The sequence below is a fragment of the Manihot esculenta genome, chromosome 15, assembly GCF_001659605.2.
Source record: "Manihot esculenta cultivar AM560-2 chromosome 15, M.esculenta_v8, whole genome shotgun sequence".
Lineage (NCBI taxonomy): Eukaryota > Viridiplantae > Streptophyta > Magnoliopsida > Malpighiales > Euphorbiaceae > Manihot > Manihot esculenta.
The window spans coordinates 9616655-9688357 of record NC_035175.2 but is presented as its reverse complement, the minus strand read 5'-3'; the positions used below and the strand labels follow the sequence as shown (position 1 = coordinate 9688357).

The 71703-nt window shown below is 32.0% G+C and overlaps 7 protein-coding genes and 1 long non-coding RNA gene across 9 annotated transcripts in view; 2 read left to right on the top strand and 6 right to left on the bottom strand.

Annotated features, from left to right (window-relative positions):
• Positions 1-929, bottom strand: part of LOC110602750 (katanin p60 ATPase-containing subunit A-like 2) — a 7340-nt gene extending 6411 nt beyond the window's left edge. The window contains exons 1-3 of one of the 2 annotated variants that reach the window (XM_021740346.2): positions 719-929; positions 253-435; positions 101-156 (exon numbers count right to left, since the gene is read on the bottom strand). In XM_021740346.2, coding sequence (XP_021596038.1) covers positions 101-156; positions 253-435; positions 719-757 — 278 coding nt within the window. In that variant the 5' untranslated portion in view covers positions 758-929. The remainder of the gene's footprint in view (positions 1-100; positions 157-252; positions 436-718) is intronic. The other variant, XM_021740347.2, reaches the window with a different exon arrangement.
• A 13044-nt stretch (positions 930-13973) lies between these two features.
• On the bottom strand, positions 13974-15800 carry LOC110601272 (gibberellin 2-beta-dioxygenase). Its single transcript, XM_021738345.2, has 3 exons — positions 15191-15800; positions 14708-15056; positions 13974-14429 (listed from the first exon to the last, which is right to left on the bottom strand). Exons 1-3 carry the CDS (start codon positions 15589-15591, stop codon positions 14163-14165), a joined length of 1017 nt encoding a protein of 338 aa, XP_021594037.1. The 5' UTR covers positions 15592-15800; the 3' UTR covers positions 13974-14162.
• Positions 15801-31117: 15317 nt separating this feature from the next.
• Positions 31118-38899, top strand: LOC110600710 (probable hexosyltransferase MUCI70). The gene is made up of 4 exons (XM_021737551.2): positions 31118-31417; positions 31524-31727; positions 31839-32399; positions 38252-38899. The coding sequence occupies exons 1-4, from the start codon at positions 31168-31170 to the stop codon at positions 38599-38601; spliced, it is 1365 nt and encodes a 454-aa protein (XP_021593243.1). The 5' UTR covers positions 31118-31167; the 3' UTR covers positions 38602-38899.
• Positions 38900-39309: 410 nt separating this feature from the next.
• Positions 39310-40006, bottom strand: LOC110601318. The gene is made up of 2 exons (XR_002485812.2): positions 39549-40006; positions 39310-39453 (listed from the first exon to the last, which is right to left on the bottom strand). It is a non-coding gene; the product is annotated as an uncharacterized LOC110601318 (long non-coding RNA).
• A 2094-nt stretch (positions 40007-42100) lies between these two features.
• On the top strand, positions 42101-42956 carry LOC110601780. The gene has a single exon (XM_021739087.2). The coding sequence runs from the start codon at positions 42241-42243 to the stop codon at positions 42676-42678; it is 438 nt and encodes a 145-aa protein (XP_021594779.1). The 5' UTR covers positions 42101-42240; the 3' UTR covers positions 42679-42956.
• Positions 42957-44456: 1500 nt separating this feature from the next.
• LOC110601779 (40S ribosomal protein S14-3) lies at positions 44457-47351 on the bottom strand. Its single transcript, XM_021739086.2, has 6 exons — positions 47187-47351; positions 46404-46523; positions 46282-46327; positions 45972-46057; positions 44969-45098; positions 44457-44763 (listed from the first exon to the last, which is right to left on the bottom strand). The coding sequence occupies exons 1-6, from the start codon at positions 47187-47189 to the stop codon at positions 44696-44698; spliced, it is 453 nt and encodes a 150-aa protein (XP_021594778.1). The 5' UTR covers positions 47190-47351; the 3' UTR covers positions 44457-44695.
• Positions 47352-48129: 778 nt separating this feature from the next.
• Positions 48130-51869, bottom strand: LOC110602556 (la-related protein 6A). Its single transcript, XM_021740105.2, has 11 exons — positions 51498-51869; positions 50992-51073; positions 50105-50199; positions 49892-49963; positions 49726-49805; positions 49556-49640; positions 49279-49326; positions 49123-49188; positions 48919-49056; positions 48623-48716; positions 48130-48530 (listed from the first exon to the last, which is right to left on the bottom strand). Exons 1-11 carry the CDS (start codon positions 51759-51761, stop codon positions 48403-48405), a joined length of 1152 nt encoding a protein of 383 aa, XP_021595797.1. The 5' UTR covers positions 51762-51869; the 3' UTR covers positions 48130-48402.
• A 1312-nt stretch (positions 51870-53181) lies between these two features.
• LOC110602631 lies at positions 53182-56813 on the bottom strand. The gene is made up of 3 exons (XM_021740198.2): positions 56538-56813; positions 54303-54800; positions 53182-53933 (listed from the first exon to the last, which is right to left on the bottom strand). The coding sequence occupies exons 1-3, from the start codon at positions 56626-56628 to the stop codon at positions 53344-53346; spliced, it is 1179 nt and encodes a 392-aa protein (XP_021595890.1). The 5' UTR covers positions 56629-56813; the 3' UTR covers positions 53182-53343.
• Between the last annotated feature and the right edge of the window lie 14890 nt (positions 56814-71703).

The window sequence follows — 71703 nt, the reverse complement described above, 5'->3', positions numbered from 1 at the left end:
TTGCAACAAATTATAGTGAAGCTTAACTACGGTTGTATGAAATTTTTGTGAAATATATATATAAGCCAATCACTCAAAGGAATGAATCAAATAAACATACGGTTTTGCACCAATCCCGTTAGATGAAACTCCATTCGAGTGGTTTGTGCTCCTATCCTAAAAATAACAAAACGAAAGATAGGAATCAGTTTGTAAGCTCCGAAAATGCCATAACACCGCTACAGAAACAAATAGAATCAATCAAATGCATACTTGGTTTCTATACTGCTCGTAAATGGCCATGTCCGGTATGTTCTTGACCTGACCATTTCCGTTCGATGAAGCGCTCGAAGAAGAACTCCCATTTGGCACTGATTTATCAGCAGCCGACTCACCGTTTTGCTTCTCCGGTATCTTCTTTCTCCCAAACTTGGCATCATAAAATATTTTAAAATCCTAAGAATAGACATTAGTAGCTTAAAGACATGAAATACATTATCAACAAACAAGCAAGACCTTATCAAACGACACCGAAGCAAGCCAAAAAAAAAAAAAGTTGAAGCTGAGCTTAATACTGGAAGCTTGATCCGATTAATTAAAACATTGTGATCTTTGTTTATTGCAAAGAAAATGAAGCAATTGAGGGGGTTCGGATAATTATTCTCAGTTGCTGAACTTTTCTCGCCAGCCAAACAGAAATTCACTAATACAGAGAGGGAGAGCCGAAGAGAGTTGTCACCTGAAAAGACCACCGAGTGAGAGAAGGTTCATCGGCCATTGTTGATAATCGAGATAGAGAGAGATATAGAAACAGAGAGATCACTCTGAGAAGAATATCTCTCCGTTTCTCTCTCTCGCCGGTTAGATTTGGATCTTCCTGAGGAACAGCAAAGGGGAAGACGAGAGTTGAAGGAGAGGACAGTGTGGAGCATGTGCTTAGGATTAAAAATAATCATATTTGGGCACTGAGTTGTTCTAAAATTGAATTTACCCAATAATTAATTTATTGACACGTGTAAATATTTTTAATTTATTATTTATTGGACCCATTTTTATTTAAATTAAATTTATTTCAATACATATAATGTTTTTCACGCTCAAAATAAAATAAAAATAAAAAACTCAAAATAAAAAACTAAAAAAGATTCGGGTGAAAAAATAGGATATTTGGTTGAGCTGGGCGGAATCTTCTGGTCGCGTGTCATTTGTGGGCATATTTATTAATTACATTTATTTATTTTACGGAAATATTTTTATGAAAATATATTTTATATTTTTAACTTTTGAAGCATTAAAAGAATTAGTTAATAAAAAAATTTATAAATATTTTTGGCATTTTAAAAATTTTATATATATATATATTAATATATTTTAATTTTTAAAATATAATTAAATAATAAAAAATAAAATATTTCATTCAAAAATATATTTTTAAATATAAATTATTTTTGAAAAATAAATAGAACTTAAAATTATTTTTATCTTTTTATTTTAAATAGGGATGGGAGAATGGAATTTGAATATACATCTTCAAGTGAGATATATGATTTTAATGACCAGACCAAAATCAAGTGGGCAGTGAGTTGTTTTCTTTCCCCCTTATGGAATGTCAAAAAAAAAAAATGGAAAAATCCAATTCACATTTTCATTAGCTTAGTAATATCCGTGGGAAACAATAATTAATTTTGTTTAATGAATCGTTACAAAACTTTTTTTCTAATAACATAACAAATATTTTGGATTCTTTTAATCTATAATTTAAATAAATTAATAAAAAAAAAGTCGCCAAAATATAGCTTTGAAAGACCCACGATGCTGAATATTAATTTTTTATTTTTATTATTGATTAATATATAGAAAGTCATATATAGCGAAATATAATTTATTATCCATAAGCATAACTGATAATGGAAAGTCATGTATAGAAAAATATGTAATTAATAAGAAAAAATTATTATAACTGAAATAGCGAAATCGAAATTATGAAATTTAGGTAAAAATGGAAAAGATAGCGAAACTGAAATTATGGAACTTAGGTGAAAATAGAAAAAAATAAAATCAAATTTATGTTAACTTTGACAACAATTTACATATTCTATTTTCTAAAAAAATTGTGATTTTTATTTTTTATGAAAAAAAATAGCAAACACGTTTATTTCTTAATAATGGAAAATAATTTACATTCAAACAATTTTTTCAATGGTTACTCATGTATTTCAAGATAAAAACAAATAATCATAGAACATATTAAACTTTTATTTTACTTTTAGAAATCATTTAATATAATTTATTAAATTATTTTATACTACTATGATTTTATTTTTATTATTTTGATAAAAAAATTTTCAAAAATAATTATTTATTTTAATTTTAAAAATGACATTTTAGGCTATAGAAAAATAATTATTTTTAAATAAAAAACAATTGGAAAACTGGATTTTTTTTTTTAACAAAAAACTTAAAGTTGTTTTTTATATCTATCTTAAATATGAATATGTTAAAAGTATTTTTCATAGTTCTCCATTTAAAAATTGATATACAAAAGCACAAAATTATTCTCTCCCTATCACCCTCAACTATAAGACTATTGATTCCTATGTTTCTAGGAAAAAAAAAATGTATATTTGGCACACCAAGCTTTCCATAGTTAAGGAATATGTGAAGTTGCAATAGATATTACGGCTCTGTTTGTTTTATCAGAAGTATTTTACAGAAAATATTTTTTAAAAAACCAAGTTCTATAAAAAAATATTTTCTAAATATAGATCATGAAGTCTAAATCTTCAAAACTTGTTGATTTTGGATTTTCAAAATTAGCAGTCAAATATTAAGTAAGCTGGACTAAAACTCCTATGCAACAACAAAATTTTAACGTCCGTGTTAAAATTTGAGAGACTTACTATAAATATGTATTTTCAGAAAATTCACTATATTAAGTAAGCTGGACTAAAACTCCTATGCAACAATAAAATTTTAACGTCCGTGTTAAAATTTGAGAGACTTACTATAAATATGTATTTTCAGAAAATTTACTATATTATCTCTATTTCAAAAATAATTCAATTAAAATATATATATATATATATATAATTTAAAAAATTAAATTCTTTAATTTTTTGTGAATGAAAACATTAATCAACTTATTTTAATATCAGTTAAAAAAATTAAATAATATAAATATTGAAAATTATAAAAACTAAATAATATATATAATTAAAATTATATGAATTAAATAATATAAATAATTAATAATTTTTTAATAAAAAATTAAAATGTTGAATTTTATAAAATATAAAAATATAAAACTGAGAGAAATTACCTAATTTCATAAAAACTCAGATATCTCATAATAATTTACCCTTGAAACTTAAACCCATGCATATTGGGAATTGAAGACGCCACCACTCACAACCAATATAGAACAAAATCCCGGCCCAGTCCAAAGCACCAAGGCCTCGTCCATAGCAGGCTTGGAAAAGAGACCTAATTGCAATTCGTCATGTCAAAAATTCTAAAATTCCATGGGTTGCAAAATGGTGAGCTGTCACATCTTGGGCCTTCGAGATGGCTTGCGGATACAGTCCAAACCGAATATTTTTTTAGCCTTCATGAGATATTTCGCAGCCATTGTGCACCATTCTAATTTTAGTTTTTTTCTAATGTAATTTTGATATCTTTTATTTTGATTTAATATAATATATTTTTTTTTTTACCGAAAGGCAAATGTAATATTAATTAGAAGAGCAATAGGTCCAAAATTACAACACCGCAAGCTATAAAAGGAGGCTTCAAAATCCAAAAGAAAAATCAACAGGCTATAATAAAAAAAAAAAGCCGACACCTAGGTCCAAAGTCCCCCGATTACGATAGCCCATGGTCCACCAAAGAATCCTAACTTGCTGGGAGGAGCTGATTCCGCCGCATCGGACCAAGTCGATGAAAGGGGCTGTTAAGGTTCCGAAAGTAGAAAAAAATTTAACTAAAGCACAAATGACCAAACATAAACGACTCCTGAAACCTTCCATTCATTACAGAAGCCAAGATAATCCAATGAATCATACTTCATTTGAGCAGTGAGAAGATATTGAAAAGAGTTCACTAGCGTTTCAAAACCAAAAGGATCGACCATTCAAAATACAGAATAACATATTATTTTAATATATAATATATAAAATCTTAATTTTTATATTAAATTATATATATATATATATATATATTAAAGTTAAGAATGAAAATAGTCATAATAAAAAAATAAATTACACTTTAATCTTTAAATTTTAGTATGATTAATAAATCGATTCCTATATTTTTAAAATTAAATTTTTAAATTTTTTTTAATTAGTTTGTCCAAATAAAAGATTTTTCTATCAATAATTCCATTAGTCAACCAATCAAAAAAAAAAATTTTAATATTTAAAATATCTAAAATATCCTATAAAATATTTTATATTGTATAAATTATATTTTAATCTATAAATTTTAACGTAATTAACATATTAGATTTTGTATTTTTAAAACTGAATTCTTAAATCTCTCTGTACTCAGTCTATCCAAAATTACAATTTTTCTATCTATTATAGACGTTAGTTTAAAGTTAATGGTGGTTAAACTTCTGAATTTATAATTTTTTTCTAAAATATTTTTTATAGAATAATCAACGATCTATTTGAAATTTATTTGATACCAATTAAAAATGGCTGAAATCGTAAGTATTTTTTAAAAATTTTAAAATTATCAAATACTTAAATATTTTAATGAATATAAATTAAAAAATAAAAAGTGTTAAAATTTAATTGAATATGATAATTTAAATAAACATAATGGTGATTTAAGTGTTATTTTAAATGAAAAAAAAATTAAATATTTAAATTTTAATAGATAAAGAAAAAAAGATGAAATTATATATTTTTAATATTTTTAATTTGAAAAGGAATAATAAAATATTTTAATACTTTTAATTATAAGAAATAAATAAAAATATTAGAATTTAAATATACATAAAAATTTAAGTGTTGGATTTTAAAAATATAATGATTGATTTATTAATTATGTTAAAATTTAAGGATTAATATGTAGTTTATCTATTTTAAAAAAGTTAATAAAAATATTTTTATAATTTTAATGATAAAAATGATGGATTAATTATAAGAAATTTAAGTTTTTAATTTTAAAAATTATATAAATTAATTTATTAATTATATTAAAATTTAAAAATTAAAATATAATTTAGTCAGAAAAGGTGGGAAGAAATAATGATTAAACTTAGGAGGGAGAAGAGTGAGAAGTAAAGGGTCCCAATGGAAATGGGAATGGTACGTTAAGAAGACACTTGTACGTGCCCAAATTAGCAGGCAAATTGAACCCAACATTTGATTCTTATTGATGGATACCTAACAACAATGTGGTCCTCAGCAATTCTGCCCTTTGCTTTTTGAGCCTCCATCCACCATTTTGGCTCATTTCATTCAAATTATTGGTTTCTTGGTCGCTCTTTTTCATCCTGTTACTTTGCTCTTCTTCTTCTTCTTCTTCATTTTTAGTCATTAATCATTCCTCTGTTTTTCTTCTTTCTTTAGACACCCTCGTCCCCACTTTTAAAGTGATGTCTCTTCTCCTTTTTTGTTTCTTATTTTATTATGTATAAAAGGCCCTTTCTATTTTTACTCTTTTATATGAATAATTATATAATACAATCACGTAAATAATTTTATATAAATTAATAAAATTTAATAAATTAATAAATATATTTAAAAAAATAAATGTATGAACTTTTAAAATAAAATAACTAAATAATATTTTTTTTACATACACGTAAGTAATTATATATATATATATATATATATATATATATATATATATATATATATATATATTTGTTGTATCATATAAAATAAAATGGTATTTCATTTTCTCACTATCTCCACCCACGATAATGGTTGTTGTAGAAAAATCTTTAGTGCTAAATTATCCATCACTTCGATAATTTCAAGCTAATATTAATTTTTATTTTTCACATATATATTCTTATTAATCTTAAAGTTATTTAATATTAATATATAAAAAATATAATTATTTAAAAAGTATTTTAAAATGCACTTTTTAAAAATTAAAACTATTAATTAGTTATATTAATTTAAATATATAAAATTTAAACGGTAGATATTATGGGAAGGAGATAGTGATATTTTATAATGAATAATATATATTCACGTGCAAAAATTCTAGAACAATATTATAGGAGAAAAGAATATTTCTAAAATATTAAAGATGTTAAAAATAGCATATGATTCGAAAATGGGTTTAGAAAATTCAATGAACTTAGCAGCCGAAAGAGACTTGACAATACAAATTCAAAGTAGAAAATGAGAGTGACACCCAATATTAGTACACACATAGTCACATAGGTTTGATTGTGCAAAGAGTCGAATGTCCAAATCATGGGAGGATTCTAAGTAACCTAATCCTCTTCGAGAATGTCAAAAAGTTTTTTCTTTTCTTGCTTAACAAGTGTTGTTGGACTTTATAGAAAGCACTTCAAATTCCCTGTTTCTTAGACGGCTGTAGACCAATCTTTTCCTTTGAAAATTACAATTCTCCTGTTTAATTTCCTTAATAATTTTAATAAATTCTATAAGTAGCTTTCAACCAATAACAAAGTACCCAAGCCCATGGGATTTCTCTTTTATGAAAACTAAGGCTGCTTCCATGGAAACTTCTTCTCATTGATGATTTGATTTGTCATTTGAGATGGATATTTTATTTTATTTTTAATTTTTATTATTATTTTAGGTCGGCAACTGTTGTTAGCAAATGAAGTTGACATTAATTTTTCTTTAAAACAAGAAAGGTTAATATTTTTTTTTAAAAAAAAGGGATCGGGAATGAAGAGTAAAATTTAAAATATCTCAGATTTACTCAAATATACTTATTATCAATTAAATCTGTGAGTGTAATAAGGAAGGTTAATATTGTTATTATTATTCCTACTATTAAATTTTGATAAATTCTAGCTCTTTGTTAACCAAAAAAAATTTTTTTTTATAAATTTTAAGAATTCTAAAGGCACATGTAATGCCTTTTTGAAGTTACTTGCCATGGATAATTTTGTCTATGGACGGTGCAGCCTTCATCTTTTATTTTTGTAGCATGAGGCTACTACCACTAGCTCATGTTTTCTGCTACAGATTATGTCACCAGTTTTTGCCTTTCCATTGCTTCTATTTTTTATTTAATTAGTCGGAGAATGGAGAATATTAATTCAAAATTTTATTACAATGGATGTGAATACATTAATTATTAATGGAGGGAATTCATTTGGATTTTGCTCTCATTGTTTTTTTTTGTCTAAGGGAAAAAATTAATTATAAATTTAATCTGCATTTGTATTAGTGGAATAGATTTGATGTTTAGGTATAGAAGGGTAAATCAATCAATATATCCCTTAGCTATTCGAAACTTAATTCGATAAAAAATCGAACAGATTCAATTCGATATTTAAACAAATTAAATTCGAATTTAATTTTTAAGTTGATTTAATAAATAAGACAAATTTAAACTTTACCGTATTTAGCTCGTTAAAATTTGCGAGTCCATTAACTCATTAGATATATTGAACTCAATGTTATAAAAAAATTAAGTTTAAAGTCTGCATAAATTTTATAAGCTAAATTTAAAATTTTTAAAATTTAATTTTTTATCCTTTGATTACACCCTTAGAACGCACGTAAATATTCAAGTTGTTAATATTTAAAAGTTCCTTTTGTTTGGGCGCTAACTTTTATATATATATATATCTAAAATTATTTAATTTTAAAATAAATTTTTTCCATAATTTAAACTTGATAAAAACTCGACTCGTGGTAAATGTATCTGAATAAATCTAAGAAGTTTCAAGTTGTACTCCCTCAATCTCCAATTTCCATCTCAAAAAAAAAACTCAGACTCATTTTAACTTATTTATTAAATAAATTAAATTTAAGCTCATTGATATTTGGTTCAAATTTGAAAGAGTAAAATTTGAGTTTAGCTATTTGAAAATTAAGTAATAACGTAGTTAATTGAAAATAATTAACCCATACCACCAATAATAAAAGGAAAAGAATTATAGAGTGAATTGGTTAATATTATATAAAATATTTACATGATACGATAAATAAATAAGGGTAAAGAGTAAAACGTTTATGTAAGAGTGATTATAAATATTTTTTTAAAAGAAATTATTAATTAATTATATTTTTAGAGTTATTCAGTTAAACTAATGATTTATTATTGGAACAAATAGCAACAACCACCATTTCATCCGACATATGTATTTTTTATTTTTTAATAGATTTACATCTTTTATTAATAAAAAATTTTTAATGCAGTGATAAATAGTTCTGATTGTTCGCTGTTCAAGAATTCTTGTTTCACTAATCCACTTTTAAATTTTAGTTATTTATATATTTTACTTTTATTAATTTATTATATCATATAAACAATATTATATGGTATAACAGTTCTATATAATTTCTCGAGAGGAACCTGCACTGTAAGAATAGCAATTCGCAACAGAAAGAAAATAATAACACAAAAACCTTAGACTATGAAGTTCGATGTTAGGATCACCAGGTTTTAATAATCTTTAAAAGATTTTTAATGTTTCAATGTTTTATAGTTGTCTCCATTAAAAAGGGTACATAAATATACTACAGATAATCTGGAAAAGTACGTACTTGCAAGGAACAATTTGTCTACATGTTCCATTAACAATGCCTGGTTTTTTTCTTCAAGACTTTATCTCTATATGCATTAAATGATGATTCGTTTCAAAGCCTCCTGATCCATACGAAACTTCTCAAAGCTGATTTCTATCCGTACGATCTAAAGCTAACACAATTAAATTGACAAGGGACAAGTGGGATCATAATTTCAGGCAAGCATGTATGAGTAGCAGACTACTAAACTTGAACCTATTATGTTCAAACATGTCTTGCGCGTGGCAGTGGTTAAGGTTGATCCGATAAGATCTGGGACTGCAAACAGCTTTGATCCGATAAGATCAGGTACTTCAAATAAATTCTTTAAGTGTTCCCTCTTGTCTTCGACAGAAATGACATACTCTTAGTCAAAATCAATAATTATTGCAGAGATAATAGTTGGGATATAAATTGGTTGAGTATTTCAGAAAATTAAACTATTAAAATTTGAATTTAATTTATATTAGTAATATATAAATTCGTTCTCAAATTGATTAAAACTTAATTTAAATTGTCCAAATTCGTTTTAAATCTGATTATTATTATTTAAATAAATCTAAATCCATTTAGTTTTATATATTTTAATTAATAATTTATATAAAAATATTTTTTATTAATAAATTTTCATTTAAAAATTTTAATATTTCTCAAAAATATTTAAATTTTAATTTTTTAAATAAAAATATATAAATAAATTTATAAATATTATTATAAAATATATTTTTATATTAAATTAATTATTTATATAAATAAATTTGAATAGTTGATATCTGTATATAAAATTTAAATTCAATTTGAATCTGCAACCGTTATTTTTTTTTTAAATTCAAATTCGTTCTAAATTCGATTATAACTGATTCATTACCGTTCCTAAATAATAGCATTGGTTTGATCAGATATTTCATTTAAAAAAAGTTTAAGTCGAATTAGATGCTAAAAATATCTTATTCATTATCATCTCTAAACAATAGCATTGCTCGGATCTATATTGATGGCTGCTGGACAGTAGAGTTAGCAATTTGAGCTACATGGTGATTAAGTGCAAGAGTTAACATAATAGGGTGAGTTTAATCATAAAATTGTAAAGTTACGAGTAAAATAATAAAAAAAAAAACACTATATATAAATGCTAATTTTTTACTATTAATAGAAATGGATGAATTTTTTTTCTCTTTTCAGTAGACACATATCTATATAATCAATGGCTAAAACCCATTTTTCTTAGTCTTAATCTAAATTCATTCACCTATAATTAAGGAGTTGCAAGTCCTTTCTATTGGGAATTAATTAGAATGTATGGCAAAACAAAAATCAAGGTCAATCCTGTCTAAATGGCTGCTTCCCAACTAACATACAAAATTGGATGTACAACACTTGCAAAGCAAAGACAAAAAAAAACTTACATCAAAATGACCTTGAGGCACAGGAGCTGCACCCTACCTCATTGACACTTTCTTTTTATCTATACCCTAACATGTTCATTTCCCATTATTTTTCATTCCAATATTACTACCACCCATGTTTTTCTCAACTTACGTCTGTCTAACTATTGCCAAGCAGTGACGATATTTGGTTGGCAGGAATTAATGTTATTTGGCATTACATATTAATGCTTGTCTAAGAAGGAAAATAAAGGAGCGAACCCCTGACCAACACAATATTTATATTTAAAAGTTGAATTTAATATACACTTATAGATTTAATCTGGTGATAAGTGTATTTAAGTAAATTTGAAAAGTATTAGGTTCTATTTTTCGACTCTCAATTTCTAATTTCAAAAAAAAAAAGTTGAATTCAATATTTATATTTAAAATAGAGAAATAGAATATTTATTTTAATACACTATTTACAATTAGGTGAAGTAAATTATATATTTAATAAGTTTAAATTAATTATAATTTAATTAAAATTAAATACAAATATAATTGTAACTTATTAAATTTTAAACCATTAATTGTTTTAGTTAGACAAATAATAATAATAAAAAAACTTCCTAAACTTTTTTTTAAGAATAAAGGGGCTAATGTAGTAGCATGTTATAAATAAGTTCACATTTAATATACTCTCATTTAAAAATTAAAATTTTATAAGATTCGATGACCTATCTATCTCTTCTATCCATCACTAAAAGGTCATATTGTTCAGTTAAAATTAATATTTAAAATATATATAAATATTATAAATACAAAGAATATTTTTTAATTTTCATTAAATAGTTAATTAGTAGCATCTCAATTTTTTTTTATACCTATTAAATTAATATACTTTTTAGTTAACGAATATTATCATACACACATGTATAAAAGAAATGAATATAATTTTAAAAATTGATTTCTGCTGAGTGTAGATCCAAATGCAAAAATTTTGTTTTTTTTCTTCCATTAATGTGGCAAAGGTGCAATCTTCTCACTCAATGGTGGCCCCCAAGAATATCTTTGAACCCTAGATTTTGAACCGTACTTTAGCATTAACCCTGTGCTTCAGAGTCTTAAATAGTTCGTTGCTCATTACCTGCACCCCAAAAAAAACTTGAATTCTTTCCAAGCATGAAATAAACAAGAAAAATTTGATAGAAACAGCAAATTAAATATGAAAATATAATATTATAAACCTCATTGATATTAAAATCATTCTCACGTTCGAACCATATTCAATGATGAAAAATGCACTAGGATCAGATTTAGTGTGACCCAAAATCCGTAAATTTCCAGTCCTAAAGCTGTTTTAGATTTTAAAAAAGAGATTATAAGTGCTCATCAAAGCCAATTGCATTTTAATCTTTTGATATTTCTTGAGCTGGATACCGTACATAAATGGTGATTTATCCTAAAAGTCAATCATTCACTTTAGTTTTCTGATAAAGCTTACTCAGGGCATCCTTTCCTTTCGTTGAATCTGTGTCCATATAACTGAATGCTTGTTCTTCATTTTTCTCGGATTCCAATAATTTGCCATGGGTTCCAATGGAAACACCATGGTTTATCACTTCGAAGAAACCAAATCCTCCCACAGCCTTACATATCTGCCATAAGGATTTTGCATTTGGGTTTGATGAGAAAATTTTAAAATATGATGATCTTATGTAAACATTTTTATTATAACAATTGATTGAGGCAATTTTAATGTGAGTTTTATTATAATCAATAGTAGCATATATACAGTGATTATAGTAAATATATTAGCAGATTTGACAGGTTTTTTGATGGAATTTCTGCTGAAACTTCTTTTGTACGCCTTTTGGGTTAGTGCTGCTGGCTGCTGTGACGAAATAAGGAAAGAACTTTCTTAGGTTCTCGCATAAAGGCAAATATATATCAGAATTATTGGATACAACTGGTATCCGCTAAAGGAATTTATATTTTTATGGAAGTTAAAATTAAATTTAAATTAATTAAAATTTTTATGATTAGTAATTTGATGCGCAATTCAGCATAATTATATTAATTCATATCGAAGTAAATTTGTAGTTCCTTCAAATTGAAATCGAAGTAAAAAAGAATCATACTTGTTGATGATCAGTCTGTTAATTATAATCTGATTGAATTGGCTGTAGGGAGTAGAAGCCGGAGCAGAAGGTGCGGGTGGGCAGGGGCAAGGCAACACTGGATTATTATTGTTGGGTGAATGTCTCTCAAATATCTCTCATCTACAGAATATTCTATTCTACTTTGGGACCTGAAGTCGTACCCATGCAGTAATATTCTTTCTTAAAGGGGAACCTAGTGGATAAGTTTGCCTTTATTTTATTTTTTTCCCCTTGGTTTTATTCCTTTTCTATTGTATTACCAATTATGCCTTCAAATATCCTTTGCCACTTCAATATCCCATCATGCCTCTGCATAGCATAATTGGACGAATACTTTTCAATAGAGCGGCTTTAAAACCTCTAAAAACCTCACTTTTTCTTTCGGGGAGATCCGTTCATTCCATGCGGAACATACTAAACTTGCAATGTCAACATTGCCTTTAAAGAAATTGGAGGAATCTGAAGCTCTGCCTGGCTGTAGCCAGTGGTGAAATGGTTTTTCCTTATAAGGATTCAAAGACTTTACATCGCTGTTTCTTTTGTTTCTCTTGAAAAGGTGAGTGTGTGGATGTGGATTTAGCAACTTCTCTCTTTGAAACTTATATTCAGCCAGAAGATGTTGCTAAACATGCCAGTTTGGTTCAAACTTTGAATGTGTTTCTCTCGCTATACACGTCACTTCATTGAATTGCAAGCAAGCATGCCTGTGAGCTGTGACCACAATTTTTATTTTTTATTTTTACTTTTTTTTGGGTGTGGTCCTTAATTTGAATGTGACCCTTTAACCCAAATGCCTATCAATATAGATAATTGCCCCGAGAGACCAATTCAAAGAAAATTTTTTAGAAATACTGCTGTGAATATATAATCAATAAATAGGCAATTTTGTAGAGTGACAGATTATAATTGATCCCTATGAATGTGATAATTAATGGTTGATGAAATGCTGAGTCAGAAAAAGGGGATGTGACTGAGATAGTGAAGTGCACTTGGATGGTCAATACAAATACAAACTCCTTAAGAATGTGACTTGACTCTCTCAAGTGTACCTTTCTATATCAGAATCTTGTGAGCCACCTCATTTTGAGTGGGGGCAGTAGGGACTCCTCCCTTAAAAACCATGAATAATAATAGTGTAAATTTTGAAAAAAATTCTAGTCCAAACACTTGCTTACAACTGAAAGCATTTAGTCTTTTTGTCTTCTCATTTTCAATTTTTTTTTCCATGATGGTTTTGAAGTTGAAGCTCAGATTGACATATATCTTTTCAGTTGTGGATTAATTTTTGCATAATTTTTTTATGACAAGCTAATTAATGAAGCATAGAAATAGGTACAATAACAACTTTTATGAATCATAGAAAAGCTAATAATTGAAGCAAAGGTTGTGTGCAGAGGTGGGCCAATTGGGTTTATTTTTATGAGAGTAGCATTATTGTGTCAAATACCAATCTATACAAAAACTTTTCTGATTCATGGTATTGATGTGATGGTGATATTTGTGAAACCAATGAAGAAACGAAAACTAGAAAAAGTGATAGCAATTGGAAATCTGACCAGAGATGGGAGTTTTGCTTGCCACAATTATCTGAGAAGTGGGGAAGCCCTCTCCCCTCTTCCTCTTTCAATCTGGTAAAAGTTATTACTCATTAGTTTTGGATAAAAAGGCAAAAAAATAAAAGTTGAGGGTCCTGAAGAGAACTGTGACACAAGCAGTTTGGATGGCGGTGTATACATGATGACATGGCGATAACTAGCATTAATAGTAGAGATTGCTGTTACATATTTAAACAGAAACAGAAAATTTTAAAAAAAATTCCACAAAAGTAAAAAAAAAAAAAAAACAAAAAAAAAAACAACCTATGTGCCTTTCCATCTATGGGAATTTGAGTGAACCCCTTTTTGAGCTTTGACAAGATCCTAAACATTAGCTAAAATGGACTGCAGTTTTTTTTCAAAAAGCCCAAGCCTGTAATCAGCCAACCTTGACTTGTATGCTGAGTTTTTGTATTCACACCATGTGAACTGCTCATACAAGCTTTCTTCTCCTTCTGCCAGTAGAGATGGCAAAGCTGCAATCTTTTCACTCAGAGGTGGACCACCAAAATAGATCATTGAAATTCTTGATTTCATTGTGTCAGCTAGAACTCTGTGCTTCACACTCTTAAACCTTCCGTTGGTCATTACCTGCATATTTTACAACCCCCATATGCAAAATTCAACAAAACAAGAAATTTAACAAGTGACCAGTACTTTTCAACCCAAAAAAAAAAACTTTTTCGAGTAAAAACTAGATATGAGGCCAATATAGAATTATTTATTTTTACTATAGGATAGGTTTTTATGTTCAATATGCAAGAGAGAGATCGATAATTACAAATAACAAACTTAGCTGCAACTTTTTTTCCCTAGAAAAAAAGGTTATTTTTAATAAATTATATATATAAAAATAAAATAAACTGCACCTGCAAGGCATCACCAACATTGATAAAAAAGGAGGTCTGATCAGGTGGGACTGAAACCCAAGTCCCATCTCTCAGACAGATTTGCAGGCCAGTTGTGTTGTTAGATCTTAAGACAGAAATTATCTGTGGGTCTGTGTGCTCCCCAAACCCAATCAAATTTCTACCGCTCAATGCTTGCAGCTCTGGGCATGGCGGATAATAGTTTAGCCTGAAGCACGAGTCACTCTTCTCATCACTCAGCAGCTTACTCAGCACATTCCTTGGCTCAATCCCCAGTCCATCAGCAATCAATTCCAGTACTTCATAGGCCATTCTCTTTACTGCCAATATATAATCTTCCACAGCAGAGCTAAAATACATTAACACAAGAAGAATATATTAATAATGTTATTCATTTATTCATCTGATCCTCTGTTTCAATGAGAGACAGAGGAAACCGCAGGGAGGAGGAGAAATGAAAGCGTCTTGTGTTGAAAATTTTACCGGAAAATTTGTGGGTTTTCCTGGAAAATGGAGAGAGTCTTGTGGGAAGTGATTTGAGGATTGGTATTGAGGAGGAGATATTCAATCCAACCAACATCACCATTAGGACCAATTCTCTTGTTGCCATAACCAAAAGGGTCAGGAGGGCCAACCTTATCTTTCTCAGACTGAGGAAGGTTGAAGAAGTTGATAGCCAGAGCTTCTAATCTGGTCATGAACTCAAATGGGACTCCATGATTAACCAACTTGAAGAAGCCAAACTCCTGACAAGCCTCAACTATGAGAGTCTTGGCATCAGGGTCTGTGAGGTTTATGACAGGAATCCCAGAGAACAAGCCTGTAGGCTTGCATGTTTTGATTGCAGAGTAATGGTCTAATGCTGTCTGTGACAGAACCACCATGTCTCTGATATTTTCTCACAAACAAGAAAGAAAGAAGGAAAGAAAGAAAGAAGTTGAAGAAACAGAGCAGATAGAAGAGATAGAGATGAAGAGAAGAAATTGGGATAGAGAAGGTGGTGAAGGATGATGGGTTATAAATGGGCAAATGGATGCATGTGAGAGAGGAGCAAGTGTGAGGGACAGAGGCGTTACTAACTATTAGGAGGAGCCATCTGGCCTTTGTGTCTGCTTGAGTTTTATGCTTTCGAGGGACTCAAGAAATTGCTGTGATTTTTCCTTTTCCTTTATTTTCTATTTCATTTTAAGAATTTCCCTTTAAAAATTACAGTGACTGAAACAAAAATTATTAAAACTTCGTATGTGGGGTCTCAATGTTTAAATGTTTATCCTCAATTCCAGTACATAATTATTTTCAAAACAAATTTCAATTGCGATAATAAATTTTTATAAATTAATTTAAAATTCTATTCGTTCCGTTTATTTTTAAAAAATATAAACATTTAAAAATTTTAATAAATAAAAAATATTTTTTAATAAAAAATTATTTTCTCTTTAATTTTTTATCTCTTAATATTTTTATTAAAATTTATATATATAAATTTATTAATAAATTTTATTTTTTGAATTAAAATTAAATAATAAAAAATAAATTATTTCGTTAAAAAATATTTTCTATAAATAAATGAATTATCTAAATAATTAGTTTAATTTTCAGAATATACAAAAAAAATTTTCAAATGTCTAATTTTGAATCTTTCAATCTATTTTTAATTTACACTTTAAAAAATTATTTTCTATATTTAAAACATTTAGAACATTTAAAAAATTTAATCACAAAATATATTTTTTTATCAAATAAAAAATTAAATCATTTTAAAGAAAATAACTTATTTTTTTATAAATTACCTTTAATAAAATATCTATATATAAATTTATTAATAATAATTTTCGTATAAATTATTTTTTAAAATAAATATAATATTAATATACAAGCATATTTCATATGATTTGATGAATAAAAAGCAAAAACATATATATCATTAATCACTCGTCAACATCCCCTGTAATATTGTCTTTCAATTTTGAGGCACTTAGCACTCAGCTAGTTTCAACTATCCTACTTAAATTTTCATTTCTACTATAACTTTTTAACTATGCTTTTCAATATATATCCCTTCTAATATTAAATTAGTTAATAGATGACCTAAAAATCATAATAAATTATCTAGAAAAATACTCTTTTATTTTTATTTGTGATAAATAATTTAAAATCATGTATTTATTGGGAATATATGTAATAGTAAATTTTGTCTCTTTTTTCTCTCCATTCTTCCATATTTTTTTATTAATTTTTCCTCCTTTCTATGCACAATAATACACCTCTTGCTTTATTTATCTCTCTTTTTATTATTTTTTGTCTCAATCTTTTCTCTATTTATCTCTATATTGTAACCTATTTTTTCTTTATTCACATGCTAAAAGGAATTTCTACGCTTTGCTATACTCAGCGGTGAAAGTTGAAATCAAGTAAAGGACTATTACACTATGAATCTTAGTCGGTGAGAGATAAATAATCTCTCGATTATATGATCGAGAAAATAGAATTTGAAATTTTTCAAAAAAATTTTAAATACACTTATTAGTATATTAAGTTTTTGAATAAAATATATATATATATATATTATTATCAAACATCAAATGTGGGTAACTAAGAGATTAGTTTATACTTAATATTGTAAAATTTGATATTTATTAATATAAATTTTTCTTTTTAGTTTTAAGTATAATTAAAACAATATAAATAAAAAATATATCAAAAATTATAATATAAAAATTATTATTTAATAAAATTAATTACATTTTCAAATACTTCTAATGAAATTTTTTGTTGAGAAGTTCTAATGGAATATATTTTTTTATTAAAAATTTATGAGCAAAATTGAATGATATAATATATTGAATTTAAAGTGGCATGCACTCACACACTTAGTTTAGTGGTAAATGTATTTTAGTAAATCTTAAGGATCTAAAGTCTTATTTTTCCAATCCATTTAAAAAAAAAATAGCATAGCATGATTATTCAATATATTTAAGAACATATATCGTTGTTTTGTAGTTTGGAGACGTAACATTAATTTTAAATAATAATTATTATATTTTTAAATTTACATAATTGCATTGGTCCATTTTGTGGAATATTACATTTGTCCAATGTATAAATCAGAAGGCCTTGAATAGGAAATTTTATGGCACGTAACGGTTACTTCATCTAGGATAGTGCTTGGTAATTCGTTTAAAAGATTGAGAGATATTTTAAAAACAATGAAAGAAAATATGAGAAAAGCACGAGAAGTGAGAGATGAAAAAAAACCAGAAATGAGAGAAAATATAGAAAGAAATATAAGAAAATAAGTAAAATGAAAAAAGAGAAAAAAAAAAAAAAAACAGAAAATAAGAGAAGAAATTAACAAAATAAAGTAAAACAAAATGAGAGAAGATAAAAAAAAATTCACACACTGCAGTAATTGTGATCCAGCTGCTATATCCTCTTAATTTAAACATCAACCTCTACAAGTAATTAGTCGCTCTCATCCATATTACAATCAAACGTTGGAGTGGGAAAATAAGAGCAGCTGATTTTGACTGCCATCACTATCCCGTCTTCTGAAAAATAAAATAAAAATTCAAAATAGAATTTGATTCTTTTAATTAAAAAAATAAATTTCATAAAAAAAATATGATTTTATATTTATTGATTACGCATCCCCGATTGTATAACAAAACTCTGAAATTTTTCTTTTTTTTTTTATAGTGATTTAATCCACAACTAATTAAAATATTCAAAAATGCATTTTTTTTTATTGTGTAAATCACATTATTTTTAATTCAACAGAAAGTAAAGACATAATAATTAAGATAATTGAAACATAGATATATGAATTAAGTTGGCATGACCTAATGGCCCGAGTAAGACAATAATAAATTTGGTATTATTCTAACATAAATAAAAGAAGATGGATTTAAGTAAGAATGTCATTAATTAAGAAGCACTAACGCAACAAAAAGACTGATCTTACTAAGAAACAGAACTTTGAAAAAAATGGCCCATAAAATGTCATATCAATAATGACAACTAGTCAAAAGAAAAATTATGCAACCTAGATAATTTTTTTTAATATATAAATTTTAATCCGTTTTTCAAAATCTATTAATTTAATTAATTTAAATTTATATTCAACTGTGCATTAAATTTTTAAAGATATTCCGTATCAAAATTTAATTTTGAAATTTTTAATTAAGAAAAAAAATTTTTACCTAATAATTTTATTATTATTATTATTAATTTTTTAATGTAATGTTGTTGGTGGCAATAGGCTTCAACAAATCAAGTTGGCAAATTGATCAGTCCTGCGAGTTCTAACATTCCCTCCATTGCATGATTAGGTGACCAATGGAGTTTGATGTCAAGCTTGGTGCAATCCAATCATGCAAATTGCTGACATAAAAGAGATAATTAAAATAGAGAATAAATCTCATATCGATTTTAGATAAACACCGTATATTTTTTATAAAATTTTAAATATTTGTTTTATTGAATTAGTTTTTAAAATGAGTTAGACATGACTCCAATTTAACATAATATTAAAATATTTCTATTGATATTAGACCTCTCTTAAATATTTAATACTTTCGTGAAATTTTGAGTGTGAGAAAGTGTGTTGAATCTATCTATACTGATAAATAAAATTACTATTTATTTATTAAATAGATAAATTCATTAAAAAAATTATGACCATACAAGAAAACGCTTAGAAAAATCCACATATACCATTATTTTTTTATTGCTGTAGTAAAAAGTAAGAGTCTGGCTTCGATTAACATAGATATTGGCAATGTAATGAAATGTATGATCCATAAATATTGATATATATGTTTCATAAAAACTTAATTAGTAAAAAATTTGAATTAATAAGTAATTATTTCTTATTTTTAATTCATCGATATATCAATTCGGAATAGAGGTGATATGTTCCTTATAAAAGTTTTAAGCATCCATTCCTTTTAATTAATTATAAGATAAGTTAGACATGATTCAAATTTAACATGATATCAAGTCTTCTCATCGATGTTGGATTTCTAATATTTTATGTTATAGTAAAATTCTAGGTGTGATGTGCCTTTTAGCTCTTATAAGTGTATTAGTCATTTTTCTCACTTGAATTAATTTTCGGATGAATTAAATCTGAATAAATTTAACAATAAAAATTAAAATTAAAATGATTATTTTTAGGAAATAATGCGAAAATTGATAACATTAATGAAAGAGTGTAATAACAATGTTTTTTTTAGGATATATCGAGAAGCTGCACCTACAAATTATCATCATTACATGTGACAAAGTAATCAAAGATTAGTACTTTAAACTTTGATTTATCTTTGAGATAATCAAATCAAGATCAAATTAATGTTTCTAGTTTCTAGTTATCCAATGAGTGTGTAGATGACACTTAGTATGATCATCAACTAGGTGTCCACATCCTATTCATTGTCATCTTTGTAGCTAACACTTCGATTCTCATTGGACAACAATCACAAAAGAATATATGCAAATCCCTCTCTCAGCTTTAAATATTCACACCTCGTTTATTGAATATTTTTATTTTATTCCATCTCTATTACAAAATTAATTAATTTATTTTCTAATCATAATTTATCACGAGAACGCACTAACTTGGGCTACCTAGTATATTTCTTTGTTAACTATGAACAACAACAACAATCAACCTAAGAAATTATGGATAAAAACAAGAATGATTACAAGGTCTAATGCATCATAATGAAGAACAAGGCATGCCAATTAGGGTATTATTGTCATAATGTCAATATCCATAGCTAGACCATTTTTATTTATAAAAATATTACAAAGTTGACAAAATTTGAAATATAACTATAGTATGTTTTCACAGTGAGAGATTCTTTTTCCATCAACTTCGAACTTTAAAATTTCAATACACTAATCCTTCAAAACACCGAAAAGGAAGAAGAAAAATAAAATAAAATAAAAGAGGATCTAATGAGGGGAGAGAAAAAATAGTTGAGATGCAGGTGAAGAGGAGCTTTCAATAGATATGGCATCTCTTTATCATTTGCTAGGGCTGCGCATATATATCTTTGGCTGATAATCCAAAGATTTTATTGTCCCTAACGGTAGCACAGTAGAAAAAAATCAACCACATTCTCTCATATCAGCACCAACAAGGTAATGGTTTTAATTTGGTCAATAATATAATGCTAATGATTTTTGAATATCTCAAATTCATGGATGATAAAGATTAATTATACTTATCGTTTTAGACTCAGTTGAGTTAGTCTATTCGATAAGGATGAAATTCAATTTTATCGTTTTAGAATCAATTGAGTTAGTCTATTCGATAAGGATGGAATTCAAATTTCTCTTTAATCATAATTCGTTGGAGTAAAAAGTGTTTTAGATTTTTTTATTTTAAATATATTAAATTAGTATAAAAAAAATATTTTAAGATCCTTCAAAATAAATGAAATTGATTGTAAGTATGAATTATTATTATTATTTTTTAAATTACCTTGAGATTTAAATTCGAGGGCTTATTGCTTTTTTCATCAATATTGCATTTGTTGCTTAAGTTCTTTCTATCACTCTAAATTGAAGTTCCCCGTTGGAACTCCTCTTGCTTCCCCGTCTACAACACAAATTTCGGTGGCTTGATTAAATGGAAACGTTACTCAAATGGTTTTGTCTACTCAATTTGACTAGATTAATTAATTTACAAATGAAATAAATAAATAAATGATTGTCTCTAGAAAATGGGAATTTGATTATTTTAAAAAAAATATAGTTTTCTTGACAATCTGAGCATTTTAAAGAGGATTCAATGCAAGATAATGATAAATTCAAGCCGAGCAAGATATTGGCTGTTACATGTAATGTCAATTTAGAAGAATGCTTTCCAACCGTCAACAAGGGGGAATACTATATGCGAGCGACCCCCACTCCCCCTAATGAAAAAGCCATCACAGGTCACTTATTGGCTTCCTCTAATTTTCCTTTTTATTTATTTTTTTTTCTTCATAATGGAGAATCCAGAATATATATGTTGGACGCCATAGACCCACCTCTAACTCTATTTTCAAACCTAAAAAAATCTGGAAATCCAATGTCCTTATCCTTTCATTTTCTTCTCTTTTAATGTATGTTTATAGCTATTGGGAGCACTTGGGACGTCAGAGCTAGAATTCTTTGGAGGCTAGAAGGGGTCATGACCCCTCAATTTTATTTATTTATTTATTTTATAATTCTTAGTAAATTGCTTAGGTGAAAGTTATGGAGAGAGGTGGCCAAATCAGAGCATTCACTTTCAATGGAAAAATGATGAGAAGGCTGTGACAAGAAAAGTTGGTGTAAGACTGACTGCCACTGAAGTAGACGTCTCTATAGCTCTCTTCAGTCACCCGCACAGAATTCCTTATCAGCTACAATACAATGAATGATAATGGGTGCATTGAGCTGTGATGTTAGGATCAAATTCTCTGAAAGTACATGGGGTTTTTCGCTAACCCTAGAAGGAACTCCAGGTGGGGTAGCCCTAACAAATTGAGGGCAATTAATTAATTTTTGTGGGGTAGCTGAAGTTCAGTTTTGTTTGATGATGAAGCCTGTTGGGATACTAAAAAGATAAAGAAGGAGCAACAAAATGCATTCATTGCAGAGTTCAATGATGTGTGAAGTGCATGGTGGGATTCAAACTGCTTATTAATGGAACCATGGAATGATATCCAAGAGATCCATGCCATAACTGAAGAAAGTGAAATTTAATTAATTTGTTATATATGAGTTATAAATCTTGGTAAAATTATCATAATTTTATAAAAAAATATGTTTTGTGTATTGTTTTCCTTTAAAAAAAATAAAATAAAATTTAAGATGAGTGAGTTAATATATTTAAATCTAATCCAAGTTGGTTGTATTATTTTTCAGTGGAGTTGATTTTATAAAATCATACGTTCATTGTAAATGAATGTAAATTTATGTGAATTAGTAATTATTAATAAAATTATCAACATTTATATTGTGTGATTGAATTTTAAAAATTTTAAATAAGATAAAATAATTCAAAGCCACTCAATTTTTTTTATAGGATTCACAGGCACTAATGCTAGTGTTGTTTTTTTTTATATTAATAAAATTTAAATTAATTATATATTATGATAGTTTTAAAATAATAAAATTAATTTAAAATGCATTCACAATTTTAATTCGATAATAAGTGTATCTGAATAAATTTAAAAAATTTTAAATTTTATTTTTTTGATTCTTAATTTTTAATTAAATAAAATTAATAAAATTATGATGTAAAATTAATAAATACGAAAAAAATCTTTTTAATCAACGTTGTGGTTAGCCCAATTACATTTTTTTTTTTCCAATCAGGAAATTCTAACTGAGAACGATCCTCTACAGCCAAGACCACCTCATAAGAACCAATCTGCCGTTAATCACGCTCTAATCCGACGGTCATGGTGTCTCATTTGTGCTAAAAGACAGAGCTACGAGCCTATAAAGCAGAAGTAAACAGTAAAAAGAGATAAATGACCGTGCAATTCAGTGATCTTTTAGTAAAAAATCAAACATTATGAGAAGATTCTGAGGTGGGATGCAGTAATATTTTCATTTTATATTTTTTACTATTTTTCGGCCATAGAATTACAGCCAAACTCTCAACAAGTACAAAGGAGAGGCACCCATGCTTTTAGAGAAAAAGATGGATGCTTCTTTTTTTTCTAGGAATATCTACTCCTCTTCCACTCTCTCCTTTTTTAGAATTTGTACCTCTCTTTCATTGAGATTTTATTTATTTTTTTAGTTTTATAATTTATTTGACAGTGTAGAAAAATATAAAAATCTACTTTTGAAAATATTTTAATAATTATCCAATTGAAATCATAAAAAATTACTAAATCCAATGGGGACAATTTGTTTACCAAACAATATGTGATCTTTATTTGACCAATGCAAATATTTGGTCAATTTAATTGTTACCCAACTTTTTATTTTTATTTTTATTTTTTAAAAAATTTCAGCCGTTTATTCTATTTTTGCAAGGAGGAATAAAAAAAAAAGAAAAGAAAAAGAAATGCAGGAGCGAGACCTCAGATCAGACGTGGGAAGGTGCATATTATGGGGACAACTATGCAGCTGTATGGGTGTGGGGCTGAGAACACGTGCCAAAATCCTAAGTCGTAGTCCTACACAGCAACCAATCTGGCTTTGGAAACGTGGAATGTTAGGGTGCGTCAGATTTTTGCAGGTGACGTGGACATTCCTTCATTCGCAGCTTTTCCTCTGTCTAGTCTATTGTATCCAGGTTGGCCTATACTTACTTTTTTTTTTTCATGTAAATTATTTTTTTCTAGTCTGACTAAGCTGCCACCCCAGTGTCTGCCTGCCTGCCCTTCTCTTCTCGAGTTATCGTCACCCTGTTCTGCCTGTTTCTATCTGGGGCCCTTCGCCCTTTGGGTTCTAGATCTACGGTACACAACCAGCAACTTCACCTTTCAACTGTTAAGCACTGCCGGTGGCCCCCACTTCCCACTCCAGGTTACAGCGATGCCTTCCGTGTCCTATCGCGTCCACCAATTTACCAAATATCAAATGTTTTTTCTTTTTACTATTAAGGCTAGGTTAGTTTATAAAAAATATTTTCTGTCAAAAGAAAATATTTTTTAATAAAATAATTTATTTTTAATTATTTAATTTTAATTTAAAATATAAATTGTATTAATAAATTTATATATAGAGATTTTAATAAGAAATTTAAAGTATGAAAAAATAATTTTTTAAAATGTTTTAATTTTTTTATAAAAATAAATATCTTTTATTAATTAAATTTTTAAATAATTTAAAAATATAAAAATATTTTTCATAAAATAAACAAACACTAATATTATATTTAAATTTCTATTAACAGAAAATTTACTAAAGTAAAAATTGATTCTAGAATATATATAGAATTATTCTCACACATGATAAAAATATTTTTTTCTAATATTTTTAAAAGTACTATTCAATATTATTGTTATTAATACTGCAATGGATTATATAAATTATTGTGATGCCCATTTTACTAAATTAATTTAAAATTGAAAAATGAAATTAAACCTATGAGCTATTAAAAAAATAAATATAAAGGTGGTGGTACAGATAATCTATTGACAAGTCATAGTCAAATACTTTTTATTTCGATTAATTTGTTAGGAAAAAAGAAAATCTAACGAGGCAGTCCAACTTTGATAGCTATTAGCGCGATAACGGCATGCTAGCAGAAGCGGGGGTCCGCTTCGCAAAACACGTAATTAAACAGTTGAGTGCCACGTCGTGGGAGTATAGAGCTGGAGAAAGAGATACTTAAAGCACGCGGGACGGTTAAACAATGGAAGTCAGAGCAGAGGATAAAATGAACTGAGAGAAAGATAGGATAGAAAAGTGTCCAGTATACCGAAAATGAAGGCCAATTAGAGCAGGGACTTGCCTTTGCCTAGCTGCTCTATTATTTCTTACATAGCAGAAATTATTGAAAAATTAGGCAAATTCTATAACAAAATATATACACCCTCATTCAAATGGTGTTTATTTTTTTTTATGAATTACTAAAACTGTAATTAATAAAAGGGATTTGCTCTTTATTTATAAGGGTACACATACACCAACAACATTCTATAATTCTCCAATTTTATATGATACATATTTACTTTATATTTACAACGGGCGCACTGAAATCTAAGTTTATTATAGGTTATTTCAAGAGTCCAAACATATATCTTTTTATTCATTGTTGATGATTGAGTAAAATTAGGATAGATATGTATCACAATTTAGTCTCATTAGTTTTTTCTTCTCTATTTATCTTTTTTTCATCTTTTTACAGCGCATACGTTCTGCACTTATACACTCTATTATTTTCATTCAAGACCGTATATACGGACATACTACGTCCTTTCCCATCGTTAAGCAACCATTTAATACTCTTTATCCTGAATGTTCAGGGTCCGCTGCCCCATAAATTCGTCGTTTTAAATGAACCGGACCTCCTTTACGTGGGTCTGATCCCTGTTTGGTCCGGTCTGTCCAAACGAAATCTGAACTATGCGCTAATTGAATTTTGAGTCCCCTTTACTGTAGCATTTGCCTTAGCCAATTAGCAGTGTTTTGGAGTTAAAGAGTCATGTTTTGTAGTTCCTGGTCAGATATAGTGGTTTAAGACATGGTTCCTATTGAGCTCGACGAGAGATTAAATAACACAGGTGATTTGTTTAGTGGGGCGGTAAGGCTAAAATGAAAACTGTTGTCCTTCCTCAGTAGAACTCAAATCATTTGAAATGTTTCCGGTGTGGTTTTCGTCGTGATTAGCCATGTGAATTTTAGTGGGTATGATGAGGATGAGAATTCTGATGACGAAAAGATCTTCCTTCATTCCCACAGACAGCACCAGTTGATAATCTGAGATCCAGTAAATGGTAAAATTAGGGCATATGTAAACTTAGTCTTATTGGCTCTTTTCCCTCTTCTTTATCCCTTTCCTTTTTGTCTTTTTTGCGGTGCATAACTAGCGTTTTGTACCCATACACCCTGTCATTTCCACTCAAGAGTGTACGTACAGACATATTGCGCCATTTCCCATCATTAGACAATCATTTAATACTCTTCAGTATCATATTGATACGATCCGGATGTTCAGAGTCCATTGCCTTATGAATTCGTCATCTCAAATGAGTTGGACCTCCTTCCCGTGGGCCTAATCCTGATTTGTTATGGCCTGTCCGAACTAAACTGTGCGCTAATGGTCCAGCCTACATATAAGACTTGGATAGTCCAACAGTTATAAACATAATTTATTTTTCAAAAAAAATAAATTAAATTTTAATAAAATTATATAAAATTTTATTTTTTTAAAATAAAAAAATTAAATAAAAAAATTCTTTCTTTCTAAAAATAAAAAAAAAATCAATTAAATTAAAATTTTATATTTTTTTATTTCAAATAAAAGGATATAATATATATAGGTGGAGTGATATTGCCTACTATAATTAGTAGAGTTACAAGTTACTATGAAATCACTTAAATAATTTCGGGTTGGACCGCCTCTTCCTCCTTTCCTAAACTGACTAAATTATCTTCACTATCAACTTGGATAAAATACAACCCATCTGCAAAGTAAAATATATATATATAGGCTGAGTGATATCACGGCACGTTTGCGCCTATGTCCTTTAGTTATCTAGTTGCCATTTTCATTAAATTTTGTAGGATTTCTCCAGATATATAATACATATACACTAAAATTTAGGTCTCGCCAACCATTAAGAAAATAATAATAAAATGTAGGTGACATTATATTTACGGTTAGTTCCAAAATATTTAAGAATTTTTGCAAGCAAAGACAAGGGAAGGAGGTAAGCCACATTTCTAGCAATTTCATTGCTGAGTCATTTGGAAGCTGATATTGCGGTCTGAGACTGAAACTGTTACATGGGACAAGGAAGAAAAAAAAAGCCCACTGTATTAAAAATTAAATTGCATGTGGACTTCATGTGACAATTAATTTTGTTGGGAAACATGACTACCACTTTCCGGAAAATGGACTCATATTAAATTCTTCCAAGACAGATGACCTATTTGATACATATGCATCAGATAGACATCTCTGTTAGAATCGCAGGAGTCCAAGACCTTGCGCACCAAAATTTATTCAATATAATTATTATATAAATTTTTAAATATCAATTATAATGAAATTCATGTGATATTCATTATAATCCGCTATATATTATAATGAGATTGTTATAGATTAATTTTAAGTTTGGAGGTCTTATTAATATTTTTTTATATATTTAAAAAAATAAGAAAGAGAAAGAGCAAGCGGAAATAAGAGAAAAGAACGCAAAAGTATTAAGTGTTTTTTTTATTATTCCTGTTTGATTTTTGATTTAATGTTTTTACTTGTTTTTCGAGTGCTATTTTTCTGAATATAGAAGATACTGGTTGGGTTGACTCTTTTGTTTATTGTTTTGGTTTATATTGACTATTATTCTCTTCCATTATTGGTGTGTTTTTTTTTTTTTTTTTTTTTATTTTTTTTATTTTGTGTGACTTATCTAGATTGATATTTGAAAATAGAGGGCTCTTTTAGTTTTAGTGTCGCACGTGAGTCTTAAGAGATTTGTTGCTGTCAGGCAGATTGCATGTTACCATGGGTGTATCTCAAGACATAATCTCACTGGTTTGTTTCTCTCATAATTTGAGCTCTCTTTATCATCTTTTGGAGATGTGTTGGTCTTATATGCAAACTTAGTATGTGATCCATATTTTTCCTTATATTGTTTGAGCAAATAATTCTTAAAAAAGATTAATTAAGGAGATGTTATTTTTTTTTATAATAACGAATGGTTAAATCGGTGTGAATAATCCTTGTAAATAATAACTATTATAATTAAATTGAATCAGAATAATAATTTAATTTATTTAAAATAATGATTACCTATAAAAATTTATTTTATTTGATTTATTAAGTCAAATTCAATTCCGTTTGATAAGAATAAATTGGACTCAGCTGATTTTTAGACTTGTACTTTGATTTTTTGTTTGTATTTTTTATTTTTTGAGCATTGTAAATGCAGTTAAAATGGATAGGATCTGACTAATATTATTTTTACGGAACTCAAAATAATTATTAGAATATTTTATTAAAAATAAAATTTTATTTTTATTAAGATAAATATGTGATTATATATAATAAAATAAAATCCTCAATTATTTACTTTAAATTTAAGATAAATCATGATGAAAATTGTTTGATCCTTATCGGAAAATCTCAACAGAGAAATTTGTCTTCATCCGCAATTAGAAAATTCCAACAAGAGTATATCTTGAGAACTTGGACAACCGTTGTCAACCCAAGCTTTAGCCTGCAGGCTCGGGGCTCCAAGTGCTGAGCTCAACATGTATTTATGGGCTAGCTTGACAGTTGGGCTCGATCGGGAATATGCACTAATCAATTTAAATTTTGTAGGAGATATTGTTTTATCCTGCGTAGTGCTGCGTGTGGTTAATTTTAATTTTCGTGAAATTGAATTGAATTTCATATTTTATACTTTTATTTAAATAAAAATTTAATTCTATAAAATTAGTTACGATTAAAATAAATTTCTCTCAAATTTAATGGAACTTCAGCCTCTTGTTAGGGTTAAGAATTTCATAAAATTTAATTTAATTAATTAATTATTATTATTTTATTTAAAATGAAAATTTTAATTTTTTATTTAAAAATAATTTTAAAAAAATTTAAAATCATACAAATATATTTAAAATTTTTTTATCATAAAATGAACCGTTTTATATTTAATAGTATATGTTTGTTAACTGTTATCATATCTTAATATTTCTTCACTGTATTATTATTATTATTATTATTATTATTATTAGGTGATAGTTTTTGGTGATTTCATGTGTCATTTGGACAAAAGTATATGTAAAGTTGTTGTTATATTATTTATTTATCAATTTTATGCTTTAATTCCTGTGAAGTCAAGAGAATGGATTGCCAAATTACTAGTTGGGCTCTTACAAGGCCTTATCACCCTATCAAGAAGTGGGAAAAAAAATATTGGAAGTAGAATTGGATTTGAACTTCAATAAACATATATAAAAAATTTTAATACATATAAAAAAAATTAATTTAAATATTTAAATTTTAGATAAATTAATCTAACGATTTAAATTAAAATAATTTTATTAATTTTTAAAATAAAAAAATATGAAAATTTATATGTTATGATGTTAAAATAAAAAGATATGAAAATTTATATGTTATGACGTTAAAATAAAAAGATATGAAAATTTATATGTCATGACGGCTTCTGTAGCTCAGCCAATAGTTTCAGACATGACACAGGGCAGTGGTAGAGGTAGAGAGAGAGGGACAGCCTCTTCTTCAGCAGGTTCTCGGGGTAAAGGTCTATCAGCTTCAGTTCGGATCTTCAGACCACATAGTATTTTATTATTTTTAAATATAAACTAATTATATATATATAAATAATATTAATTTAATTGTTAAATATATAATCTATAATTTTAATAATAAATAGATTTTATTTTATAGTAATAATTATAAAAATTTTATAATATATAAATTATTTTTTATTATTTTATATATATTGTTATTTTAAGTTAAATAATATATTTAATATAAATTTATCATTATTGAAGGGATTGACTGTATACTTAATCATCAGATTATTTATTTTAATTTTAATTTTAAAAATTAATTAAAATTACATTTAAATATAAAATTAAATTAATTATTTAAAATTTAATTATTTAAATTAAAATATAAAATGGTACAAATATCAAGATTTTTCATCCAATTAAAAAAAAAAAAAAAAAAACGCTTCTTCTTTCCTTCTATATTCACTCCAACTAGCAGCACACCTTTTAGGGAAAATCTCTATATTTTGTAAGTGTCCATATTTAGATATGATTTTTATTTGTTTCTTATGCACATGATTTGTCTAATTTTCTACTCGATGTCATCGTTTTTTAAATTCTTTTTTGACGATATTTTTTGCTAAGGCCAGATTTTAATCTTAATTTTCTCTTTTTGTCAAAAGTTTAATTTTGAATCATAAGTTCTTCAAACAACTTTTTTTTTTTTCCTAATGTAATCTTGCAGATGAAAAGCTCCTCATAAGAAAAGAGGAGGAGGAGGCTTCTTTGAACATAAGAATTCTCAAAAAGAAAGTTCGTCCATGGAGACAAATCTTGTTTTAAACACAAGTTAAGTTTCTTTACACATCAACCAGCTTTTGTTGCACTCACCTTCATTACCAAATGAAAGCATCCTCTTGCAGAGGAACAACCTCATTTCTCCTCTGTTTCATTTTAAAAAATATCAAATTGAGTTGAATGTTTAGATTATTTTTAATACAGTAAAGTTATATATTCAAACTCTAATAACTGCCATTGGAAGAAAACGCATCGTTTCTGATCCGAGGCATAAAAGTTCATAAAACAAGGAAACTCCAGCTCATGGTCAAGATCCTGTGCAATTTTTATTATTTTTTTTAAAAAAAGAAAAATTATTTTTAGCATGTAGCGTAGCTAAGCAGTTAAGTAATTTGGGATCCCTAGTGAAATGAAGCTCCCCAGAGCTGCTTATATGTGTATATATAATACACATCCAACTTGACACGTGCTATTTAATATCACCCTAAATGTATGCGCCATATTCTCATTAAAAAAAGTTATAAATAATATAAATACAAGAAAAATATAGTAATCCTATATGTTAAATTATTACAATTAATTATTAATACTTTACACAAAATTTTTTTATAGATTTATGCCATGACCAATGCACCTAATTACTTGTAATATTTTACATAATATTTCAAAATAAATTAATTAATGGTGCTAAATTTCCATGCCCACAAACGTTGTTCAAAGAAACAGTGATCAACGGTGAGGAAATCCATGGAAAAGAGTTCATGGGGAGCACCAAATTGTGCACACCTCTCATCTTCCGATCAATGCTCCTCTGTTTCTCTCTGTTATACCTCTTCTCTACTCTGTTCTTAGCTTTCTACGTCTCTCTCCACCCTGCCAAATGCCTCTTCAGACCCTCGCATTTCGATCCCATCCAGGTTCCTGTCTTCTCTTACCCCGCTAACTATGGAGAACACAAGTATACAATCCCTACCAATCGCAATTATTGCTCCTCCCCTGTTTATTTCTCTGGTACCACTATCTCTGTCTCTGTTTCTTCTTCTTCTTTGAGTGTTGAATTATAGTTTCAATTCGTTCTCTCTTCGTTTTGATTAATGGGTAGGTTTTATTGTGGTAGATTATTGGATTGCATTGGAGGAGATCCAAGATTTATGTCGAAATTCATCTGTAGATTCACAGGGCTTAAGGTATATGAAAGAAAACAGTGAGAGCTTCGGCGGGAATTTCAGTACCCAGAAGAGGAGGTCGTATTTTCAACATTTAAATGATAATGTAGAGATTCCTTGTGGGTTCTTTAAGAAGTTTCCAGTCAGTAATTCTGGTCAGTGTTATACCTCCTGCTCAGAATTTAGTTCATTTCCCTTGTTTTTATTCTTTGTTTTGGCATTAGTTTACCGATGCTGTTTCTTCTTGTTATTTGTGTATATTGCAGATCGAATGGCAATGGAGAGCTGCAAGGGAGTAGTTGTAGTCTCAGCAATCTTCAACGACCATGACAAAATCCGGCAACCCAAAAACCTTGGATCGAAAACACTAGAAAACGTGTGTTTCTTTATGATCGTGGATGAAACAACCCTACAAGGACTAAGGCATCACCAGCTAATATCAGGAAAATCCTTCCAATATAGTGTAGGTGTGTGGAGAATTCTTAAGGTTTCAAGCACTTATTTATACGAGAATCCAGCCATGAATGGAGTAATACCTAAATACTTAGTTCACAGACTATTTCCAAACTCGAAATTTAGCATTTGGATAGATGCTAAGCTACAACTAATGGTGGATCCATTATTATTGATCCATGCATTAGTTGTATCAAAGAAAGTGGACATGGCGATTTCGAGACATCCATACTTTATGCATACAATGGAAGAAGCAATGGCGACTGCAAGGTGGCGGAAATGGTGGGATATTGATGGGTTGAGGATACAAATGGAGACATATTGCGAGAATGGATTGAAGCCATGGACACCCAATAAACTCACTTATCCCTCAGGTACACGAAGCTTATTGAGTCTTTGTTCTCCATGACATTATACATGAAAAGCTTGAATCTTTGATTAAATTTGCTGAAATTCTCAGTAGAAGTAAATTACAGGTCAACTTGTTTATAGTTTTTCTTTTTTGTAGGAAAAAAATTTGTAGCAAATGGAAAATTATTAGGCTTGATATTGAAGTTGTTGTAAAATTCTATATTTCAAAAGTTTTTATCCCGTATAAAAAAATACAAAATTTTCTATTGATTTATAAATGATTTTTTGTTATTAAGCTTGTAAAGGCAGATAAAGGGAGTAAAGTTTGTGCACACGAACTTGGATCGAAAAATCAATTTTTCAATTAATTTTTCTAGACAGCTCTAGCGTTTTTTTGTTTTTACAATTATAAATACACTTAGTTTTTACATTTACAATTATAAATAGACTTAATTTTTACATTTCAAAGACATGATTGCTTTTCTCTGCTCTCATGTTCTACCTTTCTATTTTCTACTGGGTTACATTAAAAGAATTGTTGTTCTCATTTTGAATTCCTCCATAAGAGTCTGGACCGTGCAATACACAACTCATACTACTTTTTTCTACTTCCATTTATAATAATCTTAAGAATTAAATAAAACTTAAAACAAATGGAACCAAACGTTGTCACTCCTCTGCTTTTGCACTGCCTGCTTCCAATGATATTATTACTGCCTCTGCTTCTACTGTGTCAAACAATCTTCCCGTCGCCCCGCTTCCTACTGCTACAAATGGTGCGTCGCTTCTACCTGTTGTTCCATATGCCAAACCTTTTTCTGACATCTCGAAAATCAAAGTCTTCTCGGGTCAGAATTTCAAGAAATAGCAAGAAAAATAGAGGTGACTCTGTTGCTCAATCTAAATATACACAAATTACTGGGAATCTATTACATTTAATAAATTTTTCACAACCTGATATAGTTTATGTTGTATGTAGATTGAGTAGATATATTGACTGTGCGGTTGTCGAAATCGGTCAAAAATAACCTTTTTTGCTATCCACAATTTTACAACTGTAAATAGTGGTAAAAAGATCGAATCCATAGGGAATTGATACTTACCTATTTTTCTTATTAAGACCAAGTAATTAAACTGAAAATAAAATAAAGGGGGGTTTTGAGATTGATGAACTAGACTAGAACTAAAAATAGCAAAATAAAGAGAATTTAATAATGAGAAAAGCTCTAATTGAAGAATTGGATCCACTTCAGGTGTTGGGATTGATAATTAACATTTAGGTTCTTTTATTTCACTCAATAAATTAGTTATAGGGGTGGAAGACGTTTCTCACCACCATATCCCTCCTTAATCATAGATTAACTAGGAAACGTCATCTAATTAATCACTAATCAATAAGTTGCCAAGAAATGTCCTTGGGGCTTTTAGCATCTTACAACTGTTAATTGTATTAAGAGATAGAGAGACCTAATTCTAGCTATCCAAACGTATGGTGATCTTGCTAGATTATGCAATCTCCTTGGTTTTTACACCAAGAATTACTTGTGTTTGAATAATTCAAGCAATTACGAACTTAAAACTATCCAAACTAACAAATTATCACTTTGTAATCAAGAATCAATGGGCCCTATTGATCTAAATAATAAAGCAACAATGGAATTAAGCATGAAATTGCATAAATATTGATAAATAAAAGAAGAACATATTAGGTTCAGATCTCACAATCCATAAACAACTCGAAGTTTCACCTAATCTTCAACTAGAAAAAAGGGTTTCCGCCACTCATGGCTGAAACTAACAAGAAAATAAAGAAAGAAAACAAGAATGGAGAAGAGGAAGGGTTGGCAGCTGGTGCGCGCAGCTGCTGTGTGAGTTCTGCCGAAGATGGAGCTGATCCCCTTTGCTGATTTGCTATCCTCTATTTATAGATGAAAGGTTGCTCTTTAGTTTCTTGATTTATTGGAGTTCTTTTTCTATTTGGATTTGAATTCTTGGAAGGGAAGTGTATCCTCTTGAGATTTGGCTTCCTAGATATGTGAGATTGAGTGCTGAGGTGTCTTGAAGGGTTGCTGAGCTGTCCTCAAGTATTTGGGGAGGAGAAGACATCTTGGAGTTTTAAAATTTGAATTTCCGCTTTTCTGCTGTCTGCTGTCGCAGACCTTGTTTGCCCGGGTTGTGTGGGCAAACAGTTTGTCTTGCCTGTTATCTACGCACTGCTTCTGTCTTGCGGGTCTGTTTGGGCAAACAGTTTGGTCAAACAACAAATCATTCTTCTCCCATTTCAGCTTCAACTTGGTTTGGGCAAACCAGCTTTTCTCTTTTGCTCTCTTTTGGGCTCTTTTAAGGCTATTTTTATCAAATTGCCCTTTTACACCATTTTCTGCAAAATAAGATCAAAACCACAAAATTAGATAGAAAATGTGTAATTTAACATAAATAACAACATGAAAAATGAGTCTAAATTTGGCTTGATCATATACACATAATCCCAATGATGATCATTGGGCTGCATTAGTTAGACTAATAAAATATTTGAGAGGTCCAATAAATTATGGTATCTTATATAATAGATTTTTTCGCTGTATTAGAAGGATACAGTGATGCTAATTGGATTTTAGATTTAAATGAGATAAAATCCATCAGTAGTTATGTATTCACTCTAAGAGGTAATGCAATTACATGGAAATTAACTAAACAAAGTATTATTGCTAAATCTATTATGGAGTCAGAGTTTATTATTCTGGAATTAGCTGAAACTGAAACTGAGTGGCCAAGAAATTTCTTAGTAAATATTCGGTTAGGAATAAAATCAACACCATCTGTATCAAGAAAATAAAGTTTGCAAACTTCTCAAATCATTATATGATTTAAAACAAGCACCCAAACAATGGCATGAAAAATGAGGCTAAGTTTTATTGAATGATGATTTTTCCTCTATTGAAATTGATAAGTGTGTATATACAAAATGTATGAATGGTGAGTCCGTGATTATTTATTTATATGTGGATGATATGCTTATTTTCGGTATGAGTTATGATATAGTTTGTAAATAAAAACTTTTCTTACTTCTAAATTTGATATGAAATATATGGAAGAACCAAATATGATTTTGAGTGTTAGAATTATAAGAAAGAATAATAGTATAATGCTATCACAAGAGTATTGCATTGAGAAACTTCTAAGAAAGTTTGGATATTTTGATGTCAAACTAGTGAGTACCTCTTGTGATACTAACTCTCAATTGAAGAAAAATAAAGATGACTTTGTTGCTCAATCTGAATATGCACAGATTATTGGGAATCTGTTGTATTTAATGAATTTTTCACGACCTGATATAACTTATGTTATATGTAAATTGAGTAGGTATACACATAATCCCAATGATAATCATTGGGTTGCATTAGTTAGACTAATGAATTATTTGAGAGGTAGAATAATGAATTATTTGAGAGGTACCATGAACTATGATATTTTATATAGTAGATTTCCTACGGTACTAGAAGAACACAGTGATACTAACTAGATTTCAAATTTAGATGAGATAAAATCCACTAGTAGTTATGTATTCACTTTAGGAGGTGGTGCAATTACATGGAAATCAACTAAACAAACTATCATTGCTCAATCCACTATGGAGTCAGAGTTTATTGCTTTGAAATTAGGTAAAACTGAAGCTGAGTAGCTAAGAAATTTCTTAGCAAATATTCCGTTAGGAATAAAACCAAAACCATCTGTATTAATGCGTTGTGATTGCCAAGCGGCAATAGCCATTACAAAGAATAAAACTTTTAATGGTAAAAATAGACATATTTGTCTAAGACATAATGTTATTAAGCAGCTGCAGAAAGATGAAACTATTTCCATATATTATGTGAAGTCAGAAGTGAATTTAACCGATTCTCTGACTAAATCTTTAAGGAGAAAACTAATAGATGAAATATCAAAAGGAATGAGATTTGAGCCAATTTGAAATTAACAGTCATAGGAACCCAACCTTGTGATTGGAGATCCTATAAAAATGGTTTATACAGGTAATAATAAGTCACTCGTCAGTTCTGCTAGCACTATTTATCGTTGTCCTTTCCTATTTCCATTGATTATGTGAAGTCAGAAGTGAATTTGACCGATTCTCTGACTAAATCTTTAAAGAGAAAACTAATAGATGAAATATCAAAGGGAATGGGACTTGAGCTAATTTGAAATTAACAGTGATAGGAATCCAACCTTGTGATTGGAGATCCTATGAAAAAAGTTTATACAGGTAATAACAAGTCACTCGTCAATTTTGTTAGCACTATTTATCGTTTTCCCTTCCTATGGTGTGAGAAGTGTTAGACTATATTAATGAGAGGAAGAGATGAAAACTCTTAACGATATTCATATCTCTTATGGTTGATGTATAAATTGCAGTATATACTTGATGGTATTACTCATATAAGTGTGGAGTGGGGCCGCTCCTATGAGATTGTGGCATAATTTCTAGAGTACTTATGAACTACCATGCGCGCGCACAACCTATTTAACGCAAAACAACGTTAATATCAAGAATTGTGGAGTGTAATGTGATTAATGAGATTTTAGCCTACAAAAAGAGTACTTGGTTCATAGAAGCAAGAACTTCACCAATTACTCTGTATATTATATCATTATCAGTTTAGGACTGGTTCATAATCTAGAAGATACCAAATTCGAAACATTTTCACTCAAAACTTAAATCCAGCAAAGAAAGATTTTTTTTGAAATATGTAGGGGATTGTTATAAAATTCTATATTTCAAAAGCTTTTATCCCACATAGAAAAGATATAAAATTTTCTTTTAATTTATAAATGGTTTTTTGTTATTGGGCTTGTAAAGGGTAAGTAACTTGGACCGAAAAATTAATTTCTCGGAACTCTGCTCTCCTGTTCTAATTTTCTATTTTTTGCTAGGTTACATTAAAAAAAATTTGTTGTTCTAATCCTAAATTCTTTCAAAAGAATCTGTTTAATTCTAAGGTGTTACCAAATAATCTTTTAGAATAGTACAATGCACAACTCATATTACATCTTCCTACTCTCATTTACGACAAAAGTTTCATGGAATATAAAAGTTTGTTGTTCTGATCCTAAATTCTTTCAAAAGAATCTGTTTAATTCTAGGGTGTTACCAAATAATCTTTTAGAATAGTACAATGCACAACTCATACTACATTTTCCTACTCTCATTTACAACAAAAGTTTCATGGGATCTAAACAACTTGAGTTACGTTGAAGTTATGTAGATATAAAGAACTTGAGACTTTAGAATTTTCCCTCTTTTACCCATTATTTGGCATGACTTATTTGAAAAAAAAATAATTTAAATAAATTTTTATAAAATTATATAAAATTTTTATTTATTTTAAAAGGATAAATTCATTCATTTTAAATAAAAAATTTATTTAAAAAATTAAATTAAATTTTTATAAATTTTTTCATTTCAAACGTTAAAAAAATAGAAGGATGAATTTTAACATCGGTAACAATGACTTCAACCTCAAAGTTCAAGTAAAATGATATGATATCTCAAAATTTCTGAGACTCGTTGTTTCTATTAGTTTTTTATTTTAATGCCAACTTAACCTTATAAGAAGTATATACTCGACTTGGGAGGGTAATAAATAGATAATAAAAACATATGGGATGTAAATTTTTAAAAAAAGTTCTACAATTTTTGTGGACGTAATAGCATTTCATGGAAAAACAATAAATTCTCAACTGTATTGCAACGTGTGTCGTATTACATGCAGAAGTACTAGCGAGTCATTTTCCACTATTCATATAGGGTAGTCTTAAAAACAAAAGGGTTGATGGTTCTTTAATGCAATAGATTTTTTTGGTGTGTGTGTGTTGACAGATGTGCCAGATAGTGCATTGATCTTAAGGAAGCATGGACAGAACAGCAACCTATTCTCTTGCCTGATGTTCAACGAGCTGGAAGCTTTTAATCCAAGAGATCAATTGGCTTTTGCATACGTTAGGGATCAAATAAGCCCGAAGCTAAGATTAAACATGTTTGAGGTAGAGGTTTTTGAGCAGGTAGTTTCAGAGTACAGACACAACCTTAAAAAAGAAAGGGCCAGTGTCAGTGAAAGATCAAAGCCAAGAAAGGCGAAAAGGGTTAGCCAAGATAAGTTTGTTAATAACAGTTGCTGTAGCAAGGGCCAGAATTATCTGTTTCAAATGTGGGGGGAATCCCATAATTGATTCTGTCTCTAGAAAACTTGTAATGCAGTCTTAGCACAGAAAGAGAAGAACTGAGGAAATTGAAAAGAAAAAGGGAAAAGCAAACTAACCGACAGAATTTTACAGGGAAAAGCTGACAGAATAATAGATCTTTATTAATATTAGGATTATAAATACAAGTCTTTCCTGAAACAAAAATTTGATCATTTCCTGATTGCTTGATTTGGTAGTTTTTTGAAATTTCATATATATTATGCTCTTATTCACACTTAACACCCAATTCTCAACTATTTTAATGTGAAAATTTGGATTTGGGAATTTTCCCACGTATATTTACTTTGCCCAAAATTGGTTCAATTATTATTACTTGTGATGTAAAAAGAGAGAGTTTTGAATAGGGAGGAAGATATTGAAGAAGCGACATTTCGACAAGCATTAGGTAGAACGTTTTAATCCACCAAGTCCGTATGATCCGCCAAATTCATCAAACGTAAGGCTTAAGGCAATTCCTAAATTCACTGCCACTCTACCGACTCTACGTCTACTCCAACTGTCCAAGGGTTGCAATTATTGGCCTCAAATTTTAGCTAATTTTCTCTCTCTTATTGTTAGAGTGAGAAAATTCTCTCACTTCTTGGATGCTTTTTTCTATGATTACATCCATTTTCTTTGATAGCCTAAAGTCAGTACAATAAAGCCCAAATAAATATAAAACAACTAAGGCCCATCAAAAGATAAAGCTTATATGAAATTCACAATGGAACCTTAGATCCAATCAATACTAATCGGACACTAAAGACCTGATTCCGGTGAAAGCAAAGCAAAGTGCCGCCCTACATCTATCTTCTCCGGCCATCTCTGTTCATGTCCAAACTGGAAAAAAAAAAATCAACCAATTTCTAAAAGATAGTCGAAGCATAAACAACCTATTGAAGAACACGAAGGCATCAAAACATCAAGGCAAAGACCTTCAAAGAAGTAGAAGAAAGAGCCACGACGTTGAGCGAGCAGCACCGGATATAGGAAGAAGACGATAGATCTCGATGCTACAGAAAGGGAAGAAGACGAATTTCCACGATCGCATTGAAGATACCACCACTAGGGTCAAAAGAAGCTTCCAGAAGACAAAAGGCGATTTGGACGAACGAAACAGGAGAGAGAGCTCGCAAGCCATCCTTCTCCAAATTTGGATGGCCATCTTTTACCCTTTTTGAGTAAAAAGTAACTTTCTTATTCCTTATCTGTAATGGGTTATCCCTTCTCCACCTTTAAGTGGGTTAGTGTAGATAAATAAATTGTTTTCTCTTTTAATAATTTCATACCCTAATGGGGAGAATTCAAGGATTTTTTAGCCGTTCTTCTTGGTTGAATGCTCGATCATTAGCTCTTTTTGCATCTCTTTTCATAGTTCAGACGAAAATTTGACACAATTACTAGCCTCATCTGTGTGCGTATATATTATTCATTTCTAAAAATTTATTATATTGAAAATATAATTATAAATGTAAAGTAAACAGATAAATATTAATAAATTTTTTAATTCAACAGTATTAAAATCAATTTTAAATTTTGAAAATAATTAAAATTAAATAAGAAATTAATTATAATTCAACTCAATAAAAGAAGAATTTTTAGATTTTTAAATTCTGGATTCCGATGCCTCAATTATAGTATCTTATTCTACAAAGATTAGATAATTTCAGCCGAATCATATACTCCATGACTCAAAATAATTAGCTAAATTTACTATAAAAATTCGGTTGTATGAGATTATAGAAGTCAATGTGTTGAATATGAAACAATACATAATATTATATGTTAAAATTCAGAAATTGCTTTTCATAAATTTAATTAACCAATAAATGAGGTAGGAGTAATTAATAAAATTATTCAATCAAGGAGTTAGGCATGGAAAATTTAATGCTTGAGTTTACTTTGTACTTGTGAATAAATTGGAAGTCCCCACCCCTCCATAGAAAAATAAATTCCGCAATTAATATTCTTTTTTCAATAAATGCTTTCTCAGTTTTAAAGAAAATTTCGAAAGTATTCATAGATTTAATTTAGTGATTAGTATATTTAAATAAATCTGAAAAATTTCAGATTCTACTTTCTCAATCTCTAATTTCCAATTAAAAAAAAAAATTTGAAAATAATAACTAAAATTCATTAATTTTAACAATTTATATTTTGTTAGATGATATTAATACCCATTTTGTAAAAGACATATATTAAAAAGAAAATTACCATCTATTTCCTTATCTTTTTTAAAAAAATATTAATTTATTTTTATTTTAAAATTACATAATTAAAATATTATCATATTAAAAAATTATTAATTAATTTATTTTAATTTTAATCAAATAATATAAATATTTAAAATTATAAAAACTAAACAACATAAATATTTGAAGTGATTAATAATTTTTTAATAAAAGGACTACAAAATTAAATTTTAGTGTGTTAATTGGGTGATTTTAAAATAAAAATAACTAATAAATTTCTTAAAAATTTAAAATTTTATAGCAATTTACTATAGAGTTAATAACAAAAAAAAAATTCCATTCTTTAAGGCGTAAAATTTAGAATTTAATTAATAATTAAATTAGTATAAGGTGTGATTGTAAAAAATTTAAAAGATAAAATTTTTTTATTTAACTAACTATTTCATAAAAATATATACTGTGAAAATATGAATGAATTAATAAATTTTTTAAAAAATTAAGAATTTTATAGTAATTTATTCTATATTAAATCATACAATTTAATTAAACATACTGAAACTTAGTTTTAATTAAATATGAAATCACTTTTAATAAAAGAAAGAATTATTTAATATACCTCTTTTATTTTATATAAAAAATCCCATAAATAATGATATCAAGAAATGAGATTGTTATGAGCAATCTTACCATTAAAAAAAGGGCACATTATACATAAATAAAATCACAAATCTCACGCGAAAAGCAAATCTCTCTGCTTCGAAGTCACACCATTCCCATTATCGTCAAAATTTGCCAACTTCTTTGTTAATTATTAAATTTATTAATAAAATTTCCTCATGCTTTACTCACAACCTAACTTTATTATAGTAAAGATAAACAAATAAAACAAAATATATAGATTAATTTTTATATTAAAAATGTCTCCTTAGTTGCGAAATGGAATTTATTCAACATAATTTTCATGTGATTCTCTACTACCGTGTAGTATATTTTTGATATCGTGAAAATTAAAAATTCGATATATTCTCATATTTTATATATTTTATTTTAATAAAATTTTTATTATATAAATAATATTGTAATATGGTGTTTAAGTTTTATTGGAAGAATTTATTATCACAAAATTAACAACAGTATTAATTAGCATATTTATTTTCATTATTGTTATAAGTAACAGTCATACAATGCAATCGTTAATTTTTTCGATAAAAAAAAATAGAATTGTCATTAGAAAAAAAATAGTTCACACTAGAAAAACAAAAATGATTAATCAAAAAGAGAGGTGTCGTATAAGAAAATTATATTCCCGGAAAAAGGAGAAGGCGAAGGGAAAGGGCAAGGGCTCAGCCATTTTGGGAGTCGCCCATTATATATACGCTTTCCCTTCCGCCTACTACGCAAATCGTATTTACGCGTAAAATATCCAATTACCCAAATGACGTCTCAGCTTGTCGCAAACCACCGAGAAGGAGCGGAGATCTACCACGGCGACTCCCTCTGCAAGCAGAAGTCAATCGAACTCCTAAAGGAGATCCGACTCCCAAACGGCCTCCTGCCTCTCGATGACATAGTTGAAGTTGGCTACAATCGCACCACTGGCTTCGTCTGGGTCAAACAGAAGAACAGGAAAGAGCATAAATTCCGAGCAATTGGGCGGAACGTGTCGTATGATACGGAGGTGACAGCTTTCGTGGAGGACAGGAAGATGCGGCGGCTGACGGGGGTGAAGAGCAAGGAGTTTCTGATATGGGTTACGATCTCTGATATATATGTGGATTCTGGTGATACTGGGAAAATAACATTCGGAAATCCGACAGGTATATCGAGGACTTTTCCGGTGTCGGCATTTGAGCTGGAGGAGGAGAAGAAGTGATTGTTGTTTAGGTTGGGTACTTATGTGGGATTTGAATAAAATATATGATTAAGATAGTGGTTTTAAATGGATCTCTATAGTAAGATGATAAGGGTTTACAATTAGTATCGAACTCTTAGTCGTTTTTATTACTTAAAACTGGCGAGTATTATGGTAGTTTGTGATTTAGCAATTGTGTGGCCAGGCAACCATGTTTCCCTTTCTCTAATTTCCTTCTGCTTCTGTTTCAGCAGCTTCCTGCAAGCATTTTAGATCGATGGTCTGCTTTTGGCTCTTAATTTTTCATAAGATTTTTTTTTTTTTTTTTCTCTTTGAAAACGGGAAGTGAAAACTGTAGCACGTTCAAACCTAACAAAGAAAAAAGGACAACTAATTTAGTAGCCGTTTCAAGTCCCGTCGTTACAATTATGGGTGAAACAGAGACATTGACGTGTATTTAATATGCCAGCACATCATTTATCGTTCGCTAACCTTCCGGGAAAAAAAAGAAAAGAAATGATAAATTAAAGCACTGTAAAAATGAATTCTGCATCGGCATTGCAAAGTAAGGTTTTCTCTTTCTTCAAAGCCCATTTGCAAGATTAATTTTAAAAACTTATATATTTGTTTGTAATTCCAATTAGCTCAAGATTTCACTTTACTCTCTTTTCTTCCGCTAAAAAAATGTTGAAGGCCGAAATCCATTTTAAAAGGCTCAAGAGGACTTGTGGAGAGTAAAACCCAACAACAGATTACAAGCAAGCCTATGGTCCAATATATAGAACCCTAAGCTAAAGCAGAAAAGTATAGGAACCGAAGAATCGAAGCAGACCCATCAGAAGAATGTCAGTGTTGAGATGGATCGCCAAGAGTAGATCTACAACAAACTTAGGCACGACCATCCTTGGATCCCAAGTTCTTAGACAATAGAGATTGTTATGCCAGAAAAAAACGATGGAACGGGTGGTTTCCTTGTTACATCAAAGGAGGACCCAGTTCAACCAAGCCGCAAACCACTCAGACCATTATCTTTAATAGAAGAAAAAGCAAATCCAGCAACCTGGACTTGTGAAAGGAGTGAAGAAGGAAGGCTAGACCTCCATCTAGCTAGGGTCAATAGACAACACGCTCTGCTTATAGACCCTAATACCTTCCCCCACCATTGATAAGCAGAGATCATCTTCTTCGAACTTGCAAGCAAACACAGCCAAGAAAACAAACATATGAAAAGGAAAAATTAAAACCAATAAAAGATATCTAGCCCCCCAAGATCCAATACCAAAACACTATCACGCTCCCGATCTGGGTTCAAAACCCAGCCAGCCACCAGATCTAACATGCAAGGAATCCTCACCAGCTAAGCTTATATATGGAACTCAAAGGCAGTAGAGGGTGAAACCCACATCCAAGTAGAGAAAGTCAACCCTCTAATTGGTATGGGTAGAGAGAGGCTATACACTGGCAGCATAACAAGGGACACTTAACTCCCAAGAAAAAACAAAAGAAAATCAGAAAATTCCGGCTTGTTTGGCGTCTATTTTCTAAACGGAATTAGTCCAACGGCCACGATTTAACTTAACAAGGGAAGAACAAATTCATCACCGATCAAGGAGAGCCAAATGTTGCCTTCTCAAGACGCTCTTTATTTTAGAGAAATATTGTAATTTAGGATAATTTATATGGCATTGGACTGCCGCTCCGGCAAACAAGCAGCCAGTGCAAAGATATGAGATGAACTCCAAATCACCCACCGACGGATCATAGGCTAGGAACGACCAAAATTACAAAATGACATAAGATGCAGCAAAGTCAACCACGCAATGCATTGCGATAAACCAAAAATCCCTCATATCCAATAATAACATCTTTCTTCTACACGACTTCAACATAAATTAAAACCATCAGGAAACGTATGATAAAAGCTAGAATTTAGATCCAAAACTGAATTCTGACTTCGGCTGGACCACATAGTGTCAAATTGGGAATAATAACCTAAAATAAAACACGACCCATAACAGCTGGAAAACGAGCCACAAGCTCAGAGTCTTCTCCCTCTTCTGCCACCCTTTCTGCGTGTGCTATCAGTGGGAATTGGAGTCACATCCTCTGAAACAATATACCAAATGAGAAAAGGTTCATTATTACTATACGGGAACGTGAATATCTAATCCAACCACAACCAATATTATTACAAGAGTCTGTCATAGACCACCGGGAGCAAAAACTTAAAAAAGGCCAACAGAAAAAAACACAGAAGATAAATATCAAAGTTTACACCACATTGAATACAAGCATATGATAAGGCCCTTACCTATGCGACCAATTTTCATTCCAGAACGAGCAAGTGCCCGCAGGGCAGATTGTGCACCTGGACCTGGAGTTTTTGTTTTGTTCCCACCAGTAGCACGGAGCTTAATATGAAGAGCAGTAATACCAAGTTCCTGCCTCGTCATAATGAAAAACCAGTTATGCAGTGAAAAAAAAAAAGAGGCAATTTCTAGTGCTATGATAACAAGAAAGATTTGATGCCAAACAATGCATTCAAATTGGCAAAAAGAATGAAGGCAATTTCAGCTTTTACATCTGAAAGAACATATCCAGAAATAATGGTAAAAAATATTCACATAATTGACCATATACAGTTATTACAAGGCTTCACTAGCTGCACACCTAAATGAGACGATTAATATTGAATACAACAGAAATATGCTTTAAAAAATATAACTTCATGGAGGGGAGGATGGAACCCCTTCCAAGGAAAGAGAAAAAGAGGCTTATAGTTTACTAGGAAAGGGAAAAAAATAAATGAATACTCATTTCCTTAATATAAACTGGACAAAAATGCCTGCACTGTATATAAATAACTGAAACCTGCTCAAGAACGAAGCCTGAAAGGTAACTAACAAATAACTACATACCAAAAAAAAAATCACACTTTGCATTACTCAGAAATTGAGAAAATGTCATGATTAGTCCAAAAACAGCTGATGCATATAAAATGGAGGACTTTTAAGATAAACTGAAAGCAAGGGACCACAAACACAATAAGCTATTCACCTGCAGCACCTCATATATTAGGTGAGGCACTCACCTACACTTCTCAAGTAAAGCCTAAAGACATTCAGTTGGCAGTCGGGCCTAATTTGGACTGAACTTACAAAGTTGCTATTTGCTAAGCCTTGCACAAATAGGGTAGCACCACCAGAGTGGCCTTCCACACAAAGGTAGTAGGGCACTCAAAAACCAAAGACAACCTACTACATTCTAAAATGGATCACTGTATAATGAATAATGATTTTAAATAGGAAGAGAACCTTGCATCTCTGTGAGACATCCTGTGCTGCAAGCATAGCAGCATATGGTGAAGACTCATCTCTGTCAGCTTTCACCTTCATGCCTCCTGTTTTACAAGAGAATATCACATGTCAAATGAACAAAAACTCTCCTTTTCGTATGTATATAAACAAAAGTGATAATGGGATGCTGCAAATGTAAAAAACCAAATGCAAATTCCATGGAGACTGAAAATAGATTGGCAAGACAAAGAGAAAAAAAAATGTATGGGAATTAGTTTAAAATGCAAGGTCAGTACCAGGAACTCAAATATTTGCATTAAGTATATACCTGTTATTCGAACAAGGGTTTCTCTTCCAGAGAGATCAGTCACATGCTGCAGTTCAATGATGTAAATCCGATTACAAGTAAAATCAGGTAACACTGGTGAAAAAAAATCCCTAGCTACTTACAATGAATGTGTCATTGAAGGATGCAAAGATGTGGGCCACTCCAAAAACATGCTCACCCTCCCTGACTGCAGGTCCAAGGGTAACATTTTCTTCCTTTGGCTCTCTAGTCTTCTTTTTAGACTATAAAGTACACATGCCAAGCATAAAATATGAGATACAATCAGGACACTTGCCACTAAAATGATACGTTAGAAGGTAGCCAAATAAGTAAAACAACTTCAAAATTGAATCAAAATCACAATTAAAAGTTATTCAAGGCCCCGACAGCAACGAATGAAGTGCAATAAAATTGCTGCTGGTTGAGGAACTCCGGTGAGCATATGTGCAATAATTGATCCCAAAATTTAATATCACAAATGAAATATAAGGGATCGACATTATAGTTCTCAAAAAAAAAAATTCAGTTCACAAAAACCTCTGAAAATATAAGAAAAGAGGCATAATTCTGAACTTTTTAATTTCTGCCGTTTCTGAAAGGATATATTTCTTGTGACGTAAGTCCTACACTTTGTTCTTAGATACCAAAAAGTAAAAACAATTCCGAAATAGAAGATAATGGTGAGACAATGGGCTGTGATAAAAAATACAATAAGAACTTACAATGGAAACCGAACGATAATATGCTTACTGATTACAAAAAAGCGACCAAGTTCTGCATCTTAAAAAGAACCCATGTATAAAATAATGAATTTAGAGTTTCTTAAAATTGCATCATCAACAACAGCAAACACAGATTCATTGGGAAACCTAAGGGAAAGGAGTGAAACAGATAGACTTGCATACCATGGCTACGAGGATATGAGATTGAGACGGAGATAGCGAAGGAAATGTTTAGGAGAAGACGTGCGTCCCAAGTGCGAAAACCCTAGAGAGCACCGAGGAGCTCTGTATCGGCTGCGATTATAAGATATAAACGGAGTAGGGTTTTACCAAGCGAAAGTGTTAAATTTTCAAATTTGCATTCATGTCACCGACTTCTTAAAAAAATTAAGAATGTACCTCAAGATTGTTTTGTTTAATTCAGTGCCCCCCGCCTTCCTTGTATTTACAACTTATTCCCCTCATGTTTTTATCTTTTACTTCCCTTAACCTCATGTTTTTTTTTTGGTCCCCGTGGGCGTGGTCCGGGCTTTAATCCTTGAACTTGAAAATAAGAAATTTGAGTAAAAAATAAATAATGTCTAACATAGTTCCATGATGATTTGAACTTTTATTTTTCAGATATAATATGAAAATTTTCATAATAGTAAAAATATATTTTGTTTTGCCAAATAGTAGAAATAATTAAAAATGTACTTGTAGAAATTTAATTAATTAACACCTGACATTCTCATTAGGGTATATCCAATTTAATATTAAATAAAAATTTTTGCAATTATAAAAATCGACCATACATTATAAATTCAATAGTCCCATCTTATTTCGTATGAATCATGTCATATTCATATTACTTTATTACTTTCACTTTGATTATTTTCAATTTGCAGTTTGCTTATGCAAAGCAAAATTACTTTTAAATAAAATTATTTTATTAATCATAATAATTAAGAAATTTCTAAAATTTTGATTCATCTTTTAATAATTTAATTTTGGAGATATTAACGACTGGAATTATGAAAGCTTTTATTCATTAATCTTACCAATTAATGTACAAATATAGTAGAAACTTGTGAAACTGACAACTCCGTTTTAAACTATCTCTATAACAGCAGTATTAAAGTTTTGATTTAATCCAATCCAACTAAACAGAATTTTACATATCTAACAAGTAAATACAAAAACATTTTCATGGGAATAGTACTGCTGACGTCCTGTTCTTATCCAAACCAGAACGCAATACAGTTCAAACAAACCAGTTGTACATACACTACCACTATCTTCCTTTTGCCATATAAAATACCCATAATCCATCTTTCACTTGCATTCATCTCTCACATAATATTATGCTATATGCTATGCTATTCCATCAAATAAGCATAGTAGTTTCTCATATCATTTGCTAATTTTGTTTAGCTACAGGAGGCCGTCCTCTTCCCATTGTAAAACCTCTGGTTCCATCAGGCATTTTAGGCCCAGGAGGTGGCTTCGACTGTTCAACGGCATGGGCTGCACATGTACTTCCATGACCTGAGTGAATGGAAAACATCAAATATTATATTAATCATACAACATTACAATGCACTCGGTGTAGACAAATATTTATTAGCTAGTCTGCATACCCAGCCCATTAGTGGGACGATATTTGTTCCTCCTCGATCGTCCCCGATTGCGAATTCTCTGTCCATTTTTCTCCTTCGCTAAATGCTCGCCATCCTGAAATAAGATCCAGGAAACCTCTTACAACAGCTTTTTATTAGTAGTTTTTTGGTTTAATTTATATAGCAATGCTTCAAAATACTTTTCACCAGGAAATGACTTGTGGAAGAAGGTAGGTTAACAACCTCAAAGAAATATCATACATAACTTCCATCAAATGATGGACAAATACTTAGCTAAGTATGCAAGGAACGGTTACCTCTTCATCAGGTGTATCATCATGGTGCTCACTACAGTGACGATTCTCCTCATCTACTGGTTGATTAGATGGGCGACCAGTGCTATTCTTTTCCACATCAGATTCCCTCCAGGCTTGCCTTCTCTGTCCATACTTTCCCTACAGCCACATAATTAATATTAATATCCATCGTTTGCAAATTGTAGAAGAAAAATAAGTCCTCACCATTCGCTTAAGATGCTTTACTCGTAAGCCATTTCTCCAGTCCTGTTCATTATTTAATGTAGCCACCTGAACCCATTGCAAGAATTTATCAACTGCAGATAATTAAACATTCATTTACTACCTGCAATATGCTTTAATGCAGAGGTTGATACTCACAGCTTTCTCAGCAGCCTCAACCGTGTCATACTCGATAATAGCATGCAACTACAAAAATAAAAACATTGAGACATCACATATTGCCGGTTTTAGCTCCGTGAAAGTAATTTAGCCACACACTCACAAAATGCTCAAGTGCCAAGTGAGCATAAATCAAATTATGGACCATGCATTCGACTAATCCAGATCATTTTTGGTTTAGTTGAAGTTTTACAACAAAAGAATCATCCGAAAAATTCATAGGACAAATAAGCATGTAACTTGCAGGGTGTAATACCTTGCTACTGATTAAAATATCTGCTTTGCTTCCTTTTTTTGACTCTTCCACAGCATGCGGATCACGTATGGAGATATTCTTTACCCTAAAATTTGGAACGATTAGCATGACACAAACTGAACAACAGTATGACTTGAAGAAGAAGAAGAAGTATGAAATAAAGATCATACTTCCCAGCTTCACCAAATATTCGTTGGATGTTCAGTACTGAGTGATCCTCTGGAAGATTCTCTACCAGAACAGAGCATAACTAGGGTCCACAACATATATGTTCAAAAATTTCTGCAAGCATGTTCAAAATATGGAGGAAAAATCAAGTCATTTAAGTAAACATACCTTTGGATCCTTAAGCTCAGCAATTGGAAAAGGATGATGACGCTTCACCTTCTTCCCATCTGAGCTCACAACCTGTAGATTGTTGAAATCATATTGCGGAATTGAACCTACTTTGACACCTTTTCAACTTTCAAGTGAAACCCTAGCAACCATGTAATAATTCCAGTTGCCATGATATCATCACAAGAGCGAGCAACCAATTAAGCTACATACCAAAAAGGAAGACTCCTTGAGTGCAGCAACAATAAATGAAAGATCCCGAGTAAGCTTCTTCATTTTCCTGAAGGAAGCAATAATTGTGATGGGAACTGCACAAAAAAAAAAACCTATGGTGAATTCATAAACTGAGTGGTCTAGAATAAACAATACTAAATAAACAATAAAATGCCACTTTGAATCAAGAGCATGAATCATAACAAGATAGGTCCAACTTGGTTTGTTATAACAATTTTTCAACATCACAATATTAAGAAAAGAGAATGGACCAGATGCAAGATGGTTGGTAAGTCATTCAGAGTGAAGCTCCTCATTTCAGCACAGCTGACATAGGCCAACAAATGGATGGCCTTAATAGCATACCCAAATTGATAACTCCTAATAACAAGTACTAACAAAATAACTACCTTAAAAACCTCCACAAATTCAGTAATATCTGAAATAGGAATTCGCAGCAATTCTTCTGGTAAGTGAATTCCCTACCAAAAAAGCAAACTACAGTATAAACTAGTCTTATTCTATTGATACCCTGCACAACTTTTGCTATAAAAAAAGCTTTCTAAGAAAGGCAGTTACATAAATCATCTATTTAGCAGGTCGCAAAGCTCATTTCCCACAATGCATCACGTATTGCATTATCAGCAAGAACTTCAGTTATTAGATTACATTATTGGCTGATTACCCATAAGGAAGCTACCAGGAAAAATTTTCCAAAAAAAAGCAAAAACAAGAATTTGGAGATGTGCATTCTATTTATACTTGAATCAAAGTGGGTGCTAAGTGCTAACATCAACAGTAATATGTTGTTCTAAATAATACTAAGGACATTTGATACATAAATTGATCATTAAGAGAGATAGAGGAGCCATGTAAGAGCTACTTACCGAAACCTTCCTTGTTTTTCTTGATCAAACCTAGCATATGCTTGTCTGTGGGCAAATTTTCGTCGCTAAAGTAGTATTCCACCTATAAAACCATGAGAGAACTTCAGTATAATGGCCCATAATCTCCTCGTACGTTGGTACACAAATTCATCTCAGCGTGAATTTTGAGTCATACATACATGTATAAAATGGAATTCATGTGATTATGATCCAATTTTTTGTTTTCAAATAAGCCAACATTAAAGTTTAACACACTTCGATGCATTTCTCAGCAACCGAACACGATACAGAATTTCTAGGTCACGCAAAGAAATAGTTATAAATCCAATCCAATTCAATTCAATTCAAACATTATTAAAGCATTGTTCAATTACCAGTTAATTAAATCCGCCCAAAAAGAAACGAGCTTTCTAAAGCGATACAAATTTTCTAGGTTATTCGAAACCAACACACCGAAGCCGAAATCAATAACTACAATGAATAAGAACGCAAAACACAGAGCTCGCCTGTTTAATAATCTTCTGCTTGATGACTTCGGTTTGATCCGTAGACCCAGACGGGTGATCTTGAACGTGATCGTGTTCTGCACCGGCGTCTTCTTCCTGGTCGTGATCCTCATCAGACGGGAGAGCGTGAACCTCAGGCACAGGCAAGGTATCATCAGGAGATCCAACGGGAGAGAAATCGGAATCATGCGGCGGAGATGCCGCGGTGGAAACGATGGCGGTGTCGGCGGCAGCAACGGAGTTGGGCCCCATTTCACCTTCCATCGGAGGAGTTGGAGGAGGAAGAAATGGAGGCGTTTAATTGGGAAATGTGAAAAAGTTGGAAGAACAAAACCCTCCCGCCCTTTCTTCTCCTGCCCTCTAATCGCTTCTTCCATAGAGCATTTTATAAGGAAACGAAACCGGAAGGGATATTTTGGTCAAGCAATTTTACGTTGAATCTCTCGAATATTTTTTAAATTTCGCCGCTTGGGAAAGTCGTAAGCTATGCGCTATCAAGTTCTCTTAAACGACAGCGTACCATAGCCAAACACATCGTTTCTCGATATTCGTACACATCCCGGATGAAGTCCTCCAAACGACGTGCCTTCTTGCAACGATTATGTAATTGTAAATTTTGTACATAACAAGTTGCTTCTGTTTTTTCCAACAAAACGAGGTTAACATTAAAAAGTCAAAGTCAATAGAGCAATCTCTGTGTACAAATAGGCCGGTAAGCCGATGCTCCTACATCACGGACATTATGGTAAGACATTATACTAAGGTATTGTTTGGTTTGAACTACTTAATTAAGGGATTTTTTTTTTTTGAATCAATAAGGGAATTTAAATTTGACAGAAAGTATTAAAATTTTATTTATTTAGTTAGTAATATTTTTTTAAATTTTTTTAAAATTAAATTATTTTATTTTTTTAATATAATAAAAATAAATTATTTTTCTTGACTCAATTAAATTATTTTTTAAAATATTTATTTATTATAAAGTAACTTTTTAAACCAAATAAAACATAAAATTTAAATTTTGGCAATCCATTAGCTTTTCAATTACGTCAAAGTGAACGTTTATGAATAATTGTTCTTCTTTGAATTTAAATTCTCTCCTATTTCTATAAATACACTTTATTATATTTGAATAATTTCAATTCTTGAATTGAAAATATATGTTTAATATTTTATTATAAAAAAAAATTTAACTGGAAAATAATTTTTAAACTAGATATCTATACATGATAATGAAATAATTCACTAATTTTGTATTTAGAAAATGAGATTATCCAAGTATGACTGGGTTGTTTATGCAATATAATTAAATAATCATCCGTTTTTAGTTTCGAAATCAATTGTAATCAAATTTTAGCACGATTCTAATTTTATATTCATTTTAATGCAGACTATTTTAAATTTGTAATATGAAAATAATAATAATAATAATAATAATATAAAAATATGTTACATATAATCTTTTAGTAACAATATTACATTAAAAATTTGCGAGGCTCCTCTGGCTGTATAGTACAAATTATATTAAAAAGGCCTGCCTAATCACGACACCGTGTTAACAGAATATTATGACAGCCAATACTCCCACTACAAAGTTAATTTTCTTTCTTCGTGGTAAAGAATAAGCTTTAATTGATTACTTGTTCACACACTAATTATTTGCAAAACAAAAACAAAGCAAACATTAAAAATTTACAAATCTCTTCATTGCAATTGTTAAAAGGGCAATGACTTTACCATTACCATAAAGGAAGATAGGAAGATAACAGAACATACTCATTTCTAATACCAAAACTAAAGCTCACAAGCTAGCATATATCAGACATTAATCCTACCAAAACTTACCTTAAAACAAAACCAAAACCAATACAAACACCCACAACCCAAGCCCCACCCCACCAAACACAGTCCTCCTCCCACCCGAAAACCAAACCCGAACATCATCCACCACCGGTCCGCAAAGGGAGCTCATATCATCAGTCCTGGTATTATAGTAAATGCTATAGAATGCAATCCTGGTCCTATCGGCCTTGGCAGTGAAGTTCAAATTTGCAGTTTGAAAGGTAGAATTAGAGTCGGGTGTGTAATGGACGTTTTGGGCCTGATCTCCAGCGAAGGCCATAACTGCCATGGGCTGCTTGCATTTGTCACCAGCATGGCCCAACGAAAATGTCATGGTGTATGCCTTGTTTGGCGCTGTTTCAACCATCTGGGAAATTATCCCTTCCTTCCCTGACACTAATTCGATGGCACGTTTGCCTCCTGGAACTGAGAAATGGTACGAGTCTATGTAGCGAACAGCCCTGTTGGATTCCACTGTCCAACCAGGTAATGAAGTTATTTCTTCGTCCAGGTTGGTTGGTAGCAACACTCCCAGCGAAACGTTTCTAAACATCCATGGACCTTCCTCAAAGTCACCGTTTAACACTGCATTGTCTGAAGGAAAACATACCAATTAACAAATTGATGAGTTAACATAAATCTAACGTTAATTGTTGCGACTCCTAGTTTGGGTTTCAAAAGTTTGGAGCTTTGATAAAATTTAAATCTTTTAGCTTAATCAAACAATGCTTTTACCATTGGATCATCAAGTGGTACAGGTATGGATTTTCATCACATGGTCAACGTAATAAGACTCAAATTTGACAAATGAGAGACTAAAACCATTGGATGCCTACACTCCTATATCTAAAGGTCAAAAAAGCATCTGGCATCCCACGTAATTTGGGACCCACCCATTTTAAAAGGAGAGGCAGTGATCGTCAAAGATTAAAAGAAAAAGGAAAAAGAGAGAGAAAATTATACCTTTGGGTTTATCAGGAGCAAAAAGCTTCTTGATGGCAATGTCATCAATAATGGGCCCACAAGTGGGGTCATCCTCCATGCCCAAATTCCTAAAAACCAAATTCACTTTATCTTCCTCCGCCTCAAAAGCCCACGCGTATGGGTCCCACCCTTGCACATTATACAATGTCTGCAAGTCTATGGTCTGTGATGCAGGTGGCACTGAGACGTTTAGTGACTCCAGCTGAGCGCACGTGCGAGCCGCACTGAACGTCACCGAGTAAATGGACCCTTTCTCCACCGTCAATTCATGGCTAATCTCTGCGTCATTACCCAATCTCACTGCGTGTCTACCACCGGGTACGATGAGGATCATCCCACCCTGTTTTTGCCCCGAAGAGACAAGCTCTACGGTGCCTCTCAATTTCCAGCTGGGGATTTCACTGGGCCCGTCCGCTAAGGAGTCGCTGGGGAAACCGTTGGATGGTGGCGTTTCAAAATCACCGTTGGACAACAATCCTGCAATCGACGCATACAATCATCGAGTGAGAGTACAGAAGGTGGGGCAGACGCAAATATGTTTTCACTATCAAACATATTTTGTGAAGAAGAAACAGTCTTCTTTTTGTCCAATGGAGCAAAGACGAAATAATATTAGAAAATAACGTTTCACCAAGTAGCCAAACATCATATACGTGTGTATAATTAATCCATTAAATTGGGAAAAAAAGAGAGAAAAATACAAGAAATATAAATGGATGGAAAGGATTATTAGTTCTTGGACTTCAAATTCCAAGAAAATGGAAATTACATGCAATTTGCAAATTTGGACAAATAGCCGCGTTAAGCGCATTGGCCCTACTGCACCGTTTGGGCCTATCATTTCAACTCCTAGACCCTCTCTACTTTGACTAAATTTCTAATTTACTCTTTTTACTGAGACAACAAAAAGTCCATATTTTATCAGTCCACTTTTTACAGCTGGAGAGTATACATGATAAACCAAAAAGATGGTGAGAAAACGGAAAGTACTAATGGGGCTTTACGGAAAGCACTGTCGTTTTGCTAACTCAAGTGGGAAATTAAAAAAAAAAAAACCAACCCTTTGGCGCCAAGATGGCCTTCGTCTACCCTCATAATGGGGGCAATAATCAAATATTAATATAATCTAAATGTTATGATTTTTCCAATTAATTCTTCAATTATTAGAGGCAATAATATTTGATTGAGAAATGAGAACTCACACTTTGTCACAGTGTTGTCCTACAAGACAAGCAAGGGAGACGCTAATGTCCCTACAGGGTGAACGATACCTTACAAATACAGTACTATAAATTTGACAAACAAATATGGCCAAACCACCATATTTAATAAATGGTGCAGAATCCTGATGGGTTTATGCTAATGGTTGAAGATTACCTGGTGCATTCCACCGTACCCAAAAAAGAAAAAGTTCCCCAGCCGATCATCTAAAGCATAAGGAGATACGCAAGAAACCCTCATTCATAGTGGGGCCCACACTCTTATAGCCTAGAAAACATAATCATTGCAAGTCTATATTTATGCAGTGATTAAAATTAAAATATAGAATTAACAGATGCTGCAACTTTCCTGAGAAAATAGAAGAATGAGCAGAACCAAACAAAACCTTGGTCATTCTTTGCAAGCAATGAAAGCTTCAATGGCAAATAGCAGTTCTGGAAAATACTAAAGCCTGAATGCTTCATTAAAGATTCTAACTAAAGATATAACGCATTTACATTACCGCGTCACGTCGGGAATTTGTTCCTCTATTGGTTTATCTATTTACCAAATAGACCACCCTTACATACATGTCCTTAAAAAAGCTATCTGAAAATCGTTCAACTCCCATTTACTAGCAATTTGCCTCGTCTTTTACACCGACAACTTTACTGTAACCCATAAATCCCAGAAATGAGAAATTCAATCTCAATAGCCTGCCTAAAAATTTACGTATAAGAAACCCCATTGAATCACAAGTGAGTCTTTGGAAGAAAAAAAATCACAAGCGAGCGTTCACAGGTAATTTACTAAAGGATATGTGTCAGATCTCATAAATGGTGATAACCCACATACCTATCCAAGAAAAGAAAGGGGGAAAGAGAAAAAAGTGCGTCTACTAACAATAACAGAAAAAGGGGAAATCCCTATTATTTGTGTGAGAATGAAAGATAGAATAATGGGAATTAGGAAAATATGGCAGATAATTAAAAGAAGCAAAGGAAAATAACTTACCATCTTCTCCTAGTATAGCAGTAGCAAACAGAGCGAAGAAGAGAATAATGGAAGAAGCCAACCAGTTTCTTCTCATCGAGCTTCGAACCATCTCTACGTCTTCTGGGTCAAGTGCACTCTCTCCCTCTCTCTTCTCACTCTCTCTCTCTCTCTATGTGAGTGTTGGACTGTATTGTTTGCAGATGCAACGGATGAGTCACAGGGAGTGTCCTTATATTGTGAAGATTCGAGCTCTATTGTTTTTTTTTTATATTTAATTAATATTTTACACTACTTTATTATCTATTAGCAAATGAGATGTTTACATTTAAAACTCATAATGAATTATTAGCAAAGCAAATAATCTCTTTCAATACAATAAAAAAAGGTCATTAGCTTCACATCTTTGAAGAAGAAAAGAATATGGTCTTCCTCCAATTTCCCACTGCATATAATACAGGTAAAGGAGGCTTTAGGGCATCTTGGCTCAAACGGATTATTTATTGAAAAGTTTACTTTAAATAAATCAATTGAATTATAAAAAATAATTTATTTTCTATATAACAATGAAAAAAATTTAAAAATTTTTAAAAAATCAATCAAATAGATTTTAATACTTTATAAAATCTTAAAAATTTTTAATTGAGTCACTTCAATATATTTAAATGTCTCAAATCAAAATGTTAATAAAATTCGTTAATTTTTATGTACAATATTATTTTTGCAAATAATTTAAGTTACTTTAGCATGATTGTGATTAAATATACAGTAAAATTAGGGATTCCGTGTTTCGAGGATCGTGGTCTCTGATGCGCTCAGCGCACCGCCGGATGAAAGCATTTCGACAGCGACCTGTGCTCACAGCTCTGTGAGTTTTTGTTTTTATTAATTATTATTTTTATGTAATTATTGAATTCCTCGAATTACTTTTATTTATATTTGTAAGAAATTATTTTATTTTAATTTATTTATTTTTTTTTGAATCAATTTATTTTAATTTATTTATCGTTTTGATAATATTAATCGACATTATTTTTTAATTTATTATTATTTACACCAACACATAATTACTTTAAAGTTTCGTACAACCTAATTTAATATTTTTTTTATTTTAATCATTATATTTTTTATTGATAGTTTAGTAAAAAAATTATTGAGATTTGATTACTAAAATAGAATGGATGATAATTTAATTAAATTAAGATGTATTTTATTTCAATTTAAATAATTTAAATATTTTTTTAAATTATCACGCAAACATTTTGAATGGTGTATAAAAAATGTACGGAGTTAATATTAACAAACTCATCTAATTTTATACTCGTATTTTATATATAACATATTTTAATATTTTATTTTATTTTATTTTTTTAAATCATGTAAAATATTTTAAATTCTATTTATGAATAATATAATATCCAGAGGATTTATAAATATTGTTATGATATGTATATTTGTATTTATTTATTTAAACCTAATTATTTATATAAAATGTATTTTTTGAAACTATTTAAATAAATTTAAATAGTGAGTATTTAATTCATATAATTTAAAATTTAAAATCACAATGATTTTTTATTTAAATTTTTATAAATCTAATTATGTTATTTGAAAGCTTTAAATTAAGTATTTAAAGTATCCTACGCCTTTAAGTTCTTAAAAATTATTAGTTCGCTTTTAATTAATCATACTTATTCCATATTACTCACATAGCTTTACTTCCCTTCCTTTTCTTAAATTTAATTCTAATAAATTATAACATTCGATGACGAAAGTTTTACACACTAATAAATAAGACTAGAATAGTATAATTATCAATATTCAAAATAATAAAAGACTTATTTTTTATAATCGTTTGAGTTTTTCATGATAAAAATTATCGATAAAATATAATATTTAATAAATTTTTATTACATTTATAATTTAATAATTTATTATCTATTAGTTGATAATAAATTTATTAATTAACTCTATTTTTTTATCGTATAACAATAAATAATATACAGATTTTAAAATAAATATTTTATCCACTTTTTTAAATTTAAATAACTTATTTATATTCATAATTACTCATAAACGCGGATCACTTTACTTCTTTTTAAAATTAACTTTTTAACTATATCATATATATATATATATATATATATTAATATATAATAAAAAATTTATTTTTTTAATAATATATTAATATAAATAAAGAGTGTATTATGAAAGACAATAAAAATTATTGTTTTGAATAAATTAATTAAGTTTTTTATAGTTTATGTAAAATTAAGATTTTAATTTTTATGGGATGAATGAATTAATTTTTTTTTTCTATTTTGTGTTCACCAAGTAATATAACAATCTTAATATCTTAGATTTAGATATAATGCAAAAATTCAAAACATTAGATGATAAATAAAAAAGATTCCTAGAGTTAATGGTACTAAATGTTCACACAGAAACACATTCCCCTATTTTAGGGACACTTGTTTAATGTATTATTGAATGATGTGCCCCACAGAAAAAAGAACACTTCATTCAAAATCTGTTCATTTGATTTCACATTTGGAATTACAGTAAAATAAAGGCATATTCAAATAAAAAATATAAATTGTTTTAATTTATATTTACATCAAAACTTTTAAATATTGAATAGTAACGTCAAAATTTTTTTACTTTATTATAATTATAGTGAATAAAATTAAATTAAATTTAAAATAAATAATAATAAATAGCAATATAATCTCTAAAACTTCATATTAATAAAATATAATAATCTATTAATTTAAAATTCATATTGAAAATAATATATTATATACTCATCACATATAATAATAAATTATTATATTTATTACAAGTAAATTTTTATTACATAAAATATTACAGATAAATATTATATATTAAAATATTTATATTTAATATTATAAATTTATATATTTTAATATTATAGATTGTAGTAAGTAAGGCTCATCGAACCAAGTACATCAACAAGAAGCTATAGCACTGTCCAGTAACAAGAAACCCAATCCATGAAGGCAAGATTAAAGGCCCATTAAGCTAAGGAAATAAAGTCCACCCATTGAGTAGCCTTGAAGCCTTGCTACCCACAAGCATTATGGAAATCTCCTCAAGCAGCAGCCATAATTGGGATCCTATAGTAGTGGCCAGAGGAATGAAAGGTAGAAACTTCGAACTCCTTGCATGTCCATGGAAACCATGACACTAAAAGCATAACAACATACACTCGGCTTCTATAACCATATCGTCCTGTGGGAGAGCCAAATTTAAAATTCAAATTTAGCTTTTTACATATTTTACTGTTTTCTAACAGGGGATTAGAAATATAAAAATTCAAATTTAAATTTCTCAAATGATTAATATATTTTTAGTCAAGATTTATATAACCTAATTATCTCAGCAATGAGTAATATTTTTTTTAATTGTATAAATAATTAATTTCAATTGTTACTGAATTCTTGGCCGACGAACTAGGGCTGAAAAAAAAAAAAAAGAAAAAGAAAAAGAAATCATGGCGCAATTTCGGTGGGCCATATATACGAACAGTAATACTCACGTGATTATATGATTGACATCATTATTTCATCACTCTTTTGAAAGTTCTAAGCATAACAAAAGAATGCTATCTGCTGAAGATGATGAGTACGTTAAGAGGCTGCCTACATACATACATGCATACATGTATGTATGTATGCATGCTATCACCACCATTGAAGTCCACCACAGAAACCCAATAGCTAGCTAGCCAGCCATGCACCCCACCACCAACCTAGTTAAATCTGGAATATCGTCCGTACTAGGTCATTCTTCAATTGCTCGCCAAACCCCTCTTAACGTGGATGTCACTTACATGTCAGATGCCAAAGTTACAAGCTTTGTGCCAATGTGACCATAAATTAAAATGGAATGATGCCAATCTGACCATTTCTCCCAAATGAGTTCAATTTTCAACTGTAAAATAAGAGGTCACTTACTGAGGTGCTGCTTTCTTGTCATCTAAATCAATTATATTATATTTACATTCAGTGGTGCTGGTTTTTATTTTTACTCGATTAAATTTGTAATAAATAAATATAAATAATTTTTAATTTTTAATTTTTAATTAAAATTCATATCATCTTATCTCTATCTTGTAAATTCTAAATTTACTTATAAAGAAATGGAACTCATCAGGAAAGTTCGACACCCATTTGTACATATGATCCAAAATCAATTGTTTTTTATTTGATTCTATTTATAGTTAAGAGTTAGATATAAATGGGTATGAATTATTGATAAAATAATAATAATTAAGGCGGTGGGGTATCACAGCTACGTGTTGGAGGAAGATATTTGCTACGATGTTGGGAAGGCATACATGCAATTATTGATCTTTAGAATTTTTTTTTCTTTAAATATATATTGGTCTTTTGATTATCCTAACACATATAATAAGTGCGTTTTCTCATAGACAAACTCATTATTTTTTTATTATTATTTAGAAAAAGTGATGAGAGAGTACACATAATAACGAAAGCCCATAATTAATATCTGGACTAAAATTTTAATTTTTTTTTCTTTATAAACTAACTACATAATAATATTGTCCTTGTGAAGGTAATATTACCAAAGGAGACAACACAATTTTCATTCAATATTTAATAAGATTATAATTTTAATTATATTATTTATCTATTAATTGAAAATAAATATATATATTATGTATTGAAAGGAGAAAGATGATCACTATTCGATTCAAACTGAAAAAATCGATCGAATTAAATAAATTTTAAAATTTAATTTGATTTTTTATTTAATTCAGTTCGATTCGATTTTTAATTTTAAAAATTTTGGTTATTTCGGTACAGTTTGATTTTGATAAAAAAAATTGAAAATATTGAACTGAATCGATTAGTGATAATAATATGTTATTTTCAATACTATAGTAAAATTAAATTATATTAAAATTAAAATATTTTAATTAAATTTTAAAATATTAAAATTAAAGCGTAAAAAATAAAAATTTATTAAAAATTGAAATCGATTAAATCGAATCAAATCAAATCGATTCGGTTTGATTTTTATAAATACTAAAATTTCGATTCGGTTCAACTTTAAATCGAATCGACCGGATGCTCACACCTAAATATAATATAATTTTGAGAGGATTAAAATTTACTTATAGGTCAACCATTAAATTACTTTTGCAGTGGTCTAATTAAAATGAACTATTGGTTTTGAGTTGTCTAAAATTTGAATTATGAAGACAGAAATAGGGAATTTTGGTAACGTCATATTGAGGTCATGAGCTTTGCCCTGAAAACCAGAAATGGTTGAGGGTAATGTTTGAGCAAAAGACAAACAAAGCACACAATAGTAAAACCGCCAATTGCATCTGCACCTTGTATATCCCATTCCCTTCTATTCTCTGTCTTCTTGTTTATTTTAGGCTTCCATAGAAGTCACATTAAGTGGTCACTCCTTCTATATCGTTTGCTTAACTTCATTAGAAAAAAAAAATTGTTAATTAATTGATAGAATTAGTACATATTGATAACAACCATCCAAATTATGCCTTATTTTCATCTTTTTCTTTCTATATTTGCAAGTTGAGTGGAGTGTGCACTTGTGTGTGCAACTTGTATATATATGAATTCAATTAAGCAAAGGGAGAGGTTATAAATATAGATCTTATCGGTACAAAGCAATCTCCTGTAGATCTCAATTGATGCCATGTTTGAGTTAGAAAATCTTGTTGCAGCTTTGTACGAAAATATTGTGTCATAAAGGAAAATTAGCGTACTCACAAGAGGAAGGCAAAACCATATTGCCATGTGGATATTGCACAGACAGTGCAAGTTGGCATCTGCATTTACGTTGTTTGTTTGTTTTTTTTTTTTTTTATAAAAAAGATATGTACTCAAGATCAATAAGCAGTATTATAATAACAATAATTTATCAAATATATATATATATATACATGGACCATCTTAGGCGTGTGAATTTTGGCACTTTGATTGAGAAAGACCACTCAGCTTTGCTTAGTCCTTACCCAAAGATTGGATGAAGATATGGGGAACTCTTTCCTTTGTCTTGTCTATATGCTCACTCCCACATTTAGACAAACATGAGGAATGCATCTTCCACATTATTACAAAACTCACTTGCCATTAATTTAATCAAAACAAAATGCTCATTTTTCTTTAAGTGAGAAAGGATATTGATGATCTGAGATCCAATAGAGTAGGGTTTTACAAGGGTTTTTTGTATTAAAAGATAAAACTTAAACTTTCTGGGGGGTTCCCCCTTTTATCCATTTTGCTATGTTTGCTGATGACGTGTAAAGGCCTTTCCATGATTGGGACACGCGTCTCTGACATACAGATTCGGGTGTACGAGGGTATCAGCAGCCTGCTTCATGCGTAACGGCCTCTGATTCTCCTCGTGCGTACGTTCGAGCGGATCTGCTAGGCTGTCCTAGTATGGCTCTGGATACTGGGCTGGGACGAGAGTCGGGCCGGACGCTGAGTCTGAGAGGAGAGGGCCTGCTAGTCACGGACTGGGCCGTTCTAAGTGAAGAAGCTTGGTTGAGCCCGGCCTTAAAGGTGGCACGAACCAGGCTTGTCTCGTGTATCAGGTGTGTGGGCCTCTACAAGATGGGCTTTTGGCTATGATCAAGGCCCTGGGCCTGGATGGAGAAATCCAGCGGTCATCAATTGCCCCTTCACCTTCTCGGTAGTTATTGCCCCTACTGCCGAGGGGGTGAATATCAAGAACCATTATGACCGCGCCTATTCGTGTTCAGGTGCCTTAATAACATCCTTTCATCTTTCTGTCGTTGTGTAGTTTTCGAATCCTATCTGCTCTTTCCCTTTTCTGGCTTTTCTTCATTCTTCGTGTTCTTTGCTGTCTTTGTTTTCCTGTCATCATTATCTGGACATGTCCTTTCTTTCCTTTTCCATGACTATCTTTTAAAATTCTGACACCGTTAGCTTAGAGCATAGCTCTGCTCCGTGCTAAGGCCTCAGGCTCCGAGTACATATCAACGCTAACTTTTCTTCATTCTCAAATCTTCTGCTGGAACAAGAGGTTCTTCCTTTCCGTTTCTCTGCAAAGGATCCATTTGACGCCTTCTTCAAACAGAATGAGGTGAGCTTGAGTTTGCATTGCTTTGTTGCCCCAAAGGTTAATCTTGCTTTTATCATCTTGATGGAGAATTATTTCTGACTTGTCTCTGTTTTGAAACTTTTTGTAGTACCTGAGATAAGAATGGGTCAGTTCAAAATTCTTGAAAATTTGATGTTACCTCTAAGGAGTCTGAACGGTGCTTTGGAGATCCTGCTGGTAGGACGGCCGATGTATGGGATTATTCGGCAAGCTATGGAAACTGTTTTACCCAAGTTGTCTGGCCGGCCTCCTCCTCAGTTTGCTGTCCGAGCTCCAAAGAGGTTCTGGGCCGATGAAAGGTCTGCTCCTTCTTCCGAGAAGAAAAAGGAAATTTCCTTAATGCCCCCGTCGCCTTCTTTTGATATAAATGGAAGTGGAGAGAATGATCAACTTATTGTTCCTTTTGATGTGAAGTACCAGTATTATGCAAGACTTTGGTGTGAAGTACCAGTATTATGCGGGACTGAGATCTGCTGCGCTCAGTCAAGCTTCTGGCGATACCTTCGAATGTATGCTCAGCGATCTCCTTGGAGCCGTAACTTGAAAGCTCGTGTTTTCATGGTACATACGGATAAGCTCGGATATTATATCCTGTCCGTATGCATCGTGAATCACATCTGGGCAATCAAGGTGTCGACCTATTATAGGGGATCAGTGAGAAATACTTATGGGAATCAACTTGTTCAATTCCCCTATGATAGCGAGACAGATCTTGGCCTTTTCTGCCAAACTCACATTCCGAGCTGCGAGAGTTCTTCCGAGCTGAAGATTAGAATAGTAGGATAGGTGGTGAAATATCCGGACATGTAAATCCCTTAAGGATAGTCTTCCATTCTGTAATGTACTTTTCTTTTAATGAAATTCTTGTTTTCCGTTCATACTTGAGCTTATTCTTTTCTTTGTTGTGGATGAAGTACTGGTACTGTTCTCTTCGTAGTTTTAACCAACTAAACTTTGTTTCGTTTCGTCCGAGCTAAACTGACCGTACTAATGAACTCTCGCCTTTAATCAATGAGCCGAGCTTTGGACCTACTTAGCCAACTGGGAGGTCAGTTTGCTTTTCCGAGCTGAACCAACCGACCTGTAAGCTCGGTCCTTATTTGATGGATTGAGCTCTGAACCTCCTTAGCCGGCTGAGCTCTCAAGTTTCGTTTTCCGGACTGGACTGGCTGACCTGTGAGCTCTATAAGTTGAACTCAGAGTCCTTAGCTCTGTATGATTTCGAGGTGCCCTTATTGCCTCCGATCTCGCAGTATTTGTTCAATAACAATCGAGTCAGAACTTATAACTTTTTAAATAGTAAGCAGGTCTGACCTTTATCATGCTTCCATCTGTGGGCTAAGTTGCTCTGATTGCCGAGTTGGGCTTGTGGACAGCAAATGGGCTCTTGAGTGATGGGCTGTTATCACGAAATTGGGCCTTCAACGGATGTGGAGGAGTCTAGCGATTATCTCTTTGCCCCTTTACCTTCTCACCAGTTATTTATCTAACCGTCGAGAGGGTAAACTTCGAGAGTAATTAATGATCGCGCCGCTCCAAGACAAAACCGTTCAGATCAACGTTCCGTCTCATTATTGCCTTTCATTTCGAATTCCTTCTGTCTTCTGAAGAAACAAGTTCTTTTCTGCTCTCTGTCTCCCTGCAACTCCTTCTGCTTTTTTCACCTTATTGCATTTTCAGGTACGCTTCCTTGTTCTTCCATGGCCCTTTCAGAGCTTCCTGACGTTGTTAACATTGAATCACGTATTACTCCTTCCAACATAACTAAGTACATTTCTCGGAGGCTCTTAGATACTCCTCTGTATCTGATTCGAGCCCCCCTTTCAAACGAAAGGATAGTCCTTCCTTATCCTCCCCCTCCGGGTTTGGTGGATCCCCAAGAGAATCGTAGTATAGTGTTTTTCTTGAAGCAGAGAGAATTTGGTTTATCGCTTCCTTTTACCCCTTTCTTTGTTGAGGTTTTTGAATACTTCGGGGTAACTCCTCGGATGTTATCCCCAAACTCTATTTTGTTCATGTCCTGTTTCGAGTCCATCTGCCTGAGTTGGGGTTTTACACCCACAGCATGTATGTTTGTTACTTTTTTCCGTTTGGTTAAGGAGGTTCAAAACTTCTATTACTTTTCCCCCCGTAGGGGGTTATCTCTTCTCACGGGCTACAAGGATTCTATAAAGGGATGGGTAGAGAATTTCCTTGTGGCGGAGCTGAAATTAGGGTCCGCTCGGACGTGGGAGGTGGATCTAAGTTGGGGAGAGATTTATCCGGGTTGCAACGACCTGCCCCAATTGAGTCTTATTGAGCAAGTGGGGTTGCTTCGACTGACTTCCGTTGAAAGGAAGTATGATGTCGAGAAGTGTTTGTTCGTGTCCAATCGTAGGGACGTCCGGGCCATGGGTATAGCACTTTGTCCAGTTATTCTGTTTTCTCTTTGCCCGTAATATCAGAAAGTATGCTGACTCTTCATAATTTTGTATTTTTGCAGCTTCCGAAGTAAAAATGGACGACATAAAGTTTCCCAAGAACTTTGTCCTCTCTCGGGACAATATGCATGCAATTTTTGATGCCTTTGGGGATGGGCGTTCGGTAACTGAGATTGCTGCGGAGTTGGTTCAGGCTGCTTCCTCCAAGGAGGTTAGTCGACGTCCCGCCAAAGCTTCTTCTCAAGCTTCAAAGCCGAGCTCCCGCAACACCAAATCGTCTCGGCCATCTAGCTGTGGTGGGTCGAGCTTAGCTCTTAGGCCTGTTGAAGGGTCTAGGTCTGCTCCAGCCTCCTCAGAGGGCGTGAGGGAAGCTTCCCTGGCTATTGCGGAGCAGACCTCCGTTGTTGAACAAGTGGAGCGGGGTACTGCCCATTCTTCTGGAGAGGTATCGGGGGGAAAATCTAAGTCCCCTATTGAAGACAAAGAGGCCTCAGGGACAGGGCTGGAGATCGTCCTTATAGAGGACTCAGCTCCAGAGGTTCCTACCCAAGATGCCCCTGCCCCTGCGAGGACTGAACCTGAGGGTTCTGAGGGCGTTCCGTCAAAGACCGGGGACAAGCGCCCAGCCCCTTCTGGAACAGCTGCCCCATCTCTTGCTCGGAAGAAGTCCAAGGCTGCTGCAGGGTCTTCTCCGGCTCTTCCTTCCATTGGGAAAGGAAAAAGTGTGGCTGCCGAGCCTCCGTTGTTTTCTTCTGACAATTCTCTGAAAGCATCGGACATTACCTCCGAGTCTCCGGCCAGTGCTGTTGCTGACTTTCTCAGAGAGCAAATGTTTGGTGGAGTTACAGAGGCTTCGGACCCTCGCCTTCTTGCCCTGACTGGTCTCTTAGCCAGTTCTACTAAGGAGCAAGCATCCTTCCAGTCTCGCTCTCGTGGGGAGCTCGGATCCTCGATTAGGGAAATGCTTCTGATAGTAAATCATTTTGCCCCTTTTTTCAGTTTGTTCTTTTTCCTTTTCCTGACATTTGTTCTCCTGTACTAGGTGACGGGCCTCCTTATAGAGGTGGATATCCGTGATGGTTCCCTCCGGGAGTCCGTAGACCGCCGGATTGAAGAGGCGCGTCTGGAGGAGAACATATCTGCAACCAATGACGCGAGAGGGAATCTGGTAGCCGCTCGGGAGCAGATCCAGTCCCTCCAAGTGGAGTTGCACTCCGCACTGGAAGCCCTAAAAAAGGCTGAGGAAAAAGCAGCTGAGACAGCAAAGCATACCTCGTCCTTAGAAGCAGAGCTGTCTCGGACTCGTGGGGTCCTCAAAGTGTCTGATGAGAGGGCAGCTGCCTTGGAGGTTCGCTGCAAAGGAGTTTCGGAGCAGCTGTCCTCTATGGCAGATGCTCTTCAAGAGAGGAATGAGGCTTTGAGCCAAAAAGCTAAGGTCCAGCGCCAGTATGATGCCTTAAAGGCAGATCTTGAAGGACTTCAGACTCGTCTGAATGAAGTGGAAACTCAAAGAGAGATGGCCCTAGCTCGGGTACAGGTACTTGAGCAGGAGTTGAGCACGAGCTCTGACCGTATCAGAGACCTGACTTCATCGGCTGAAGAGTCCAACCTTCGCCATCAACAGCTCAATCACGAAGTCAGGACCTTGGAGCGCAAGTGCTCAGCCCTGCTTGAGGTAGTAAAGCACTCTGAAGATAAGGCTCGGCTAGTGCGCGAGCAATGCATAGCGGAGTATCAGGAGTCTGATGAGCTGAAAAGGAAGATCGAGCAGGCCTGTGAGGCTCATCTGCAGGACTACAAAGACTCTCCTGAGTTTAAGGAATTTGTGGCTGGGGCCTGCGAAGCACATCTTAATGAGTATAAAGCCTCTGGTGAAATGGGAGCGGCTATTCTTAAGAAAGCCTTCCGCATGTATGTGACCGGCTATAATCGTGGTTTAAGAGAAGCCAGACACGCTCCTGATACTCCTTTGGCCGAGCTTCGCAAGTACGAAGCGGACTCAGATGGCGAGCCAGTGTTGTATGGAGAGGATGATTTCCCTATGCCTCGAGGAGATTGCCGGAGGAACATATGCCAGCCAGCTGAGATTTCGTCGGAAGAGTCCGAGCTAGAGGGGGAGGATGTGGAAGTCCTTGGGTCGAAGGATGATGACCCTGTTTCTGAGGGGGAGAACCCTAACCTTGGGTCAGAGGTTGCTCCTGCTGTTAATATTGAGAGCTCTGATCCAAGGGATACCGAGCTTCCTGCAGATATGACTGCCAATAGAGATAATGTAGGCGAGGAGGTTTTAACTGATGTAAGTCCTTTAAGGACTATATATCCCCCCACCTCGTCAGAGAGATAAACTATAATAATTATTTCTAATGAAATATCAATTTTTCTTTTTTCTCAAACTTCTCTTGTTCTACGTATATCTTGGAATTTAACTCTACTTTTAATGTATGCCACGTATGCACAAACTTTGAATTGATCTTAAGTTACGGGCTCAGCTCTTAGCTAATAGTCTGAGGAATCAAATTTCATACCTTTTAATGGCGATTAGCATGTCTGCCTTTTGCTTTTAGCCCTTTCTTCTTGGTTGTGAATTTAGATGTTTGTTCCAGATAAACAAGTTTCTTCGTTTATGAACCTTTTGAGAGAGGGAGCTCGGCCTTTTGTTTTAGCTTTCATGCCTTGGGTTTTTGATGATGCAAGTCTATCCGAGCTGGGAGCTCGGCCTTTTGCTCGATAGCCAAACTTTTAGCGTTAGCATCTGTTTTGAGGTCGGCGCTTCTTTAACTATTGTGCCCCGAACCTCTTCATGAGGTCGGAACCTGCTTTTGTCTTGGTAGCTCTGGGCTCCTTTCTTTTTTGAGGTCGGAACTGTGTTTCTATGAGTTTGTCCCTGCATGGAAAATTTTTCATTTCGAGAGGCTTTTAAGCCCTTTACCGACCATTTTTGTTTTTAGGGGATCTTACGAGATCCTGGCTGTTGTTGTTCCGGGGTGACCTCAGGGCCCTTCCCGCAGTTTTTGTTTTTCCGGGAGTTCTGGGGGATCCCGGTCTTCTTTGTTTACCCGGGAGTTCTAGGGGATCCCGGTCTTCATGCTCCGGGAGGCATCTTTATGATCCTCACCGGCCGTTCCGGGGTGACCTCGGGGTCCCGCCGGCTGTTTTTTGTTTTGTTTTGTTTTCCCGGGAGTTCTGGGGGATCCTGGTCTTCTTTGTTTACCCGGGAGTTCTAGGGGATCCCGGTCTTCATGCTCCGGGAGGCATCTTTATGATCCTCACCGGCCGTTCCGGGGTGACCTCGGGGCCCCGCCGGCTGTTTTTTGTACCTTTTTGAGGTTTTGCGCAAGATTCAGGCTCATTGGCCTTACTGTCGCTTCGTCATCTCAGCTGGTTTTGGACCTAACTGAGGTCTTGTTTTTTCAAGGGATCTCTCTGAGCCCTGTTCTTTTCTTTTTTATGGAAGAATATTATTCATAGAGACAATCATGTTGAATAAACAATTTTATTTACTCATATTCATCAAAATACAATGTTTTTCTTTACAATTACTTCAAGGAAAATACCTCTTTAGGTGCTGGATGTTCCAAGCGTGGGGCTCGGGGTTTCCTTGCATATCTTCGATTCGGTATACCCCTGACTTGACCACTTTTGTCACCTTGAAAGGACCTTCCCAGGTCGGTGCTAACTTGCCCGCGGCCACTCTTTTTCCTGTAGCTTCCAGGTTTCTTAGGGTCAGGTCTCCCACTTTTAAGCTTCTTTCTCTGACTTTTTGGTTGTAATATCTTGCTGTGCGTTGTTGATAAGCGGCAGTTCAGACTTGGGCTTCTTCCCTGACTTCCTCCAGAGCATCCAGGTTGCTTCTTAACTTATCCTCATTGGTATTCTCATCAGCAAATTGGACTCGATGAGTGGGGATCTGCAGTTCAACTGGGACTACGGCTTCTGTGCCATAAGCAAGTGCAAACGGTGTTTCTTTAGTGGGCGCTCTGGGAGTGGTTCGGAGTGCCCATAGTATGCTATTGAGTTCTTCTGCCCAATTCTCCTTTGCGCCATCCAGCCGTTTCTTTAATCCTTGAAGGATAGCTCTGTTAGTGACTTCTGTTTGGCCATTAGTCTGAGGGTGAGCCACGGAGGAGAACTTATGCCAGATGCCTATGTTCGTCGTGAAGGCTCTGAAAACACTGCAGTCAAATTGACTGCCATTGTTCGAGATAAGCACTCTAGGTATGCCGAATCTACAGATGACATGTCCCCACACGAAATCTATCATTTTTCGAGCCGTGATTGTAGCTATTGCCTCTGCCTCTGGCCATTTTGAGAAGTATTCCACAGCCACCACGACAAATTTTCTTTGCCCCGTAGTCTTGGGGAAAGGTCCCAGGATGTCGATTCCCCATTGTGAGAAAGGCCATGGACTGGATATGCTTGCTTGAGGAGTGGCGGGGGTTCTGATGGCATTAGCAAATCGCTGACATACGTCGCACCTCCGAACAAACTCTTCTGCTTCTTTTTTGACAGTAGGCCAGTAGTACCCTTGCCTGAATATTTTGTTGGCTAATGTCCCTGCTCCCTCGTGAGCCCCACATAGGCCTCTATGTATTTCCTCCATTACCTTTGCAGCTTCTTCCGGACTCACACACCGGAGCCATGGGCTGGACTTCCCTTTTCTGTATAGGGTTCCCCTTATTGCTTGGTAGTTGGCAGCACGAGCTGCTATCTTTCTGGCTTCATCTTTATCTTCGGGGAGCTTGCCCTCCTCCAAGTATCTCAGGTATGGGGTCATCCAAGTTGGGCTCTGTTCTACCTGTAGTACCGTGTTTGTCTTTTTAAAAGCAGGTGTGCGGACATGCTGTATATATACTTCATCGGGAAGCTGTTCTAACTCCTCTTTGGTCAATCGACTAAGCAGGTTTGCTTCCTCATTTTCATCCCGGGGTATTCTTTGAAATTTGACGATAACTCCCCGACCCGTGAGCTCGGCTTCTATAGTTTTTACTTTATCGAGATAATTCTGCATGATGGGGTCCCTAGCCTGATATACTCCCTTCACCTGGTTGATCACCAACTGAGAGTCGCTATTCACCTCGAGGTCTGTTACCCCGACCTCCGAAGCTACCAACATTCCATTTACCAGGGCTTCATATTCGGTCATATTATTAGAAGCCGTGAATTCCAGACGCAAGGCATAACATACTTTAAAACCGTCTGGCCCCTTAAGCATTATCCCAGCGCCACTACCCTCAGCACCTGATGCTCCGTCTACATACAGCTTCCAGCTAAATTCTTGGGGGGGCTCTCTTTCTTCCTCCGTTCTTGATAACTCTGAGGATGATCCTCCTTTCTCCTCATTGAATGCGCATTCTGCTATGAAGTCAGCCAGAGCTTGGGATTTTATAGCTGTTCGAGGTCGGTACTCTAGACAGTAAGGGCTAATCTCTACAGACCATGCCAACATCCGCCCTGAGGTTTCCGGCCTATGTAGAATTTTCTTTAAGGGTTGGTCTGTCATCACGACTCCTTGGTGGCCTTCTAGATAAACTCTGAATTTCCGGACTGCTAACAATAAGGCGTAAGCCAATTTTTCAATGTTCGAATATCTGACCTCAGTGTCTCTGAGTACCTTGCTA

Excerpts from the sequence above, each read along its gene's own strand:
- LOC110601272 (XM_021738345.2), bottom strand. The coding sequence starts at position 15,591 with ATGGTGGTTCTGTCACAGACAGCATTAGACCATTACTCTGCAATCAAA. Across the intron at positions 15,057-15,190 it reads GAAAACCCACAAATTTTCCG|CTCTGCTGTGGAAGATTATA; the intron begins GTAAAATTTTCA and ends AATGTATTTTAG. Across the intron at positions 14,430-14,707 it reads ATGTTGGTGATGCCTTGCAG|GTAATGACCAACGGAAGGTT; the intron begins GTGCAGTTTATT and ends TAAAATATGCAG.
- LOC110600710 (XM_021737551.2), top strand. The coding sequence starts at position 31,168 with ATGGGGAGCACCAAATTGTGCACACCTCTCATCTTCCGATCAATGCTC. Across the intron at positions 31,418-31,523 it reads CTCCCCTGTTTATTTCTCTG|ATTATTGGATTGCATTGGAG; the intron begins GTACCACTATCT and ends TTATTGTGGTAG. Across the intron at positions 31,728-31,838 it reads GTTTCCAGTCAGTAATTCTG|ATCGAATGGCAATGGAGAGC; the intron begins GTCAGTGTTATA and ends TGTATATTGCAG.
- LOC110602556 (XM_021740105.2), bottom strand. The coding sequence starts at position 51,761 with ATGGAAGGTGAAATGGGGCCCAACTCCGTTGCTGCCGCCGACACCGCC. Across the intron at positions 50,200-50,991 it reads GAAAAACAAGGAAGGTTTCG|TTCCCATCACAATTATTGCT; the intron begins GTAAGTAGCTCT and ends TTTTTTGTGCAG. Across the intron at positions 49,057-49,122 it reads TAAAGCATCTTAAGCGAATG|GGAAAGTATGGACAGAGAAG; the intron begins GTGAGGACTTAT and ends ATGTGGCTGTAG.
- LOC110602631 (XM_021740198.2), bottom strand. The coding sequence starts at position 56,628 with ATGGTTCGAAGCTCGATGAGAAGAAACTGGTTGGCTTCTTCCATTATT. Across the intron at positions 54,801-56,537 it reads TGCTATACTAGGAGAAGATG|GATTGTTGTCCAACGGTGAT; the intron begins GTAAGTTATTTT and ends CGTCGATTGCAG. Across the intron at positions 53,934-54,302 it reads TGCTCCTGATAAACCCAAAG|ACAATGCAGTGTTAAACGGT; the intron begins GTATAATTTTCT and ends GTTTTCCTTCAG.
- LOC110601780 (XM_021739087.2), top strand. The coding sequence starts at position 42,241 with ATGACGTCTCAGCTTGTCGCAAACCACCGAGAAGGAGCGGAGATCTAC.
- LOC110601779 (XM_021739086.2), bottom strand. Across the intron at positions 45,099-45,971 it reads ATGTCTCACAGAGATGCAAG|GAACTTGGTATTACTGCTCT; the intron begins GTTCTCTTCCTA and ends ATGACGAGGCAG. Across the intron at positions 44,764-44,968 it reads AATGAAAATTGGTCGCATAG|AGGATGTGACTCCAATTCCC; the intron begins GTAAGGGCCTTA and ends ATATTGTTTCAG.